At 37.9% G+C, this 72089-nt stretch overlaps 3 protein-coding genes and 2 long non-coding RNA genes across 7 annotated transcripts; 2 read left to right on the top strand and 3 right to left on the bottom strand.

Moving 5' to 3' along the window:
* Positions 1-666: 666 nt before the first annotated feature.
* LOC5568516 (cullin-2) lies at positions 667-12340 on the bottom strand. Its single transcript, XM_001652290.2, has 12 exons — positions 12037-12340; positions 11833-11980; positions 4335-4565; positions 3873-4245; positions 2851-2936; positions 2355-2586; positions 1965-2284; positions 1722-1900; positions 1272-1648; positions 1118-1219; positions 938-1051; positions 667-869 (listed from the first exon to the last, which is right to left on the bottom strand). Exons 1-12 carry the CDS (start codon positions 12236-12238, stop codon positions 738-740), a joined length of 2496 nt encoding a protein of 831 aa, XP_001652340.2. The 5' UTR covers positions 12239-12340; the 3' UTR covers positions 667-737.
* Positions 12341-14876: 2536 nt separating this feature from the next.
* Positions 14877-16070, bottom strand: LOC110678324. Its single transcript, XR_002501501.1, has 3 exons — positions 15874-16070; positions 15320-15815; positions 14877-15259 (listed from the first exon to the last, which is right to left on the bottom strand). It is a non-coding gene; the product is annotated as an uncharacterized LOC110678324 (long non-coding RNA).
* A 7812-nt stretch (positions 16071-23882) lies between these two features.
* Positions 23883-35542, top strand: LOC5569016 (mesencephalic astrocyte-derived neurotrophic factor homolog). Its single transcript, XM_001652624.2, has 5 exons — positions 23883-24152; positions 24217-24341; positions 34867-35008; positions 35066-35265; positions 35334-35542. Exons 1-4 carry the CDS (start codon positions 24065-24067, stop codon positions 35230-35232), a joined length of 522 nt encoding a protein of 173 aa, XP_001652674.1. The 5' UTR covers positions 23883-24064; the 3' UTR covers positions 35233-35265; positions 35334-35542.
* Positions 35543-37492: 1950 nt separating this feature from the next.
* On the top strand, positions 37493-38797 carry LOC110678323. The gene is made up of 3 exons (XR_002501500.1): positions 37493-37668; positions 38514-38581; positions 38639-38797. It is a non-coding gene; the product is annotated as an uncharacterized LOC110678323 (long non-coding RNA).
* An 11262-nt stretch (positions 38798-50059) lies between these two features.
* Positions 50060-66338, bottom strand: LOC5569015 (cAMP-dependent protein kinase catalytic subunit). 3 transcript variants are annotated; one of them, XM_001652623.2, is made up of 3 exons: positions 64625-66338; positions 53976-54010; positions 50060-50501 (listed from the first exon to the last, which is right to left on the bottom strand). In XM_001652623.2, the coding sequence occupies exon 1, from the start codon at positions 65912-65914 to the stop codon at positions 64853-64855; it is 1062 nt and encodes a 353-aa protein (XP_001652673.1). In that variant the 5' UTR covers positions 65915-66338; the 3' UTR covers positions 50060-50501; positions 53976-54010; positions 64625-64852. The 3 variants fall into 3 exon arrangements, with proteins under 3 accessions (XP_001652673.1, XP_001652672.1, XP_001652671.1); XM_001652622.2 differs by having other exon boundaries at positions 53916-54010; XM_001652621.2 differs by lacking the exon at positions 53976-54010.
* Between the last annotated feature and the right edge of the window lie 5751 nt (positions 66339-72089).

Raw genomic sequence — 72089 nt, forward strand, 5'->3', positions numbered from 1 at the left:
ATTATAGAACCACATTTAGCTGTGAGCTTGACTTACGGTATCTTCTTTGCACAAAACAATTTTTTCTAAAAAATATACAAACAAACAACAAATTTAATTGTTTTTTAAGTAAAATCTTAGCAATTTATGAAAAATTATTTATTTTCTGATAAAAGTTTTGAAAACTAAGCTAGTTGAAGATAAATATTATCAGATATTAAAGATAATATCTTGGGATATTGCAAGCATTGAAAAATAATAGTTTTCTTTAGTAAATTGCATCTTTTTATGGGGGTGCCCATCTTGCCCCGCAGTTTTTTTGACCGATGATAAAAAAGCTATTTTTTAATGTGTTATTTGGAAAACTATTTATCACTTTTTAAAACTTTTAATGGTTGGAGGTCAAAGTAATAATGTAAAAGATAAGGATGGTAACCAATTTTACCAAAATAATAACGTTTAAGTAGGCTTAAATCGCGCTTATCCTTAGGGTGCTCATCTTGCCCCGCCTGACCCTATTGGTCCTGGTAGAGGGGAAACTTGGCAAAAGCCAGACCGAAGGTTCAGCCTTGACATTTTAAGCTGTCAGGCAGCTCCAACTGAATACCATACAAAAAAAAAAAAATAGTTCCCTATTAAACAAATAACGCCAAAATATATGTGAAGCAAACAGTACAAAAACTAAACTTGAACTAAATTCATTTGAAACGGTTTATTCGTAAATTTCATAAATTATGTTTAATACAGAAGACATATTATTATGCTACGTAGCTATATTCATCTCCCGAGTTGGGTGTCCGTTCGATATACTGTTTATCAATCAACGATTCAATACATTTCTTGATCATCCCGATGCTAGGTGCGAAAGACACTTTTGATTGAGCCAATATCTGTAGGGAAAATAAATGAATGAATCAATGGGTTCTTTCGGCTAAAAAATCGTGTTTCGTGCTCTAACCTCCTGTATAAGGGCATTGTGTCTCAGAACTTTTCTCGATTTCATTATGCGAACAATGGTTGCCTGCAGGTACATCTTCCTATCTTCATCGACCGAGTTGATAGTATTTTCAATCTGAAATTGGTGTATAAAATGTGTTTAAATTGCATGGATAGATAGGAACAAATTAAAAGTTTTTACTTCCTGAGGTGTTTCCTTCTGCAAAGCAGCGGTTATTTTGAACTTAGTTCGTTTGTTGATATAATTCTTGTTCAATGACAACTTCGAATTCTCGTCGACGCCCTGGAAATATTAAGTCTATAAAAAAGTCTTGAGAATAATTTATTAGGAATACCTCAGTATCAGATAGCAGAAGTTTTGACTCCACAAGACTCAGAATATGTTTCTGGAGCATATCCTTGTTCAGTTGCAACGAATCCTGTATTTCCTTGTAGTGCAAACTGTCAGTAGACTCAAACAGCAACAGAATGGCCATTTGATAAGTCTGCATAGTGACCATGTAGTTGCGGTCGGCAAAGGAGATTTTCAATTCCCCATGGCATAGATGATTCAACCAGGTTAGCTTTCGCCCACTGAAGTTCACATGGTAAAAACTTTCAAACAATCTAATGGGCTTCTCAAACTCCTGGGGTACCGCAAAGCCACTTGTAATCTGCGTGGGACCTAATGGCCAAGCACCGGCTTGTAAAATTTTAATGGACAGATTGATTCCTGAGATAAGTGACAATTGATCAATTAGAATAAAAACAATTAGGGAATAGACATCCATGAAACGGTAAGCTACCTAATTCCTTGTTTTGCTGCTTTAAGTAATGGGCGAATTTTGTGTTCAGGTCTGCTGACACTGATATATCGGTGAACATGCGGTGCAGTTTGTTGGTAAATTCATATCCACAAGCTTGCTTCAATTTATTGATCATCATTTCTTCTGCATCCATGCTTTGCGATTGATCGTGGATGAGTCTGAAACATACAAAACAAAAATGTTTATTAAATCAACTTTATAAGGAAACCATCAAAATCTTACCGTTTTGCCAGCATTCTGCTGTAAAACTTTTGATAGAAATCTTTATCCTCGATATACTTGAAGATAGTGATGCTTTTGGTTAATTTCGATTCGATTTCAATTTCCGTAGTCTTCGACTTCTTTAATAAGCTATCACAGTACTTTGCAACCAGTTCTGCACTCTTGCTAGGCTGTTTTTCGCAGAGCTTCGAATTGATGACGTTAGAGCACGCTTTATCTAGAGCACTCAGGAACACTGGATCGGAATTAAAAGTATCAGCGATGAGTGCTTCATACTTTTCGTGAACCTGTAGCATTCCTTCTACGAACTGCACGTGAATCTATAGAAATATGGAAATGTGTTAGGTTGTTATAATCCAGCGGCTGACAATAAGTAGTGCGCAGAATTACCGTTTCTCCCTTTAAAGTAGATATCATTTGAATCCCTTCGTTCCTTATGTGCTCCATAAAAGTTTGCACCAACGCCTTCAGCGCATCCGGAATCGGTTTGAGTATCGTGTAGAGATTCTTAAGATCCTTCCTTTTTTCGGTCGATACCATTTCACTGCATTCCGAGTACAGGAAGTCCAAATGATCAGTTATCATCCGTTGTTCACATTCCTTCCGTAGTTTTGGGATCGAGCTAAAATTTTTAAAATAAAGGAATTTAAAATCGCATGATTTTTTTTTATTAAGGTGAAGATGAATCGAAGCCAGACCTCAAATTTTCAAGAGCACAAATCTGGAGAACCAAATATCCGTTTGAACTGAAAACTTAATTGATTGGTCACTAGCTGGTGGTGACCAATCGATTAAGTTTTAAGCTCAAACGGGTATTCGGTTCTCCAGATTTGTGCTCTTGAAAATTTGAGATCTGGCTTCGATTCACATTCACCTTAAGGCTCACCTGTTATGGAGATACTTCAAAGCTCGTCTGTTTTCTTCGTCGAGCTTTTTTATTACTTCTTCCATGTAGCTGCTGACAGTGCAAACCTTGGAAAGTGCAAAACACAACAAATTATAATTATATTCTATTTCTATAATCTGGACTGGACTACCAGTACCGTAAAGTGCCATTTCACGTTTCAAATTTTGTTTCTTTTTGCAAACGTAAAAACAAGCCCTTCATAATAGGATGTGATGCGAATGCTCATCACACAGTTTGGAGTAGCACCGATATAAATGATAGGGGAGAAAACCTCCTAGAATACATAATCAACAATAACATTGACATTAAAGTATCTTGATCAAGGGTTTCTACAGCCCTCTGATATATGGTCCTTAGCTCCATTCAAAGTAGTTCGGTTTATACAAAATATTATTCCCCATTTTGAAAATACCGAAATCATGAGTTGAGGATAACTAATCATAGTAATCTATCACCTTGAATACGGTTATACATTAAAATGGGTGGTGTATCACAATAGATCAAACAAATGGTCGCAGTGATTATACACCCAACACAGGAAAAAAAAAAGTGCCATTTTTCAACGCACGTAATAATTATCATTTTCCATTTTTTGGATTTTTTTTTAAATGCGCTAAATAACGACACTTTAAAAAACCAATGGGATCATCTTTCGTAAAGGTTTTTTTTTTATATCGAACATGGATTTGTATAAAATTTTGATTATAGAAAACGGGACCCAATCAAAAACCGAGATGTAGAAAAGTTAAAATAACACCTAAATGCACAATTACGTTTGCCATTCTTTGTTCTATTTTTATGGACAGGCTAAATAAAATTAAAATCAATGAAGATTCTATCCAGTGAGAAATTAGTCAATACATGCGAAAATTATGATAATATCAAAAATAGGCCAGCTACCATAATTCTTAACATGAGCCCTCTATATGTGATCAAAATTTCATACAAATTGAAAAACTTTAGATGTTAACACATATCACCTTGGAATTATCAACACGTACCTGTAACAATCTATTTGCTTCCAATTTGTAGAACTCTCCGCTATCCTGGAGTAATGGAGCTTCGAAGGTCTGCTGATATAATATCAGGGATCCTTTCTTCTTGTACTCCTGAACACAAACGAAACTTTGAATGGTTCCCTTTATGATGTGCTCCATGTCGGACCGTTGAGTGGTGTTGAGACGGTCGTTCCTAATACCTTCCAACAGCTGGGCCACCAATGCGTCACCAACGTTTACTATCATCTGTTGTCGCCAGATGTCCAAACCCAGTTCACCGATTTCCAGCTGCTCTTGGGAATCATGATTGATGCAACCGTAAACCACTTCCACTTCGGATAACTTTTGTTTCTTTATGTGCTGTTGATTTAAATAACTAGAGAAACGGAGAACATAAATTGAGTATTGTTCACAAACGCTACACCAATGATCATAACAGCTAGGTGCAGACGCACTTAAACTTACAGATATAGATGGTTCAAAAATTCCACACCTTTACTGTACTGTGCCCAGGCATCGTGATATCGTTGGAGTAAGGCATACGCCGATTGTTCGGAATTTTGCGGACTCATCGTGGGCTGGGACACTTTCTCCTTCAACAGACATCGAACGTGCTCTTCCAGAAATGCTTTTGTCTCGGAATAAAGCTTGTCCGCCAGTGGTTCGGGGTGAGCAACGCATATTGAGTAAATATCTCTGCAATAAAATGTTTCGTATAAGTCGGGAAGGAAAAGCAGCATTCACAATTGAGTGGTATACGGAAAACTGTCTCCTCACAAAATGAACAACGTTTTGCCTCTCTAGAAAAGAAGTCTCGAGTCTTCACTTTTGAGCATTTTGGAAGGAAATCGACCAAACCCCCAAACCACTATTATTGAAAAGGTTTTCTGTACAAAAAAAAATGATACGCTTCGAATTAATATTTGATATTATAAAAAAAACATTCCCTGGGCTTGGGATTATATTTTCCAGGGAGCGATGAATTTTGATAATTGATCGCTGTTGTTAGTAGTTTTGATTAGATGTTGGGTGAATTTCAAAGCAATGGCAACCTTTTTATTACAAAATTTAGATTTTATCTTCTGACCTAAAATTCTGGTTAAACTACTGTACTATGCAGTTGGGCTGCACTAGGCTATCACTCATCAAAATTACTTTCACTTCGGGAAAATATAATTTCAAACTGGCGAGAAGATTACGAACTGAGGGTGGGTTAGGAGCACAATTAGACCCTTGAATGTGCAATGTGGGGTAGTAATTGGGAATGCCATTGACGGTTTGTAATCTTCTACGAGGTTTTCGAAAACCAACAGGGCGCGTGCACCGGGTTGCGGATAGGAGCAAAGGGAGATCAATAGCATCTACCTAAAATAATAGAACAAAAAGCCGTTCGATGATTAGGTAATGTTTAGCGATCTTCTATGGTGTTCTAGTACTATAAAATTCTTCACTCACTGGGAATTTTGGCCTTGATAATAACAATAGTGATAAAAACATAAAATAATACCTAATACTTGATAAGTACAATGTAGCTTCAATATAGTAATAAATGAAATAAAATCAATTTTCTATACTTGACAAGGTTTTGAAGACAATCAATGAGTGAAAGAACTACCTATTAGAAAAGCCACATCAGCTAAGGCTATACATATACAAATGTTGGTCATAGGGTCATGGCGAGCATTCGGTATGTACGTCTATGATTGATTCTTATCTAATAGGGGCACTAGAAGACCACGCGGACAATTTCGAAACAAATTATTTTTATACATCGGTCTTACGATCCGAAAGGCTCAGCTATGCTGCAAAGTCATTTTAAAAGCTATTCATTACTACTGTTTAATTGTTTATAATTCTAACAAAACTACATAATTAACTCATTACTAATCACTGTTTCTATATTCTCTTTTTCTCTCCTTCTTATCTGTTGCATGATTATGAGCATCACTAATATAACGCATGAGCATGCACAATAAGAATAATTTCAGGATTGAAAGCAGTACATGGATACCTGGATAGAATAGCTTCGAAAAGGGCGCTCAAAATATAATATTTCTGATCAGGGAAGTATTATTATTAAGGGTATGTATGTTTTTCCATTATTAACACTTAGATCACACAAACAAATGAACTAATAATATCAAATATTTTTAAAATATTTTTATTTGAATCAGTATCGTCAATCAGTGCAAAAACAGATAAAGTTTGTAAAGTTATCACCATCGATTGAATTGCGCTCTGTATAGTAATGTTCAATCAGTATCAAAATCTCCTAAAGCGTCGCATTGTGCCATCAGCAGCCCTCATATTGTTATTATTTTGTTGTTTATAAAATTTCTGGAAAGCGATCAGCATATTCTTTCTTACTTGTACAATGGCCGATCTATTTGGAATTTTAATAAGTCAAATCTAACTTCAAAACTCAAATTTAATTGCTCTCAGCACATTTACATTTTGCAGCATTAATCGCATTACTGTGTCAAGTCTTCTCCATTCCCTATACCCTACCCCAACCCTTCTTATCCTTTCCGATGGTGTTCAAGTGGTCCGCATAGACTATTACGGCCATTACCTATCCCTTCCCCCGGCTTTGGACTGACTTGCGCTCTCATTGCCCCACCAAACGCTGCAAAATGAAAATGAAAAATGAAAATGATATTATAAAAAAAACATTGAAGGTAGAGTTTTCAAATTTCCCGGGATTTGATTTCCCGGGAAACGGGAAATAAATATGCCATTTCCCGGGAAATCCCGGGATCCCGGGAAATTTTCAAAAACCTGAAAACAAAGCAAAGTTGATGATTTTTTTTTGATTATTCGTATTTTTGTTATATTTTTTATACCAGTTAACTTGTATGGTACGTACATTTTCTTTTTTGTAAGTAATTTATTTATGTTTCTCAAAAAAATCTATTGATTTCGTTGTATACGCTAGGCTTCAGAACAACACAAATTATGATATTGAGTCCATGTGGAGATTATTCTTGACAAATCGTATGAACTTCAAGTAATATGTACAGGACGAACTCCATTATCCGGGATTCGATTATCCGGACTTTTAGACTCGATTATCCGGAATTTGTTCTTTGATATTCTTTTTTTTTTGAGATTTTATGCATAAATTTGAGATAATTTGGTATTGCCATATACAATATATAAACCATTCTGCAGCTTTGGATGTAGGTAAAAAAGGGGGTTTGGAAAAGAGGTTTTTTGTATGCCGGTCAAAATAATTTCTTCCCAAGACCCCTAATGTTCCTAGAAATAACTTCTGGCTACGCCACTGCATTATATAAATAAAACAACAAAAAAAAAAGATAATATTTAAGATCTTTTAATGCAGATTTTAATTTTTCTTTTAGTGATTCGATTATTATTAGGAAGATCCGGAGGGAAAAAAAATCGATACAACAGATAATCGAGTCCGACCTGTACCAACATTAAATAAAACCTTTCAAGCACTAGAATAAAATCCAGCTAGAGTCTAACGATGGAAAATGTAACGGTTAAATCCATGAAAACTTTATGAGCGTACTCAATTCATGGATGATCCCTCGAACAATCCTGTATTTTGTATAGTATATAATCTATTTTGGAAAAAAAAACATCGTCAAAGAGCTATCCATTTTATCAACAACTATTTGATTGCAAAAAAACAACAAATCAATATCTAAGTATAACTAGTGATGTAGTAAGGTCATTGGTTAGAATGATATGAAAAGTAAATTATACGATAGTTTTGGTTTGTAAATGGATGGTCAATCCTTTTTTAATAGAATTACCCGGGAAATACAGAAATCCCGGGAAACACGGGAATCCCGGGAAACAGGAAATCATTTCCCGGGAAACGGGAAACCCGGGAAATCTCATTTCCCGGGAAATGTTCCCGGGATTGTCTTTGGAGAAACTGTTTCTAACTTTTAACCGCGCCGATAATAACGATTTTAGATGTGCACAGTTACATGAAATCTTATTTAAGGGAAGGCGGGGCAATATGGGTCCCCTCTGATTTAAGCTTGAAAAACATAGTTTGATCCCGATTACCTTAGGACCTTATAAAGGATGCTTCAACAAGCCACCGCCGTAAAAACTGAGCGAAAATTTTAATTATTTTGTTTAGGAAAATTTGTTGCCACTGCGAAAATTTTGGATGAAAATATAAGCTTTGCATAAAGTGTTGTTTGAATTGTTTTGCCCTGCAGATCGGTATTCTGCTATATATCAAGGGTGGAGGGCGGCTGTCAAATGGGAGTAAAATTGAAAAGCCGCCAACCTAAGTCCAGAACCAGTTTTAAGGCTTAACGCGGAAAAGTAAAAAATATTATTCGCAAAATTTGAGGGGGGTCTGTAGCCTTGAGGTAACGCTTTCGCTTCATAAGCGGAAGGTCATGGGATCGATTCCCAGCCCCTCCACAAAAAACCCGTCCAGCCACCAGAAGACGCCTCACGGAGGACCGTGCTTTGGGGAGCACATCCATCCTCCGTCAGTATCAGATGGTGACTGAGACAAACTGACCCTCTTCGCAGGCAGCTAGCCTCACTAATAGCAGAGCTCTCTCCTACCTGCTCGGTGTGAGAGTAAAAGAGTAGGAGAGAGTGAAACTAGATGTAAATATAGATAAGTTAAAAATAGATCTGTATCGATAAAGAAGCTACAGATCAACTGAGTCCGGCACAGTAGTGGCCACGAGCACGGAGTGCCTATAAAAAGAAAAAAAAATAAAAAAAAAAAAATAAATAAAGATCTATTCGCAAAATTCCAGGTAATCAATGCGCTTAAAAGATATTATTTGCAAGCAGTTATTTGCTACGTGCTACCAGGCCGGATTTGGGGGGGTGCCAAGGGGACAAATGCCCCGGGCCCCCCGATGAAGGGGGCCCCCCGAGAATTGAAAAGTGAAACACAATTCAATGAATTATTTTTTACGCTAACGATTTTAAATTGAATTGATATTATGACATGAGATAATTTAATTTTAAACTTAATAACAAATTCAGTACATATATTATCTGAATTTTCAAGTATCGATGAAAATCCTTCTGTTCGTATCAAGGTTATATAATAAACTACAAAACTCTTCTCGGGTTGATAACAGCAAACTATTACAAATGTACATTGACAGATACTGTCAAAATTACAGTGCTATATGTCCTGGAATGATCTTGGAAAGACGTAGATACTCAGTAATTCATAGATTTTCTTGATTTTACTTTCAGAGTACTGAAACAATTGATCTATCAAACATATCTGAGATTCTACCGGAATTTCGAAATTTCCAAATTCTACACTACTCTTTTCGATTTGTGAACAGATTTTAATAATTTTGAATGAATATTTTCATGGTTTTGTTAAAATATTGCAATTTTTACTAAAGACTTAGAATTCATTAAAAATTTTGACACAAATTTACAGAATTCATTAAAATATTGCAAAACACCGAGAGCTTAAAATTTATCATATTTTTTTACGCAAATCTACAGAATTTAAATTCAATTATATTTTCCCCGATCTCTAAATTACTAGCTTAAGTGGATATATTATCAAGGTAATTTTATTATGGTCTTTGTAAGATTTCCGCTCGAGGGCTACTTACAGAGACTATAGTATTATCTGCAAGTTGTCTAAGCGTGAAAAGTTTTTCCATACTGTTGTCTATTTTTGGAACATTGAAATAATAAAGCAAGGAACTAAGACTTCAGTCTTGGAGAAGGCTCATATAGCTAATTCTGGAAGTTGCTAATTGACCGATATTAAAGCTCATGTGCATTTCTGAAAGCTATTGCTTCTCTTCCACAAAGACTAGTTGATTATCTGATCAAAGAAACGCTAGACAATCGTTTGTTTCTTTACCGTGACGAAAACCAAATTGATGGGATCATTTTGTACTACAATATAGGTAAGAAATCAGAAAATTTCTACACAATGAAATAAAAAAGGTAATCGATTTGCATATTGCTTCAATAAAGACTTTGAAAAACAGTCGTTCATGAAATGGAAAAATCTGCAGCAAAATGGAAAAAAGTTAATTTAATCTTTGCTTTAGTTATCTAAGACTCGATGAATCATATAGTGTTGATTTCAACTGAAACAATTTCAATTTTGGACTTAATTGAGAACGATTCGGTCATGATTCAATCTCATCATCTCTTATGTACGACTTTCCAAGTATTCTATACAGATGATTTACTTTCAAAGAAAACGATGTTGGTATAGTCAAAATCGATAAACTACTATTACAATCACATTTTTTTGGAGTTTTCTGAGTATCTTATTTCCATAATACTTAGCTTTCCTATGCATTCCCGCTCATTTTGTATCAAGGGCCCACGTGAAGAGATCTGACCCGGGCCCCCCGAAGCCCAATCCGGCACTGCGTGCTACTACAGTGCGCTGTTGGTAATTTAATCAGCAAATTTGGCTTAATTCCCAAAATGGATGTTTTCTAGAAAATTGATTACGCTTTCACCAGTATTTGGTCGGAATTATGTATGGTTGTTTACTTTTTAGAACCAGCGACACGTTGGGGTAGCAATAAAGAGCCGCCAGTTCCACCCTTGCTATATATGGCATTATGAAATTGTATAGATTGTAGAATAAATTTTCACTAAAAACATAACTCTTATATAGAACATGTAGAAACGGAGCAATATGGTCATGGCAAATCAAAGGCACCTCATCACAAAAATATACAATCAATACATTCATGTTTTGCAGTTTCATTGCAATATTTTTGCCGCGTATGATTCTGATTAATACCAGAATTTGGTAACTATTCAAAGTTTTTTGAATGTCAATGTTCGAAAAGTGAAGCTATCAGAACCATGATTTATTGAGCTGTCAACAAAGCACACAATTTCATGATTCAATATTTAGTCTTTAACCTAGTTTTTGTACACAACTCTTACATGTATAGGTATTGCCTTCTTCTAAATTTTGTCTTGTAGGCGCTTTTTCTTATCAAAATCATCAGATTAAATATGGTGGCTCATATTGCCCCGCATAGTGTAATGTTTTTCAAAAATGTAGAAAATTCTAAATAACCTTTTTTTACGAAATACAACCGTGGCACGAAAGGAGACACTTCAAACTGCTAATAGACCTAATATGACAATTAATTCGTAATATGTTTCAAAGTTTTAATGACCTTTTCTTCCGGTAATCCCTACTGTTCCTATCGACCCTTAATCATATTTGAAAGATTAATATAATAGTCAGACACTTTACCTGATAAATGATTCGTTAAGGTTATCATCAATTCGAATAATGGCTATACAACATTTAGGTAAACTCTTGTAAACAATTTTGAGGAAATGAAGGACAAAGTTGCTGCTCGGAATTCACTTGATTCCGTTCAAATACATCACTTAATAGTTGTTTCCTCTATAGGTGATCTCTTTACCCCGACATAAATGAAAGGACGTATTACAAAATTACAATCTCTATACCTTCAACTCACTCTTTAGATTCAGTTCACAAAAACGCATTTTCCCAGCAAATATAGTGCTGGTGGTTTCGTCAACCATGCAAATAAGGGCAGTTCATCCTTAGTGTTGTGTAATATAAACATTTTTTTCACCGATTCGCAAGAAAAATGTTGATCCAGAAGGGTGGCAAGTTAAGCAACAACACTCATGTATAACAACTTTCAATTTCTTATCATAGAGTTGCTAACATGTAGACAATCTTAAGGTGTCCACTTTAATCCCACCACCCCTAACTAAAAATGAGAATGTAATGAAATAGTAAACAACATCTCTATTACTCAAATCGTATTATTGAACTGATGTTACGATAAGAGGCTTGCAAGTTCAAACGATTTCATCTAAAATAGTTGATATATGTGAGCAGAATGATAACACGACAAACAATGTTGATGAAAATTATTTCATTTACAAATTTGCGATGTACGTATTTTGATTGAGGTTAAACATGAATGAGAATGGAAAAATAATAAAGACTTACACAAATCGGCTGTTCCATTCTTCGCGTTTTACCCTACCGAGGGTCACAACCTCTTTGATGGTTCCTTTCAGCTCATTCCAGGTCTTCTCGAAGTCGATACGTTTTGGCTTCAAGGACATGTTGTTCCGTGAGCTGAGCGATACGAATCCTACAACATTACAAAGCGTATTAGCCATGGAACTCATATATTACCTAATTACCAACCAATAAGGAATTGATGCAGCACAGTTTTGTGTTCATCAGCCGAATTGCCTTTGCCAAAAATTTCTTCTGCGATGCACTGCAGTTTTGATCTGTGTGATGAGCCTTCACTTTTTGCGTAAGTGTCATGCAAGCGCAGCATCACCCCTCGACGTTTTACACGGTTATTTTTCATTAGGCGGAATCGGGTGTTTACACGAAGCATACACTCAGGAATAAAAATAGACACAGAATTACTAAAGTTTCTGCATTACGGGAGCGACTCAAATTTGGGCGAGTAAAATGGTCGTCCACGAAGCTGTTACATACTCAATCACGATTTGCTTGTTCGGTAATTTTTTATACTGGGTACGAATTGTAAATCATAAAAAATACCGAACCTTCAGCTTTTTGACTGAAAACTTCTGAGGTTCAGTAATAATTTTTACTTTTTACTGAACTACGGTAACATTACCGAACAGGCTGAAAAGTCAGTAAAAACAATTACCGACTGTTCAGTAGTTGATGTTTTTTTACTGACTTGTCGTCAAAATCAAATCAAAACAAACTGATGCGCATGCGGGAAAGTGTCAAATGAGAATCTCCTGCTGTAGAATCGACCGGCGCTGGAAGACACGGCTATTGCAACCAAACTTTTCCTGCACCTATTTTGCGCTTTCTCGTGGTAAGTAGTCGAAATTTAGTGAGAAAATCAACCATTTTAAGCAGCCAAAAGGCTTAGCACGATTTTAACTGCTTAAGCTAAGGGTCTGTCTCAATTGGGCTATTAAAAATAATTCACACTTAAATTTGACAGTTCAAAAATAATTTCCCCTACAAACGATTAATGAACTGTCAAATATTAATTTTTGCTGGTCCAATTCGCGAAAGTTGCCGAACCAACGTTATCATAATTTAAGATGATTCGTGAAAAGAAAATACTTCAATCTATTTTGTTTGTCTGTTGAAAATTGCTTCGAATCATTGGAAGTGTATTTGTTTTAGCCAAGTCAAGTAAATAGTTTTTTTTTTATTTATCAAACATATGAGATATGTTGTAATAATGTTCAACATTTCTGATCTCTAGGGAACAAGACTCTGCAAATATGCCGTCAATGTATCGTCAGCCTTGGTGAGGAAAATTGTATTACTATTATCGGCGCTTGCGGTTAAAGTTAGAAACGGTTTCGCACCGTTGTTGGATTTTTTTAAAATCTATGCGAGGTTGGAAGTGGTGCATTCGATTCGCATCCGAATGCGGCTCTAATACGCCCTACTTCCAAAGAATGGTATCTTGCATGGATTCTGAGAAAACTCCATTTTCGGCAAACTGCATTTTCGAACGATTGATCGAACTTACAATTATTCATCTCATCAGCTTTAGGAAAAATCTGGACAAATTCTCACCGTACACGCAAACAAATTTTGTTGTATAATCTACCAAATCCATGGTAGAATTAAGAACTGTACCAACGATTTTCAACCGACTACAAACATCTGTTAAGTTTACTATAATCTGGTGAAAATCACTGAGCAGTGCAGTAAATTTGACTATGTCCATAGTAGCATCCACTACAAAGCATTGTATTTCAATCCGTGACACCCACCGTACAACACAGTGTGGTCAAAAGTATGATGCTAAACTTCTCAAATCAAGAATGTTTCTAGTCAAAAATACTACAACTCTGGTTGAATCAACAGAAGAAATTTTCTTGTATAGTGATGTTGACTACACGGGAAAAAATTCTGTGGTAATAATTACTATTGTAGCTGACTACGCCCATTCTAGAAACTACCATGGAATTTTAGACCAATTTACTATGTTTACGGTACATCCCACCATATAACTGGTACATTCGACAGAAATAATTTACAACAATCTGATTTCGACTACAAACATGGTAAAATCAAGCGCGTTTCTGGTCTGCTGAAAATTGCCGGTGCGAGCGCTTAAGTTAACCCCCTAAAATAGTAGTTCTTACCGCACAATTTTTTTGCGTGTATGTTTTGGTAGAGTTAACAGATTAATGTAGTCGGTTGAAAATCGTTGGTGCAGTTCTTAATTTTACCATGGATTCAGTAGATTCTACAATAAAATTCATTTCAGTGTACGGACCAAGGTACGAACAATAGTTTGAAACCGAAACAGTGTTCTTAAGTATATTGTTAAATTTAGGTTTCAGAATGTCCGCAAAAATAAAATCTCTCTCAACCAATAACTTTATTTTCGATAGTTGTTTGCATCAGTTATCGTGAAGCTAAGCTGGCTTATATATTCCAGGGGTAACGTATCAAGCGTTTTCTCGTATTTAGACGAATACCGAGTTATGTATGATATAGGGTGATCAAAGTATTTTGGACAGACCGTTACGCGTATATAATTTGGCCATTTTCGGCAAAATCTAATGGAGGTGGCCAAATTATACACACGTAACGCTCTGTCCAAAATACATAAAACACCCTAAGCGTCTTTTAGATGTGCGAAAACGTCCACTGCTGTAAAGTGAAGCCATACTGAAGGAGTCTGGGTTCGATTTCTGGAGAATCCACTGTTATTCTTAATGGAAATTTCTTTGACCTTGTTTAAGGGGGCACAATCCATCATCAATTTGAGAATTTTCAAAAGCAGTTTTTTGAGAATGTGTTCACTGTATTCCATTCTTCAACCAAAACACAGTGATAACACTTTCGTCGTATAAATTTTAGTTTTGATCAGAAAAACTGGTGTTGAAGTTCCAATTATGACGATGACGGATCGTTGAACGTTGGTCCTAATAGAAATTGAGACATTTTTAAGCCTCCAAAATGCAGTTTTTAAACAAATTGAGAAAAATAAAAACACAGTTTGGACACTGGATCCTTAATATAATGCACAATTCTTTTTATTATGAGCTAAATGTTTATCTACATAGGTGTTTTATGCAAGGCCTTTGACGAGCTTCATCAGATCTATAGTCAAAGTCGTCGTAGTACTTTGATGCTGCATTATATTCTCAACGTTCGACAATTCCAGTAAGAATGCATGGTGATCTGTCATTAATGCGATACATCGAACTGAATGATCATAATTTGTCGTAAATGGGGCGTGACAATGAGTAGTTGGTTATTAGAACAACTCCGTCCACAATTCCGACCATAAATCCCCTGCCTTCATCTTCAAAGCTAAATAGCTTAGATAGAAACGTAGATGCCGAAGAAATTCGTCATTGATGGAAAACACTTTGAAAATAGTCGCCTTGCTTTCCTGCTGGTAATTGAACGACAATCGTTATCATATTGTTGAAACAAACGTAAGGAATTAATGTACCTATTCTTACGGTTCCTTATTCCAATTCTGTGGGGGTGGCGTCTCGTCAGCGAAATCCGAAACATTCAAGTTCGCATGATAATCAACGAGTAGTTCAACCAGACTCCAGTTCCGCCGTTCCACGGCTACATGTAGAGAACTGATGAACTTGTTTTGGGCACATAGACGGGGTTTGGGATTTTTCACCAATAGCAACTCAGCTTTTTCAATCATAATCTTCGGCGGCGTTTGTTCCAACATGCACTTTATTGACTTCTATTTTGGACACTAGAAGCTCGACATAGTCCAAATTTCCGCAGGTCCTTGCATTGTGCACCTTGATGAGACTATTTTGGTTGATTCCAGCTTGAGATATACTGGAAATCATCAGGTCTCCTGTGGTCGCTGCTTTCCAGATGTTTTGTACGTCGAAATGCTTTGCGAGTACCTTGCCAGCTGTTCAGGAAAGAATCCTGGTTGTGAGGATTTCATCCCACCCTTGCAACCTGTTCCGTCACTGAGAAAAAGTGATCGTAAATAAAGCTATTCTGGCCAGAATATTTCGTTAAACTTACTTTTACTGGTCTTGAATCTTGCGAAGGCAGCAGGAATATCCGACCGCAGATGAATTACCGGATAGGGGAAACAACATTATGTTGAAAGTAAACATCTAACACCGATCGCCCGAGCGAGCGAAAAAGAAAATAACTATCGATCTGTCAAATTTAAGTCTGCTCTGCAGCAGACTTATTTTTGACAGATCGAAATCAGGGGTGGAATAATTATCGAACTGTCAAGTTTAAGTACGAATTATTTTTAATAGCCCAATTGAGACAGACCCTAAGTATGCTGTTTCGCTCAAGATAGAAATCCTTTATAAGAGAGATTCGTGGAAGCTGACATTTCTGTCAAAGTGTGAGCCAATCGAGCAGCGAGAGCTGTCAAAGTGTGAGCCAAACGAACATGCGTTATGTTTGTTTTGAACTTTTCTTGAGGAGTAATGTAATCCGCTTGAAATTATTTCGGTAAAAGTAATTTTGCATGAAGCAAAAATATGAAATGTTTTACTTTTTTGAATTTTTGTCAATGCGATTTTTAGTTTTTAATTTTTTCGGCTGTTTATTAGTTTTGATATGTAGCTCATAACGAAACAAAATACACTTTGTAGCAATGAGGAAGTCATGTCCGTGTTACAATATTATTCTCGACGCCGAGCAAAATCAGCACTGCTGGTCTGTTGCCAAATCATTCCATTTTACTTCCGCTTATCTCTCTATAAAGGATCACTAGCTCAAGAAAAGTAAAATTTTCTGCCCAAGAAATGCTCAAGAAATTTCCTACAGTGGGCTCCATTTGAAATGACATTTCTTTTCAACTGCGTACTGCGATCAAAGAAAAATGCTTTTCTTGACCATTTCTTGCAAGAAATTTCCCACGCATCGAGATAGGCGATTACTTTTCTGTTGAAGTGCATACTTCGCTTTACGTTGGAAAATTCGGTTGGTTTCCATACAGGAAGTAAATTCATCTGCATCACTGAGTTTGCCTCTTGTATGCAAACCAACCAAATAATGATTTTGTCACACATTTTTCGATTACTTCCACTGAGATATAAGCATACCGTAGATGTTTATTCGTACGAAAAATGCATGTCGATGTTCATGATCATGTCGATTGGGTTTTAATTTGTATTGATTTCTGAAAAAAAAGATGAATAGTATTGGAAAGAAAAGTGACCAATTTAAACCACCACTTTTCCCCGTCATAAAACCTGCAATTGTAGTAGTGAGAAGACTTATGTTTGACTCCCTCTCACCACTATATGTAAACACAAAGCACGTGGTATATCTGTCAAAACACTGGATGGCATTTAAACAGGCCCTGTATGCGAATATAGAGCCAATATAGTGCTTATTTAATGCCCGTATGCATCAGGCTTAGAAGCATTAATGATGCTGTAATAGGGTTTCTATGTAGCGGAAGTGCTGTTATAAGGTGTGTAAGCATTTGTGGTGCTATTATAATGCATGTACGCATGTATGATGCTGATTAAGGGCTCATTATTAGTGCTTATGGTTACTTGGGTACTTGGGTTCAAATCACTTTTTTAACAATACTAAATATTTTTATTTTCTAACTATTTTTCACTCAATATTTCTTGCTTTCTGAACTTGTTTTGTTTACTTCTGTCAGTCAAGCTACACAGAAAAATGTAACAGTTGTTTTACATGAAAATAAGAATTTGACTAAAATTGCAAGGTATTTATTAAACCATTAAAAATCAATACAGTGTTCTGTTACAATTCAAAAAACTGTTATTGAATAGGGTAACGACTGTTTATTTCGTTCTTAAACGCTAAGAGTTGGTGCCAGTGGCAAAAAGTAGTATTCCAATAACGATCGCGCTACGCTGGATTCTCAAAATTCAAACACAAGTACATGGAAGAATGGTAGTCGTGAACTGTCAAAACATATGAAAAAAAAAATGAAAAAACGTAAATTAGGAAACTGGATCAAAAAAGTAGTGATTAGAAATCAAGCGTAATGTGAATGCTTAACTTTTTGTGTTTAGTTCAACTCTCGTGGTGCTTTATTTGCTTCAGGATTTCGTTTTTACTACCCCTAAAAAAGAGCCATCCAATGCCTTTTCAGTTTTGAATATCGTCCTATTGTATATTCAATCAAGAATAATGTTGCGTCAACATTCAATGTATTGTATCCAATACGTTATATTGTACATGATTGGTTTATGCCATTTACTAAATGGTACGTTATTATTCGGGATGCCATACGTTTAGCCCCAAGCACAATGTGAGCGGCAGCGCGGTACAGCGGCAAAACGGCAAGCCCATCTTGAGCTACACTCTACTTGTTAAGTTAATGTTGAAAAGGATTTAGTCAACACTGGATTGATAAATAAAGTGTAGATCAGAATGGGCATGCCGTTTTGCCGATGTACCGCGTTGCCGTTCACATTGTGCTTGGGGCCTTTCCCCTACATTTCCCCCACAGATGGATCGTAATAATCATTAGTTTATGAATGCCACTTGCCACCCTTAGAGCATCTTTAACGGGAGCGACTATTTGGGTGATTAAAATGATCACCCCCAGAGTTGTCATTTTAGTTTAGTCACTCATTCTCACACCGGTGGCTACCATATTTAATAACTCGTTTCCGTACCGGCTTTTTGGGATAACATATGAGTTGTGAAAATAATGGTGATCAATAGGGTCCTAAAACCCTGTCTCAATTTTATTACCAAACGCTTAAGTTTAGGGCAGAAACACATGTTTACTCAATTTTTAAATGATTTTCATTGGTTTAAGTACAAAAAACATTTTATTATGATTTTTGAGATTTTGTCACACCCCTTGGTTTAAACTCGAATTTTGGGTATATTTTGTTTTCCGTGTCCCTTCCGAAATGTCAGATGGGAATAACCCCAGTGTTAAAACTATATGCCCTGTGGCATTTTTGTCGAAAAAGTGAATGTCAAACAAGATCACAAGTGTCAAGGTTGATATTTGGAACCATTTTTAAAATTGAAGTTAAAAAATGATATAGCCGTTATTTGAGCGGGAAAACTTGCTAAAGTAGTTGCAAGAACATGCTCTTTCGTATTATTGAATAAAAAGGAGAATTCATTAAACATTTTAGGACCCAATTCAGGTTGGGAATTTTTGTAACTCTGCTGGAATATCTATTATATTCTGGTGCGGAATTTTTAGAATGCCATCGGAATCCTTGGGATTCCGACTAGAATGCTTGGGATTCCGACTGGAATCCTTGGGATTCCGACTGGAATCCTTGGGATTCCGACTGGAATCCTTGGGATTCCGACTGGAATCCTTGGGATTCCGCCTGGAATCCTTGGGATTCCGCCTGGAATCCTTGGGATACCAGCTGGAATTCCAGTCAGAATCCCGAGGACTCTAGTCTGAATCCCGAGGATTCCAGCCGGAATCCCGAGGATTCCAGTCAGAATCCCGAGGACTCTAGTCTGAATCCCGAGGATTCCAGCCGGAATCCCGAGGACTCTAGTCGGAATCCCAAGGATTCCAGTCGGAATCCCAAGGATTCCAGTCGGAATCCCAAAATCCCATAATTCTCCGAAATCGAGGATTTTCGAGTATTTCATAAACTTCTATCGGATTTCCAATAATTGCATCAGATTCCTAGTATTCTTATCAAAATCTTGAAAAAAAATTCGGGTAAACCTAATTCTCAAAATTATGAAATTTCTACTTCATGCGCATCAGATTACTAAAACTCCAACCAGAATTTCATATCCCACACCGTACACTGTAAACTCGGCATTACCCTTTAATGTGGAAAAAATACCCATTATTTGCTGATATATGGAAACGTCAAAATGATGGGTACTTTATTTTTTCAGATACAGAGTATTTTATACCCTTTTATATATTCCACGGACTTACTCTTTAATGGGTGAAAAAAATCTTGCAATTCATAATAGTTCTTTATGGAGCAGAGACATACTTGCAGTAACACGATGGAATAACTGTTTTCTAAATTTGGATAGATCAATGGTATGTATAATTTCTTTCCCTCTAGTGTTCTGATAAATATGAAACAATCATTTGATTACAGGATACTTTTGCTTCCATATACATCCCGTATGCATGTCAAAATCGCCAATAGTAGATGTCAGTTTGCTAGGCTAGTAACATCAACGTGAACCAATTCATTATGCTCCCGCACCTGAACAATAATTAATTGCAAATAGTTTATTCAATAAAAATTATGTATATGATCAAGTGTTTTAGTAGATATTTTTATAAACGAGAAAAAATATTAAAATCAAACAGAATTTTCATATCTTGAAAAAGAGTAAATTTTACTCTGTTTCTCAGAACAAATGTTTTGGATAATGGGTAAAATTCACTCGTTGATCTGACGTACAAGCCCTTTACTCTTTAAAGAGTAAAGGCCCTTTACTCTTTTTATGAGTTAAACTAGTTTCTCTCAAAAAGGGTACTTTTTTACCCTTTAAAGGGTACTTTGGTCTTACAGTGTATATGCTTGAATTCAAATCGAATAGCAGCGCAACTATCGCGCTGCTAAATTTGCTCACCCGATGCTTTCCGAAAGCAGCGCTGTCATTTTGCTACCCCGGTTAGCAGCGCCCGGTACGGATCAGCGTAATGATACTGCGCTATGTAATTTAGTTTAGTCGCGCACCGTTACGACTGCTCTTAGGTATGTGATAAAGTGTGGCCTAGTTGTCCTTCGGCTTGCTATTCCTCTAAACTGTTCAATTCCCAATAAACCATTTCCGTCAGACCTAACCCCCAATTTTTATATTTTTCTTCGAAAGGCGATTATTTTTTATGATTATTGACGCTTTCAGATATTTTTTTATATGCACTCCTGATTTTCTTACAATTTTTTGAAAATTTGGGAATTTGAGGTGAATTTTGTCGTGCGGCACAGTTGTTTCAACCCTGTGGGTATAGAAAGTGGAGATTTGGCCAAAACTTACAACATCCCTGCATTGAATGTTTGTAGACACAACAAAATGTCAAATCCAGCAACAACAAAATTGACTCGCTCGTTGGTTTGTTGCTTATCAACCTCACGCTAAACTTGTTCCGCTCAAAAATGAGTACCGGGTGCACAAAAACGCTCAATATGCGGAATTTGCTTCCATTTTTCTCTTGATTATAAAAGCAAGTTTTTCAGATTTTTGTCTATTTAAATAGTTAAGGCTCAAGAATCCATCATTCAATCATCAGCAATCATCAAAACTGAAAAACCAGTTTTTTCGTTCATATTCAACGAAATCCTCATGAAAATCTATCATTGCATTACAGATAGCAAGTGTAGTGCGATGATAGATTATCTTGAGCATTGCTTAAATTTTGAGCAAAAAAACTGGTTTTGAAAATTTGTAAAACGATGATGGTTATTTTCCTCTTAAAGCGGAAGCAAATGGGAAAACAAATTTCACATTTACGACCATTTTTCAGCTTTTCGATGGAAAAAATCCCCGAATACTCCCCATCTTGCCAACGGTTAACTGTTTGCTGCCACGTTGAAGATGACTGACAGTTCCATCACAAATAATCCATTTTCAGCGATCTGCATGTAGCCAATAGCCAACATACGTATAGGCTGAGTGCGAAGGAGTGCGAAATGCACAGATTTTTCACTTCCTCAGATATTTTTGCATTCGTTGCCTTATTTTCTGTAGATCACAAAAACACATGCGATGCGTGAATCTGGTTAAGCGTGCTGTTTCTATGCGCTCAGCCACCGAAATCACAAGTACTCCACGAAAAATGGCCATCGTTGCAGCTGGACAAATTTGATTTTCATCTTTGAAATTCCATTCCAACTAACCCATTCACCTCATTGCGTGAATCTGCCGTGGTGCGCCGGATGATCCGCGATAGGTTCCTGCTCTCTTGTGGTTTTGTGGCCGGAAGCAAACTGGCACGAAGATTTCACTGCGCGGGAGCATATCATTTTTATTCCTGGATGTCCATGGAAGCCGGGGTGGAATCTAAATCAAATCGAACAGCTCTTGCAACCTCGAAAGCGGAAATGTTCCGGATTTTAAATTGGGGTCAAATAGCTTAAAAGACGATATGCTGCCACACAGTGAAATTTATCGTCGCCAATTTTCCAATGACCGCATACCCAGGATAGAGTAGGGACCTTATCAGGTTGAGCACCACGGCAACTTCCTACGAAGATAAGAAGGGGATCTTTAATCTGTTCGTGAAGAATTCCGTCACGATGGCTGCCTTCGCTCTCTTCCTGATGGTTCCAGTTTCCACTTGTTTGGGGTCTTGAAAATAAAACGGGGAAATATGTTTGCGCACGCAATTAACTTTAAGGTTCCGATGATGGAACCTGTTAAGATAGATAGGTCGTTTCCGGGACGGATATGGGGTATGCAGTCATCACCATTACCAAAAAAAGGAACAAGTAGTGCATCCAAACCCAAAGATCAACAAAGATGAGACCAATGTTCTAAATTCACTTAGGTGGTGCAAATCACTGAAGCATGTCACTATTTCTTTCTTTTATTTGCCGGCTGACGTCACTATTTGCTCTGCATAAGAATAACGAAAGAGTGAAAAAGAGAACTAATGTCACGCATCAATGATCTGTGCCACCTGAGTAAATTTCAATCATGGGAGTAAATCCAGAAGCTTGAGTGGAGACCACGAAGGAACAGCTGATCAAAATTCACCACAACGTGGAGATAAAATCATAGGGGGAAAAGGGGCCTGATAAATATCGGAGAGAAATAAAATGTAAAGGACCGTGGGGCGAACTGTCGTGCCGCCAGTTTTTCATTGTTTTTCAATAGTTAGGGGCTACAAAACATATGGGTTCCTTTGGGAAGTTTGTCCAGTAAATTGAAAGAAAGCTCATGAGCAAATACAATTTTTTGACGGAAATGGTCTATAAAAAGAGACTTACAAAAAAAAAACATAAACAAATTGGCAAGTTGGTTCGATTTGCATGGAATACCACATTTTTTTATCATGATTAATTTTTGCAGGTCGATAAAGCAGAAGAAGCCCGCTATTTTGGTATCGACATTTTGATAACATTTTACGAATATACTTTACGCACAATCGATGACGATTACTATCGATTTGTTGTATGAGCGTCTTTGAAGCTCGATATAAAGAAATGTGTAGAAATTTAAAGATATGGTTGACCGGGATCTGTGACTATCCGTATTTCTGAGTGAATATTCAAAAACACGAAGTCACAGATTATTATTACTCTAGCTGATAAATGATACCCCGTTTTACGGTACTCAAAAAGAATTCTCGCGAAACATTACTAAAGGACCTATCTAACATTGAGAGGCTCTCTTTGTTTACTTTCTCTTTCATGAATAACTGAGTCACATTAACCTCTTCTGTTGCGTTTTTTGTATGAAACGCTAGTCAAGGGAATTGACTTTCGATCTATAGTGAAAAACTTCCCAAAATCATTAGTATTCTACTGTTATAATCGAAAGAGAACGAGAGAGGAGAGAATCTCTCATTTGTACATAGGTCCTTTAGTATTGCGAATATTTTGTAAAATTTTATTTTCGTCGAGTTAGTTATGCGCCGGCCAGTTACGCGCCAGTGTTACGCGCAGCCCAGATCCATTGTGTGTGGCCAACGAAAACGAGGACAAATGTCAAAACTGGTCTACCAGCTGACCGTTGTGAATTGTTTATGCATGCTGCAAGGTACGGGTATAAATTTTGGTCCGTTTAATTATCAATTGACTGTGATACAAAAGTTGCGAAAAGTTTTCTTAATTTTTCTGTGGTATTATTAATTGTGCGCCAGGTAGTTGCGCGCAGTGTTGTGTGGATTGAATGCTACCGTTAAGGGCAGATTTGCTCTTAACAGGGAAAATAAGCGCACTGTCCATGATAAGAAATTCACCCTGGTGCATAACTGTTTGACAGTCACAAAAAAAGAGAAAAACTAAAATATATCTCAAGAAGCGCAATAATGTTCCGCGAGAATTGCACTGTGTCGTTTTGTGTAATGTTTAGTGTCATTTTCGGCTTTTTATAACACCGTGTAGTAAACGTCATGTTTACACGTCACTCACCAATCGAGGTCACCACACCACTTTTCGCTTGGCACTCTCATCTAGCGGCTTTTCAACACGTCATGCAAAAGTGAAGTAAAGGCAGATCGTCTCCGTTTTTATTCGCTGGATCGAAATCTACGAGCCTCGTTTTTGAATTGAACTGAAAGAATATCCAACTGAAAATGCTTCGTATCGAGGTGGTGCTTTTGGTAATATCCGTTCTCAACTTCCTGCCGATTTCACATGGCCTGAAGGAGGGCGACTGCGAAGGTAAGTTTTACCGTTTGAAAATTCCGGAATTGGAACTATCTTCAGGGTCTTGTTCTTTTCACAGTTTGCGTAAAGACTGTGGAGAAATTTGCCGCTAGTCTGGATGATTCGGTGAAGAAGGATACCAAAAAAATCGAGGACGAATTCCGGTTATTCTGCAAAACTGCCAAAAACAAGGAACAGCGATTTGTAAGTACGAAATCAAAGATGCGCGATGGAATGCGTAGCGTAACATTCGGAAAGATACCATTTCATTTTGAGGGTCCATTGAATTCTCTAGAATTATCTGATTATAAAATCCCAGAGTTGTGTGTCTCCCAAGTCCCAGTAACGCACTAAAATATTTTATTAATAGAAACACTACAATAGCTATATTTCTGAAAACACTACAGCAGTAGCTTGGAAGCACTCTTTTCGAGGATTGTACAGCCCTTATAAAAGAGTGTGTAATCTAAGAGGGCTCGCTTCCCAATTTATTCAAAACGTTGGGATAGGTAGCTGATAACGCAATGATAGCTTAGCTTTCTGGTAATGTTTACGGTCATTACGCCATACTGAAAGATTACGCCCTGAGAAGATAACTCAGGGAGTGTGGGAATGTCGCACCACCCATTAGAACCAGCCCATGCTCAGACATTACCGTTAGCCTCGGACCATTTGTTTCCACGGCACCATCTTACGGTATTGCTTCGGGGAGGGGTCAGTGCATATAGCACTTAACACATGTAGCAGAAGTAGCCGAGGCAAACTGCTTCTCCTAGCCGACTCAAACAACGGGACGAAGCTCGACAGAGCTTATCCTCTGCAGACGCTGCAATTCAAGCATAATGTAGGGTGATCAAAGTATTTTGGACAGACCGTTACACGTATATAATTTGGCCATTTACGGCAAAACCAAACGGAAGTGGCCAAATTATATACGCGTAACGCACTGTCCAAAATACATAAAACACCCTAAATGACAGCTTTAGTTACTGCGTTCCAGCACTCGGCATCCGCACAAATTGGCGAGCATGTGACCTCTCACAGCAATGAATCGCGGGCAATCGAACACGACATGCTACGCTGTTTTCTCCACATCAGCACAATTTGGGCACGTAGATTCTGAGCGCCCGAACCTATGCGAGTACTGCCTATAGCAACCATGCCCTGACAGAAACTGCGTCAGGCGGAAGTTCACTTCCCCAGGTTTTTTTTACCAGTCTGACACATTTGGTATTAGCCGATGGGTCCATCTACCTCTAGTGGAGTTATCATATTCCTGCTGGCAACCTCTGAGCATTGCCTCTTTACACGCGTTGCGGACTTCTCTGGTACCTCTTTGGTTGAAGCATTGAACATCTTGCTTGATGATGCGCCCGATGGGCGTCATTCCGGCTATGACGCACACCGCCTCTTTAGAAACCGTTCGGTATGCCCCTGCTACTCTCAATCAAGCACATGGTCCTGTTCGTGCTTTCCAACCGCTTTAGGTTTCTGCTCGTTCTAAGCGCTTTTGACCAGATCGGTCAGAGATTTCAACAATAGTAGGCCTCTTTGGTTGATGCAGCGTCTACTCCACTCCACTGCCCATGCATTAAAGTCATCAGCTGTCACTACTGGCTGCCGATTAACTAGTTCGGATATGTGGTAAAAATCTTCAATAGAACACCTTGGGGGCGCGTAACTGCCGCAATTTTTTACTATCGCAAAAGATTGCGGCTGTTGAGATGGAGACTACTTTTTGGATTTTGTATCGTCCTGTAATCACTATAGTGGTTTTCACGCCCAATGGTATGGGTGCCCTAGAGTAGATGTAGTTGTGAACCTTAGAGGAAAACAATTTGCACTCAGTCTCGAAAAACACGCAGAAACCGGGTTTAAATTTTTCAAATTGGGTAATATTTCCATATGCATTTTGGTGAGTCTGGAAAGCGTGTGCAAGTTTCTTTGAGGAAAACAAAAACAAACTGTGTGTGACGAGCGTATGCTACACTCAAAAAAATCCAAACGTCATTGCTACGTAAAAAATCACGTAGATCATTCCAAATTCATTTTACCTCCACTTCACCTGACTAATGTCGTTTTCGATTATTCCCGACGGTGCACCGTGCGAGTGTTACAATTGACACCGGAAAATAGAACGGTTTCGGTGCAATATTTTGACAGCGTATGATAGTATTAGTGAAGGCGCCAATCAAAACAAAATGTCATTCTGCAAACAGATAGAACAGCTGTTTCTGTTATTCATGATTTGCTGTAAGGGATTCGGAAACATTAGATTCGTTCGGGTTTTGGATAGTTTGTTAATGGTGTTTACAACACTGGCTGAATGTAAAATGTTTAAATAAATGTTTGGCATATGAACATTAATTTATTTTTCCTGAGAATTGATACCATGAATATATGCTAAAAAATTCAGAATTTTCATATTTCAATACTGTAAGGACTTATTTAATTTCATCGATCCTCTCTCTGGCTAATAACTTCGCCAAAACTCATACTTCCGCAATGTTTCTAGCTCACGATGCAAAAGCTGATTTTTTTGTAATAAGGCGAAGCGAGCAACGGAAATCAATCATCATTAGAATTTAATACTATTGGAATATCAATGTCGATTACTCGTCAATATTTTTGAAAAACACAGAACCAGAGATTTTGAATTCCGTGCTTAAGATACGGGAACATACAGCTCCAGCCGCTGCTTATTCTATTTTGTTGGCATCCATGAGCAAATTTCGGAAAATTTGACCGAACTAAAGTGTTTTTAATGTATTACTGTAGTACTGGTATACAGGCAATCCAAACATCTGAGAGAAGCCTTCCTTTTTTTAATATAAACCGTAAAAGCTTCTACTGATGAAACATACTCAGTATATCTTATTATTCTTATAAAACCTGTATTTATTGTAGCATTAATAAATACTAAGAATATTCAATTCCGAAATAAATCCATTTTATCTGCGTAGTCGAAAATGAGCGCAAATGAAGATCTTGCTTGTTCGTTACCGAAAACAACAAAATCTACCAAAACGACCAAAACAAGAACACCACTGACAGTTAAGAACCATACATGTATTGGTAAAAAGAGTGCATTACCTGCTACACCCAGCTCGATCAGGGTGTAGGATTTTCTGCACCGGTGGCAATCGAGTGTAAAAACGGTGTGCTACCTGCGGAATAAAAGAACGGTTTGGGTGCAACTTTTGCTACACCGGTGGGAAAACGGTGCAGGCGGTGCAAATAAAGAAAAACGACATAAGATAAAGATCACTAAACCATTCATAACCACCAAATAGTGACTCGATAATGTTTACTGAGGTTACCATCTCACTTACGTGGAATTCTCGTAGGTGCCTAAGTTCATTTTGACATCTGCATATTGTACGTACATTCGGTGTTGAGCTCAAATCCTAAGATGGCGCCCGCTTGATACGTGAAGAACTTCAGAAGCTGCTGCTGCTTTAAACACTGTGTAATATTGATTTCAAGGTAAATATGCTGTGAATACCGAAAAATCCCTGCATTACTTCATATTTTACACGTCATTTATAACCTCTATCAATTATAGCACGCGAAGGCTACAACAAGACAGATCAAACTCACAAAATTGAAGAAAAAGGATTCAAAATGCTCAGATTGACAATAAAAATATCACAATCTTTTAAGTTTGTTTACATTTTCCAATTGGGAATTAGTTTTCTTCCAAAGCCTATTAGAAATAAGATTGGTCTTTATTACAGTTAAATTTAATGCAAAACCATCTAGGTCCTATTGAAACGCTTCGTAAAGGCTACCGGAAAATCCACGTAGCTCTTACGTTTAGCGACGGTGGAATGGACGAACTTCCAAAGTTCATGCGTTCATTCTGGGCTACCTATGGTTTGCGTAGGAGCTACGTGAAAAGTGCGATGGAAAAAAATCACGTATGTTTTCACGTAACAATGACGTTTGGATTATTTTGAGTGTAGTCTACGTGTGTTCAAATGTCACTAAGCTCTATAGAGCGCTGCATATGACGAACCTAACCTCACTTATTTAACAGCTGCTGGTCCTATTGTTTACGATTCGGACTTAGTCGTTTTTTCAATCATTTTTTCATCTTCGCATTTCTATCACCAGCATGCTGATGGTGTCGATTTTCCACGGTAGGAAGATAGAACAATACGATCCGTGGGTATCTGCAGTGGATTTGACCTCTCCTCGCAGCAAACTTTCACGAAATTAAGAATGATTCGGAAAAAGTACTAAGTCCAAACTGTAAACAACAGGACCAGTACCTGTCAAAATTGATGCGTGACGTCACAGTGCAGTGGAGTATAGATGATAGGCCTATTCACATGACGTCTCAAATCAGCTGATCGGGAAGCACTTTGACAGTTCTTCTATGAAAATGACAGGCTCGTGTTAGCACCGGTCCTCCACCGATGTAAACAAATGCATAGACGGATCTGTCACATGAAAAGGCCTATAGCTTTTGAGACCTATCCACCACCGTTGTTGGCTGGTATGCAGTATGGGTCCGAAAGTATCACCTCGTCAGTCTTCGTTTCCGAGTCTGGTTGCCAAAGCTGCTGCTGGGCTGCATCACAGGGATTTAAATTTAATTGTGTTACTTCTTTTTTGGCTGCTTTGATACTCCGCTTGTACCCGGACATTAGGGCCTAGCCATCCGTGAGGTGTCCGTTTTTTGCTCTGTCGACACTTGGAGATTGGCTTACAAACGCTTGGCCTTCCATGCCGCATTTTCCTCGCAGCTTACTTCTTTCGGGACCATACCATTCCACGACTTATGGTTCTTCCCTAAGCACTTGAGGCAAATTTCAGGAGGCTGTTGTATGCTCAGCCAGCAATCCGACCAGCCTACCTTGAGTAGGTATGCCCACGTTCGTCGCTTTTTTAGCCTCTGCAACCAGCAGCCTAATCACGGCCACCTGGGTGCCCTGCGGCACCTAAGGTGGGTGGCCTTACTGGCTACGTCGATGCCACACTGCTCTTTGAGGGCAGCAGAGACCATCAGTGATTTCATACAGATTTTTACACTGAGGAGTCACTTCAGCAGTCATGGATCTCACATCAACCTCATCGCCAAGCACTTCTTGAGCTAGTTGCTTATAGGCTGCACCTTTTTGTTTAGCATCTTTTTTTAAAACTAGGATTATTTCACCAATCCTAGTCCGCCTTATGCTCCGCACATTTGCGCCCAATGGCGATAACTTCTCCGTGTTTCGCATCACCTTCATATGCTCGGCGTATTTCGGCTCCTCCGTTTCGATAACGAGGGCCTCGCCTAAGTTCCTACGTTTCACTGCCTTTGATTTAGGATTCTCCTTGGTCGTTGTTTCCGGTTTTCTCCTTACTTACGTCTTTCTAACTCGTATCCACGGGTTGTTATTGCTTTGCGCCCGTGGTTCGAGTGGAAGTACTGCCTGGTTCGGGCTATCCCGTGGCTCTTTTTCATGACTTGCTTAGCCTTAAACGTGATTTTGGCCTCTCTACTGTTGCCATGTCCTCTTGATCGCGGGGCACGAGCCCAACTCAGCGTGTTTCGCTCTGGAGGCCGACCGCGTAGCTCACTTTTCTTTCGAGACCATGCGTCATTTTGCCACGTATTCATCCACGGAAGGTCGCCTCTTTCGCATCGCGTATCGAATCATCTGATATATTCGCGTTACCTGTAAAGCATAGTTTCCCAAACTGTGGGTCGCGACCCCCAGGGGGGTCGTGAGCTAGTGTTTGGTGGGTCGCGAAAAAAAATCTTTCTTTATCTATTTTCTAAGTTTTGAATGTTTCCTCGATCTTTAGCCACTTCATAACAGACATTATCTTCATTAATTAAAAAAATAAATCTTGTGGTGATGAACTATGCAGGTCAGAGAATACTAAATAATGATCACAATTTGATTTGAACATTTATCTTAATCTTAACTGTCAAAGTCGTTAGGTAGTAACAAATTCCTGATGAACAATGTTGCTGTAGTTTGAGTTTCCGTAAGAGAAGAATGAAAACTAATGACTTTCAAATATTTAATTTTCCTCAAACACTGAAAGTTTCAATTGATTTTGAGTATGATTTTCACGCCTTGTCATTGATCATAGACAAAGTATCGAAATACCATGCAAGTTACAATAAAGAATTCATTTTTTCAATAATTTATACCTGGTGGGTCGCGAAAAAGACGCCTGATGGCTAGGTGGGTCGCGCACCTAAAAAGTTTGGGAACCTATGCTGTAAAGGTAAACATTGTACCATCAGTATCCGCTCATGCCCCTATTTCCCGCTCATTAGTGTAAACATTGATTTTTCGCACAGATATATTCTAGCAATACCTATTAACAACTTTCAAATGAAGTCGTCTGACATTATTTTCATTTGATAACATAATTATTTATATTGAAAACACAAGACCTCGTGAGCGGTTTTCAGATCACTAGGTATTTTTGTGTGTTCCAATAACACTGCGGAACACGTTTTTGTCTCAAGTACCAAAATACCGCTATACACTCAATTAAGGGTTGCTGAATTCATTGCCGTTTTCAAAAATATCATAGCACGTCTAGTTTTTTGAGATATTGGCTGTTGAAAATGCCAAAATTGACTATTTTAGCCAATTTGCATGCAAGTTGCCCAGCTTGTAAGGCAATTTATTTGCTTAATTTGTTACAGAATTCAAACTTTATGTTTATAACAATACTTATCAACAAAGTTAACAATACTTTCGATGCGGAAAAGTTAGTTTTTGGTGATTTAAAAAAGTATTGTATATTCCCATATAAGCGAAACGAAGAGTTTTATATGGAGACAGTTACCATGTTAAAAGAATCGGTTTAATCGAAATTTAATCGGGCAATTTCAACCAAATTACATTTAAAATGAAAGTTTGAGTCTTATTATGCATGCTTGGTGGATTTAATCACAAAAAAGTTTCATAAATTATACCTTAAATTTTATGTAAACATCAATAAAACCATTGTTTTATGCAACTTTGGCGACCTGTAGCTAAAAATTGTGACGTGCTGGAACGTTTCTGAGAATGGCATCAGATTCAACAACCCCAAATCTACTAGAGACACATAATTTGATTCTTGAGACACGCAAACATGTCTTTTTTGTTACGCTGTGTAACCGATCATGCAAAAAATTAAACAAAATTTTAAAGAAATGTCGATTTTACTATACAGCCTTCTTTATTGCAGTAGTAGCTATGGTTTGACCAGGTCCGTCCCACTCGGGCTCAGATTGGGTACCACTTCTAGTACTGCATTTGGTCCCTCGGTAGTGCAAAAGGTACCCAAGTTTGACAGATCGCAGTACACTTTTCACGGCATTCTAGATTACCTTATGAGCCATAAAATTTTGGCCAACTGCAAGGGACATCGAGGTCTTTAATTTGTCTTTGGTTTGACTACAAAAATATCAAGATAAATAACAAAATTTGAAATAATGAATTTTTTAGTAAGTTTCTCACGAAATCTGTTTACGATGAGCGATTGCAGTTCTTTATAAAATAAGGTGCATTTCATTGACAGTAAGTGCGGTAATTTTATCTCATAAACCGCTGGAACAAATTTGGTTTCAATTTGTTCATTAAGGTTATCATATTTATCGAAAAGTTGGGATCCACAGTCGTGAATTCTGCTGAATGAGTCCATGGATCCTCAAAGCCGTTGGAATAAGACATACGCAATCTAACCCATAGCTGTTCTAAGAACCTTAAAGCGTCCAGAGGATAAATTCTAACGAGGATTGGACTGCCCATAACTGCAAAACAGTCACATTCGATATTTTTGACAAATTGGAGTTAATACCATGGAGAGTCATCAAATGATAAACACTTTCGATCAACTTACTGAAATGTGTCAGATTGTTCTAGAAAATTCGAGATCATAAAGTAGCCTCGTAATGTGATAGCAATGAAATTTCTATCAGAATTATTTTCTAGGTGAATAGTATGCGATATGAGTTGTACAAAATATCAGCCTCAAATAACCACTTTTGAGTTCCTGGTATTTTTTTGAAATTTTAGTTTCCTCTCATATTCCTGCCATAAAATTCACACTTGGTATTACATTTACTCAATGCCTACTTTTGTCGAATGTTACAAACATGCAGTTATGGGCAGTGGACATCCGTAGGATTTGGAGAAGACAAAATTACTTTTTTATTCTAACCCTCTATTGTTTATAAATGAGTTGTGTTTGATCCTTCGACCTTGATGCTTGCTCCTGCGGGGGCCGGCGATGAGGGCAGGATCAAACATGTCGCGCGTCGGTCGAGTGAAAGTGAAAAAGTGGCGTGATCGCTTAGTTGTGTTTGATCCTTCGACCTTGACGTTTGCTCCTGCGGGGGCCGGCGATGAGGGCAGGATCAAACATGTCGCGCGACGGTCGAGTGAAAGTGAAAAAGTGGCGTGATCGCTTAGTTGTGTTTGATCCTTCGACCTTGACGCTTGCTCCTGCGGGGGCCGGCGATGAGGGCAGGATCAAACATGTCGCGCGTCGGTCGAGTGAAAGTGAAAAAGTGGCGTGATCGCTTAGTTGTGTTTGATCCTTCGACCTTAACGCTTGCTCCTGCGGGGGCCGGCGATGAGGACAGGATCAAACATGTCGCGCGTCGGTCGAGTGAAAGTGAAAAAGTGGCGTGATCGCTTAGTTGTGTTTGATCCTTCGACCTTGATGCTTGCTCCTGCGGGGGCCGGCGATGAGGACAGGATCAAACATGTCGCGCGTCGGTCGAGTGAAAGTGAAAAAGTGGCGTGATCGCTTAGTTGTGTTTGATCCTTCGACCTTGATGCTTGCTCCTGCGGGGGCCGGCGATGAGGGCAGGATCAAACATGTCGCGCGTCGGTCGAGTGAAAGTGAAAAAGTGGCGTGATCGCTTAGTTGTGTTTGATCCTTCGACCTTGATGCTTGCTCCTGCGGGGGCCGGCGATGGGGACAGGATCAAACATGTCGCGCGTCGGTCGAGTGAAAGTGAAAAAGTGTCGTGATCGCTTAGTTGTGTTTGATCCTTCGACCTTGATGCTTGCTCCTGCGGGGGCCGGCGATGAGGGCAGGATCAAACATGTCGCGCATCGGTCGAGTAAAGTGAAAAAGTGCCGCGTTCGATAAGTTCTTTTTGATCTTTCGACGTTGACGCTTGCTCCTTGGCAGTGCGTCAAGAAAGCCCGAGCAGTCGTCAGTTGTTTTCCCTCTCGGGACGCGCGCCTATTTTCTCTGTGTGTTTTCATATAGCCGAGCAAACGAGTGAAGCTGAAAGTGGATTGTTGCTGCTCAAGGATGACGGATCAATTGGTGAGCTCGTTTCATGCTACTATATCTAATCTATAAAATATGTATGATTGCACCTTTAATAATTTTTAAACAAACTATGAAATGTTCGTCACTGTGAGTGTCGACATAAACTCTGATTCATAAATTATTTACGTCAAATTTTTTTTACTCAAAACACCTTTTTCCTTTTACTTTTATTTTTGTAATTAAAAAAAAACTTTGAATGGTTCGACACTACGAGTGTAGACTTGCGAAAGGTTCACTTTATTCAACAAACTTTGATAAGTTCGTCACCTCAAGTGTCGGCATAATTTTTCTCTACATAGATATTGTTCACACCAAATAGAAAATTTTATATTTACATATAAGCATATTTATAGCTCACAAATAATTATTTATCATGGTCTAATCACTTATCAAAGTGAATCCTGTGACCCAACGATCCTCCCCATTAACAAACATCCCTCCCAGTAACCTTTGTGGAGATGCAGAGGCAAACACGGTCTCCAAATAGCAAAGGTTACACACTAACATTCCTTCCCCCAATCCCACCTGACTGCAAGGACGTGGCCGGCGCCGTTATTGACCATGTATAAATAGAGGCACTGAATTATGCACACTGAAGAAGATTTTGGCCAATCCCAGCCGATCTTCTAGTTGATTCTTTGTGCATTTTCACTGACCTCGGTCAATCACGGAATAGCAACCATTGATATGTGTAGTCAGTCTAAGCTAAGCTAAGCTAAGCTAACCCTCTATTGTTTATAAATGGGGCCTTTTGAAACCTTCCAAACTTCTCAGAAGACGTAAATTTTCGAGAATACCTAACAATCCCTACCAGTTAGCAATATTCATGTCTTGTTCGTTTAGTTTTATTCGTTTATGTCCCAGGTACATTACTCAACCAAATTATGCAGATCACTATAATGATATCTTGAGTCAAAATTATTGAAGTACGATAGAAACTACACATCGATCGAAGACGCATCATGATTTGTGTTTATTAAATATGTGTTCGATGTCAATAAAACTACAATTCTCGATGGCTTCGATTAAATCGCTCGTAAATTTCCCGGTTAGTTGCACTGGATTTTTCAGAAATCAAAATTTTTCTTGCAACGCGTCATATTGAATTATCCCGTCCGGAAAAAAAAAATTGGGTATGGTTTGTGTTAGTAAAATATGAAACCCGACAAATTTTTAGTAGACATCCCTTCGAAAAAGACTCATGGCATCATAGCCATAATGACGCCCATCGGTCTAATACATCAAGAAATATGTCGAATGCTACAACCGAAGAGGTATCAGAGAAGTAACCAACGCGTTTGGAAATGCATGAGATGGGGACATGTTTCCGGACAATGTATTCTACATTATAAATAATATTATATCTTCCAATCATATTTTACTTGTTTAACACTTAATTTGTCAACATTTCATGGTTTTTGTATGCTTATTACAGTGTTACTACTTGGGCGGTGTGGAGGAATCGGCCACTGGAATTTTGAGTGAACTATCGAAGCCACTCAGTTGGTCTATGCCGGCTCTGAAGATTTGCGAGAAGCTGAAGAAAAAGGATGCTCAGGTCTGCGATCTACGATTCGGTAAGTTTATTTTTTATATAATATATACTCTTCCTTTATATTTCTTTTTATCTTCAGACAAACAAATTGATGTTAACTCAGTAGATTTGAAGAAACTGAAAGTGAAGGACTTGAAGAAAATTCTTTCTGACTGGGATGAGAACTGTGATGGATGCTTGGAAAAAACCGATTTCATCAAAAGAATCGATGAGCTGAAGCACAAATACGTGAAAACTGAACTGTAGAGATAAGGATTGAAATGTCTATTTTTTTGTAAGGTATGTCATCATTCGTAATTCTACTCGATATTGAGCACAAACTAATTATTTGAAATTTTAACTACCAGAACCAATTGATTGATTTTGTGCAGCATGCAGCAATGGAATAGATCAAACCCATCTCTTTTACGTAAGTAAGTTATTATATTGCTGTAGTACATCCACAGATACAAAACATGTGAACAATCTGAAAATGTCCACAGTTATCAATGTGCAACATGATGGCTATAAGGGATACCATTGTAGGTGGACATAAATAAAAGGAATGTACGAATAATTGGTGTTATCAATAGTCCGAACAAATTTCTTTTATAATGTTTCAAAGTGTTTAGTTTTGTTGACGAGATACTTCCGGTATAATGTCACGTGGCTAACGACCATTATGCATGTTATGTACTAAAGTGCACAGTGGTCATGAAAGCAGTTTTACGCGGAAAGATGCATTTTGAGCTTTATAATGAAACATTTGACGAAAACGGTATTCTACAAAGTTTTTTGTATTAGTTACGGTCTTCTACAAAGGTTTTTTTTGTATTACTAATTTTCTTATTTGTAGAAATTACAGTATTGTGGTGGCAACACTACCACCGTTGATGTTATGAAGTCAGTTAGAGTGACACAATAAACGTGTCGTGTTGTTATTCTGTAATCGTCGCAGTCTTTATTATTCTTTACCGTTCAAAGTATTCCGGAACCACCAAAATCCCTGTTCAGGATTTTGGAGAACGTGACTTGCCCCCACTATAAATCACCCACCTATGCTTTTGTGAATTTATCACCATTTTGTTTTCTTTGCATCAGATCATAATAAAAAAGCACCAACGAAAGAAGTGGACGTGTTTTAGTTTTTCGCATTGAAACCGACTCCATTGATCTTCTCGTTTACGGACATTTTGGTCCTTACCTGAACCGGATTGTTACGGAAAATCGTCGGAAAAGTTCCGCGAACAATTTTTCAAAGTTATCGTCGAAAACAAACGGTTCCGCGAGTGAATTGGATTCCTACTGCGTATCCATAAGCTTCGGAAAATAAGTGACATAACCCCGTTTTGCTGATTCCATGAGGGAATCACATTCGCGTCGACTTTCGAGAAAGTTCGACCTTGTTGCGGAGTTAGAAGAAAGCGTCGCTTCCTTGAAGGCCGACCGAAGAAACCCAGCGTTCAGGAGCTGGTAGAAAGAGACGGGTGAACTATGTGAAAATCCAGTTGAAGCTGGTAGTGCAAGTGTGGAATTGGTTACCACAAACCATTATCGACTGAGCCGAAGATAGTGGGACAATAGTGCAGTGATATAGCCCAAAAAAGAATGTCAGATAACGAAGATACGGATTTGGAGAATACGGGTGTTAGTGGCACTACACGAAAAGTCGTGCATTCTCCAATAGCAGCACAAAAAGAAAAGTGGCTACAAAAACAGCAGTCACAGCTTTCTTATAAGAACATGGAAGGATTCATGGCTAGACGACAAGCAGTAGCGGGGAAGCTGGAACGTATATCAGGCTTGCTGCAACAAGAACAGCATTCTACAGTGCATCACCTAGATACGTTTCTCAAGCGAGTGGATTCGTGCTACGACGAGTTCAATTTGATCCAAAACGATGTTTACACTCAGTTCCCTGACAAACGTGAAGAGCAAGAAGAATTTTTCATCGAGTTTGAATCCATCTACGAAAATATTCGTGTGCAAATCTGCAGTAAGATGGAAAACTTACGTTTAGGGCGAGATGTAACATAAATATCAAGTCATCCTCCAGTCGTTGAGCAACAGCCAGGACTACTTCACGTGCCGCTCCCCACGTTTGATGGCACATACGAGCGATGGTTCCGGTTTAAGCAATTGTTTCTGGACCTTATGGGAAAATATCCGTCATTATCGAGTGCGACGAAGTTGCATTATCTGACCCAATCGTTGAAAGGAAAGGCGGAAAATATGTTCAGTGACCAAGTACTCAACGAAAATAATTTTAATGCAGCGTGGAACCAACTGGTGCAACGATTTGAGAACAAGCGCACGATTGTCGACATCCACGTCAACGGACTCCTGAATCTCAAGAAAGTTACTAAAGAGAGTTCAGTCGAACTTCGTCAGCTGGTGGAGGAATGTAGCCGTCATGTAGAAGCACTCGAGTTCCAGGATCAAAAAATGCTGGGTATGTCGGAACAACTAATCGTGTCGCTAGTCACATCGAAGCTGGATAAGTCTACACACAGTATGTGGGAAAACAGTCTACCACCGAAGAGCCTATCATCTTACAACGCAACAATAGACTTTTTACGTAATCGTTGTTTCGTCTTGGAGAGATGCGAGGCCAACAGTTCGACCAAACCGAGTGAAACGAAGTTCAAGGCATTACCTCCGACCCCCAAATCGCCATATCCGAGCTCCAAGCCACCGCTCAAGGTATATACAGCTCAACATGTATCAGAAGAAGTCTGCGTTGTTTGCAGTGAACAGCACAACGTTACCAAATGTAACGTGATGAAACGTGATGAAAAAGTCATTACCTGAACGATTGACGACGGTAAAGGAGAAGCAACTGTGTTTTAACTGTCTAAAGCTAGGACACAGGGTCGCACAATGTAAATCACGGATGTGTACGATAAGCGGCTGCGGGAAGAAGCATCACACGTTGCTTCATGCGGAGGTGCACGGAGAAAAATCAAGCTAGTTTGAAATAACCAAAATTTTTGTTGTTTTTCAAACTAGAAATTTGGTTGATTTTAATCATGAATTTGTTGCTACAGAGTCAATGTTTTGTTTGAAACAACCTAAAAAGTTGTGCTGTTTTAAACTGAAATTTTCATATTGATTCGACGTTGGTCAAGTTTGTATCAAATTAAAATATAAGTTTGTTTTTAACCAAGGCATAGTTTATTTTTGCCATAAACTGGGTTGTTGACAATTATCAAGATTTTAAAAATTCAAACAGGAATAGAAGGTTGAATCAAACTATTTTTTTGTTTGAAGAAGTAAACAAATATATTTAATATTTGAAACAAACCAAATATTTAGTTTGATTTGTTGACGGTTTTTGTGGTTATCCACATAATGAAATACATATGCAAAGTTAGTCGTTATAGCCATTAAAGCTAATTTATACATTGTTATTGATGTCTACTAGTTCGTGTATGCTGTTATATTTTGACATGTGCATATTATTGGGTAATCATAGTTTATTTATCAACTTTTAATTTTACAACCGGTTCCGGAAATACTGACCTTCACGCTACTCCATTATATTTCAGATTCCCTTCGTTTAAGTTTCCCAGGAAGAAGCTTCGTTCATCTGTGTTTCCTGAAGGAGAACCCTGAGGTAAAATTTAAAATTTACATATTTTCATACAATAGCAGTGGTTTATTTATTTTGCAGATAATGTTTTCCGGAGAATTGAACACCCCCCCCCCCCCTCCCCCTCGGGATCACGCGTATGGGCAAGCGGAAAACATTAAAAGCAGCTTATAAAAATATTGATTGGATAATTATTGCATCTGTATGTAGTAGTATAAATAAATAAATTTAAGCCTTCAATTAATTTTTTTTAATTAAAATATTTAGAAAGAAAACAAAGCAGAATTTCCTACAAAGATTTTGTTAAAAACAAACAATAAATTTGTTTGTTTTAACATATAGTTTTGTTCTTTCAAACCGCTTTTCTAAGTTTAAAACAACCTAAAATATTAGTTGTTTTTACTGCTGTCAAATTGAACAACGAATTTCTAGTCTGTTTCAAACAAAAGTTGTTAAAATCAAATGTCATTTCCAAGGCAAAAATCACCTAGAATTTTAGTTTGTTTCAACCAACGCAAAAAGTAGAATCAAACTAAGAACATGTTTGTGCAAATTTCAACCTAAGATTTTGTTTGAAATGAAGTGAAAAATAGTTGTTTCTACCAAATATTTTTCTCCGTGATGCCAATCATTGAGAAGCCTATTGTCGTTGATTCTACTAGTGGAAAAGAGCAAAGGAAAGAAGAAGCCTCAACCCCCTCAGGTCCGTCTATCGTATGCAGCAACATCTCGTCACAGCAGATCATTTTGTCAACGGCACTAGTCAGTGTGAAGGATTTTCGGGGAGAGTACCACCCATGTAGGGTGCTTCTCGACTCAGGCTCGCAGTCGAATTTCCTTTCAGAGCAGTTCGCAAAGCAGTTGCAGCTCAAATGTGATTTCGTAGCGGTCCCTATTGTCGGCATTTCAGGAGATAAGCAAACCGTTACCCGCCGCACGTCTGCTAGCATCAAGTCACTGCAGCGTGACGGGCCTTGGATCTTGGATTTCCTAGTAGTGCCCCATGTTACAGGAATCCTTCCGGCAAGCAAAATCGACGTTCGTGACTGGAACATACCGGAACATCTTCCCCTAGCGGACCCTACGTTCAATCTGCCAGCAAGGGTAGACATGCTTCTAGGAGCGGAGCTTTTCTTCGAATTACTTTGCACTGACCGTTTCAAGCTGGCCGAAAATCTACCAATTCTTTGGGAAACTAAGCTCGGATGGATAGTATGTGGATCACACGATGCTGTTCGACGACCGACATTAGTAGCGGCTACTTGTCAGGAAGCAGAAGGAAAACTCGACGCGCTGGTTAAACGATTTTGGGAACAAGAAGAGTTATTGGAGGCGACTACTCTAACCACAGAAAGCCAAAAGTGTATCGAGCATTTCACAGCGACACATCGTCGCGAGAATGGTCGTTTTGTTGTACGCTTGCCTTTCCGTAGCACCGTTAGTGAACTAGGTAATTCGCAAGCCCTTGCCGAGAGACGCTTTCTTCATACTGAAAGGAAACTGGTGCAAAATCCTGAATTGAGAGCACAGTACATTGCTTTTATCAATGAATACCGCAGCCTAGGACACTGTGTAATCGTTAATCCTAACGATAAAAGTGGATTCTATCTTCCCCATCATGCCATCGTCAAGCCTTCCAGTTCGACCACAAAATTACGCGTTGTTTTCGATGCATCGGCGCGATCGGAATCTGGATATTCATTGAACGATGTATTAGTTACTGGCCCCGTCGTTCAGGACACCCTAATGGCGATCGTACTACGTTTCCGGAGACATAAGTATGTGTTTACTTCGGATATCAAAAAAATGTATCGCCAAGTGCGCGTCGATGACCGGGATACGGTGTACCAAAGAATCATATGGCGTGAAGATCCTCGAGATGACCTGCGAACTTTGGAATTAAAAACTGTGACGTATGGGATGTCATGCGCTCCCTTTTGCGCCACAGCATGTCTCCAGCAATTGGCTCAAGACGAAGAAGAAGAATTTCCTCTAGCTGCGCCGGTAGTGAAGAAAGCTACCTATATAGATGACGTCCTTGCTGGTTCCGATGATATTCGCGAAGCTTTGGAGTGTCAAGCACAACTAATAGCTCTTCTACAGCGCGGTGGTTTTGAACTACACAAGTGGTGTGTCAATGATTTACGTCTCCTTGAGCACATCCCTGAAGAAGACAGAGAGTTACAAGCGCGGATCGATGACCACAGCTTCAATGGCGTCGTCAAAACCCTCGGTCTGTTTTGGGATCCATCGAAAGATGTTTTCCTGTTCCACGTGCAACCGGACGAAGATAATCTACAATACCATACAAAACGAACTGTATTGTCAGCTACTGCAAGAATCTTCGATCCGCTCGGCTTGCTAAGCCCGGTTATAGTAGTGCTGAAGATATTTTGTCAAGAGCTATGGGCACAAGGTTTGGGATGGGATGAGCCTCTTCCCACTCCTATGGAGAAACAATGGAAACAATTGAAAATTGATCTTCGTCACATCAATGATCTTGAAATCCCTCGCCGAGTTGTAACCGACCAAGCGACGTCAACAGAAATTCATGGATTTTCAGATGCTAGCCAAAAAGCTTTTGCTGCTTGCGTCTTCATGCGGAGTTTAAACAAGGATGGCACTGCAGAAATGAAACTACTGGGCAGCAAAACACGGGTTGCACCGTTGCCTAAGAAACCTGGAAACAAAAAGTCTGGCAAACCGTTTACCATTCCTCGAGCAGAACTGTGTGGGGCGTTGCTATTAGCCAGATTAGTGACAACTGTGCTTGACAATATGAACGTTGAAGTCGAATCTGTTGTTCTCTGGTGTGATTCGCAAATTGTACTTTGCTGGCTTAACAAGTCTCCAAGCAGTTTGGAAATATTTGTCGGTACCAGAGTGCATGAAATTCAACAATTGACGAAGCAATTTCAGTGGAGATACATCAACAACGTTTGGGATTCATCTTTAAAATAGCGAAAGATTTCGATGATCCGCATTGCCTTAAGGCATTGTATTGTTCGCTCGTCCGTCCGATTCTTGAAAATGCCTCAGTTGTATGGTGTCCGCATCAGGTATCATGGTGTTTGAGGATTGAACGGGTGCAAAAACGTTTTGTCCGCATGGCGCTACGAAATTTACCATGGCGAGACCCAGTCAATCTACCACCGTACCCGGAGAGGTGTCAATTACTTGGAATAGATACTTTGCAACGTCGACGGAAAATCCAGCAAGCCTTGTTAATTGCAAAGTTAATCAATGGTGAAATAGATTCCCCCGAACTGCGCTCAATGGTGAATTTTCGGATTCCGAGTAGGATGCTGCGGAATACAACTCTGCTTGAAAACAGATACCACAGGACCCTGTTTGGGTACAACGAACCGATTGCAGCTTGTGTTAGAACGTTCAGCACAGTGGAAGATCTATTCGAGTTTGACGAACCGTCCAGCCATTTCGCTAATAGAATCAACCGTTCGAGATTAATTTGACGTTTATAGTTGTTTTTTTTTTTGTTTTTACATGTGATGTAATGTGGTGTGTAATAGATTTCGTCCTTTTATTAGTATGTTAGTCGTAATAAGTTTATGTAGACCATGAAGTCCGATAAACATGAAGAATAAATAAAAATAAAATAAAATAAACACTAAATTCAATCCTGCCGATCAAGCTTCTCGTGGGATCACAACTGCAGAATTAGCGAAATCTGGACTCTGGTGGTCTGGCCCATCTATGTTGCACGAAGTAAGTTACACGTACGAGGAAAACGAGGACCATGAATTTACGAGTGCAGAGTTGGAACTACGGCCAGCGCATTCTAACGTTGCAATGAAGATGGTTCAGTGGGGTATGCTCTCAAAGTTCAGCGACTTCAAGAAGCTTCAGCGAGTGTTTGCTTGGGCGGTTAGATTTGCAAAGAACTGTCGCATCCGGGATAAGGACAAACGCATTATCGGACCACTGAAAATTTCGGAGCTACGAGCTGCAACTAAATGGATCATTTCTGAAGTACAAGGTGAAGGTTTTAAGGACGAGATTCAAATGTTGAAGAACAATGATGCTCGAAAAAGCAAATTACTACGATTGGCGCCATTTTTGGACGATGAGGGATTATTGCGAGTCGGTGGGCGTCTCAAGAATGCAAGTATTTCGTACGGTCACAGGCATCAACTTCTCTTGCCGCAGCGACATCACGTCACTAAGATTATTATAGAATCCTTGCACAAGAACCATCTCCACATCGGACAACAAGCGTTATTGGCCATTGTTCGTCAGCGATACTGGCCAGTTCGTGCAAGAGACACCATTCGACAGATAGTACACAATTGTATCCGCTGCTTCAGGGCGAATCCACCCATCATCGAACAATATATGGGTGATTTACCCTATGCCGGTCCGTTCTCCATTCGACAGGGCGTACGTGACGCAACTAAGATTAAAGCATATGTAGCACTCTTCATTTGTTTGAGCACAAAAGCTATTCATTTGGAGCTAGTATCCAATCTCTCTATAGAAGCTTTTCTGGCGGCCTTGCAACGCTTCGTTGGCCGACGTGGAGTACCTGAATTATTGATGTCGGACAATGCTACAAATTTCAGGGGAGCTAGTAATGAACTACATCAGCTGTACGAGTTATTCCACTCCAACGAAGCCACAAACGCCATCGAACAATATTGTGCATCCAAGGAAATTCAATGGTCATTTATTCCACCACGAACTCCTAACTTCGGAGGGATTTGGGAAGCGGGAGTAAAGGCTGCCAAGAATCGCTTGAAGATGGTCCTGCCCATGCTTCTGTAAATTTTGAGGAAATGACAACTGTGTTAGTACAAGTGGAGGCCATACTCAACTCAAGACCATTAACACAAATTTCTAATGATCCAAATGACTATACGGCATTAACACCCGCGCATTTTTTGGTGGGAAGGGAATTGACGGCAGTCCCAGAGCCCGGATATGAATCTTTCAGAGTTTCATCCCTCACACGCTGGCAGCATCTCCAAAAACTAAAGCAGGATTTCTGGGCAAGGTGGTCTGCAGAATACCTTTGCGAACTGCAACTTCGAGGAAAGTGGTTCAAGGGAAAGCTGATGTTGAAGCCCGGTATGCTGGTGGTCATGCGTGAGGATAACATGCCTCCACAACAGTGGAAGCTCGGACGTATTTCTAAGCTTCATCCAGGATCAGATCACATAACCCGGGTGGTGACGATCAAGACATCCAACGGAGAGTTCACTCGTGGCATCAGCAAAATTGCAATTCTTCCTATGGAGTGTGAGGATATTCCCAACACCCAATATTGACAGGGATGGTCAACGCGGGGAGAATGTTCAGGATTTTGAAGAACGTGACTTGCCCCCACTATAAATCACTCACCTATGCTTTTGTGAATTTACCACCATTTTGTTTTCTTTGCATCAGATCATAATAAAAAAGCACCAACGAGAGAAGTGGACGTGTTTTAGTTTTTCGCATTGAAACCGACTCCATTGATCTTCTCGTTTACGGACAATCCCGATATTGGTGATCGCCGACGGTGAAAGTATCGAATTTACGTTAAATACGAAGCGAAAACAAGTGCTAAACATGACCGAAAATCAGCAGCCATAAATCGTTAATAATCAGCCACAGCCACCAGCAGCCGCTGTAGTCGTTGTCAAATTGCCGGAATTTCGGAAGTCGGACTCGGCAATGTGGTTCACATAGGAGGAGACAACAATTTGCCTTGACCGGAATTACACAGGACGTCACGATGTTTCATCACATCGTGGCAAAAATTGATCAGTCCGTGATATTCCACGTCATAGATCTGGTGAAAAATCCTCCGGCTGCTGACAAGTATGCCGCCATTAAACTTCGACTAATTTCCCGCTTAGAATTGACGCCACAGTCACTCCTCGATCGTCTACTGAACACGATCTTGGCGATTTAAGACCAACTCATTTGTTGACGAAGATGCAGGAGCTATCAGCAGGCTTTAACGTAGCTTAATCTCTGCTAAAGATGCTTTTTCTACAACGCCTTCCAGCCAACATCCGCGCCGTCCTAAGCATCCACGATGGAACGCTGGCAAAAATGGGTGACAAAATGATCGACTTGTCCCCACCAGCAGCAGCTGCCATCAATGTTCGACCATCAACAGCACCAGCGTCCAACCAAGATCCGTATTCACAGGAGAGTCTGGCAAACCAAATCGCAGCATTGACCGTTGAAGTCCGCCAGATGAAGGCTAAACCACAACGTCGCTTCCGGTCAACCTCTTGGAGTCGTCAAGAATCTGGTGCAAATAACGTATGCTGGTACCATCGTAAGTTTGGGCGATAATGCAGAGCAATGCCGCAGTCCATGCAATTATCAAACGACAAAAAAAAACTAGGCAACCGCCCACCTACAGTGAATAAACTGAGCGGAAACCAGTTGAGCCGCCGTCTTCGCATTTTTGATCGCATTTCCTGTATCCGATTCCTCATACACACAGGATAGGATGTTTCGATTATTCCAGCAAGTACCAGAGAAAAGCTCCACGGTCTTTCCTTCCAGCTACACGCTGCAAATGGATCCACGATCAGAACTTACGGAAATCGTTTTGTTACCGCGGATCTAGGGTTGCGTCGCCGATTCGCATGGAACTTCCTAATCGCAGATGTGACCACTGCTATGGCGCTATGTCGGAGATCGGAATATGCCGTTCATCGAGAAGCTTTTGGGCGAGTCCCTTGCACTGCATCCGTTAAAATAATGGAGATTGGCGTTTTGTGGAAGACTACCGAAGCTTGAATCGTGTCACTATTTCCGATCGGTATCCGGTTCCCCACATACATGACCTTTCAAACAATTTTTTTGGGTAAAACGTACTTCACAACCCTAGACTTGGTAAGAGCTTATTACAATGTTCCAGTTGAAGAATGTGATATATCAAAAACAGCCGTGATTACCCCATTTGGACTATTCGAATTTAATTTAATTCAGGCTATGCAACGCCAGCCAGTCCTTCCAACAGTTCATGCACAGCATCTTCAGAGATTTTAACTTTGTGATTGTTTTTGTCGACGATATTTACGTTGTTTCCGCTTCCGAAAAGGAGCATCAACTGCACGTTCGGGTAGTTTTTGATCGATTACGGAAAAATGAACTCGTGTTGAATCTCACCAAATGCAAATTTGCACAAACGGAAGTAGATTTCTTGGGATATCGTGTGAAAGCAGATGGTGTGAAACCAGAACCAGAAAGGGTGTCTGCAGTTATTGAAAACATTCAACCCAACACAGTTAAGGAATTAAGGCATTTCCTAGCTTTGGTAAACGGCTACAAGCGTTTCTTCCTAGTGCCGCCGAAAAGTTCTGTTCAACGGGAATCTCAAAAATGATACACGACAGTTGAAATGAGACTATTATTGCATTATCTGGATAATTCAAAACTATTGGCATCAATGGTCGACGCTTCGGATATAGTTGCGGGCGGTAATCGCAAAACATTTCCACTTCTCAAAAGAAATATTCAGTTTTTGGTCGAGAGCTGACGGCGATGAAACTCGCTGCGAAAGATTTCCGCCATCTGACTGACGGCTCTTGACTCAAACTTTACACACTTGTCCCATGGAAAACGTTACTTGCAGTATATCTCAAGCTTTACAAGATCTATTAAACACATAAACTTAATAGCTCTACCCTCCGTATTGAACTTCGAAGATGTCGCTGTAGACCAAACGACAGACTCGGATTTGCTAAAACTACTAACGAACAAAACATTCTCACTTATTGGAAGCCAAGACAATCGGCCAGTCATTTAAGCAAATATATAACGATATTTGAGGACCCGGACAACTACAACAATTTATTACGAAACTTCATCGTGGAATCCGTACAACTCGAAAGCTCGTATCCTCCAAGTTCGTGTGGCCATCGATGAACAAGGATGTTTCCCAATTCGTTAGATCGTGCGACCGATGCCAGAGCTCCAAAATCAACCGTCACGGCCTACAGGAATTTCGATGTTCCTCGTGGAAGGTTTAGTTATGTTCATATCGACCTGGTTGGACCTCTTCCACTCTCTAATGGACATCTATATCTACGATCCACCAAATCAACTAGTTTCGCTACCTCGTTTGGCGTTCCGCAAGGTAGCCACCTCGGTCCTTTGATTTTTATTTTGTTCATCAACGACTTGAGCCATCGACTGAATTCGAAGCACCTTATGTACGCAGACGACCGTATCATCAGTTCCATGGTTGACTGTGCTGCTCTTCAGCAAGACATCGACGTTGTAACACGCTGGTGCGTAATGAACGGAATGGAAATGAATGCGTTGAAGTGCAAAGTGATAAGCTTCACTAAATCACGGTCCCAGTTGAGCTTCAACTACACTGCAAATGGTGTCAGCTTTGAACGTGTAATGTCGTTAAAAGACCTGGGAGTGAAAATGGACCGTAAGCAGAATTTCGCTGAACACATCTCAAAGACAACAACGAAAGCTTTCGCTGTGTTGGGCTTCATTCGTCGTCATGCATCCGAGATTCGAGATGTTTACGCCCTGAAGACCGTTTACTGCGCAATCGTTCATAGCCTTCTCGAATATGCTGTTCAAATCTGGGCACCATATCAAGAAACGCATATTACTCGCATAGAAAGGGCGCAACGTTATTTCATGCGGTTTGCGTTACGGAGACTACCATGGAACGATCCGCTCAGACTACCTCCTTACGAGAACCGCTGTGAACTAATCAAGCTTGAGCCCTTGCGAACACGTCGTGTGTTTCTCCAAAGAATGTTTGCTTTCGATATCTTGACGAATCGGATTGATTGCCCTGATCTTCTGCGACAAGCGAACTTTTTCGTTCCGGCTCGGAGATCCCGCCCACGTTCGTTGTTCTGGACCGCAAGACATCGTACGGTATTTGGACAAAATCACCCGATGGAAAGATGCTTCAATTTGTTAAATGTTGATGTTTTTGACTTTGATGTGAGTAGAAATAAGTTTAAAGCTAGAATAAGATTATTACATTAGGTTAAGACCAATACAGTCTGTACAGCAATGCTGAAGACGAAGTGAAATAAATAAAATAATAGGGGTATTCACTAAACAGCGTAAATCATCGCGTATATCGTGATAAACTGACTATTTTAAATGTTTCATGAAATTGCCTAAATTGCGAAGGAAACATTTCAAATTGTTGAAATTCGACACTTTATCAATCTAGGAAGGCGATGATTATTGTAATAACTGTCGTCATAAGATCAACAAACGAAGATTTTTCCAATTTGAGAAAATAATTTGATGAAAAAATGGGCAAATATTCACGAGTAAGATACTGATTTAGTGGTTTGACAAGATCTGAAATTACCGGTAAACGATCATGGAATAAATTTAGCCTTAAATTTGCAGGACTTTCGTAGGATGGGGCCCGAGATGAGCAGATAGTGATGCACTGACCGCAATAATTGATCTTCAAGAATAGTGCGAGTAGTGTGAAAAATCGGTAGGGCTTTCCGTAATATTTGTCCGTTTCTGCAAGTGCCATCAAGTGCCTCATTATTCAACTAAAGATAGAAATTGAATATTCAATAATATGTTGTGTGTGTTTATGTTATTCTGTATACAAGGAATTAAATACCTCATTTAGCTTAATAAATGCCTGACACAAATTTATACATACATCATCACTCGATTATCATTTATTATAGAATTTGATCCCAAGATCCCAAAAAACTTTACATAGGAGGGGCATTTGTCTCTGTAGCTTCCAATTAATATTTTCATTTAGTTACTTGAGTGTTGTGCATCCTACCTACAGCACTGAAATTGATATTATAACCTTAAAAAATCTCTTTCAACTCAGTTGCACTTTATCATATTATTGCTTGCCGTTATTTATTGAGAAAGCGGTCAAACCTGCAACAGATACAATTAACCTTGCTTCAATCCGTATAAAGACAACCTGATGAATAATAGAAGAAATCGTTTGAATTTTTAAATGCGAAAAAAAAGTTTGAGAGTTCCAACAACAACAACCCTTGAAATGCCATGCGTTTATGGCGGGTAACTAGATTATTGAGCTCCCTTTTGACATCTGATTGAGTAATATTTCATTTGAAATATTTCTTTGCAACAATTACGCAGAATCTAACTTTACGCAGCTTTAAGTGAATACCCCTAATATATATCTCCTCACTATGGTAGACAGGTTTATTAGTCGTTGGCCTGAAGCAGTACCGCTGCCGGACGTGTTAGCCGGAACCGTAGCTAAAGCCTTTTGCAATACACGTTTCAGATTTGACCTTCATTACTCAAACAATTAAGTCACTCGAAGGCATAAACTCTTTCTTCAGTTGCCAGTAATTTTAATGAGATTATCACGTAGCTAGCTCTTGGAATTTTCTATTCGCCATACTGTGAATAGAGTGATTGTACATTTGCCCCGTGGTACCTTACGGGAAGGGTAGCGCTAGTAAAAAATGGAAGACGCTAGTCGGTTTAGTGTCAGAACGATTATAAATAATAATAATACCTAAAACCAACCTTTTTATGATATTGAAAAGTATTGCATTTAGTCATATAAAAGTATTGTAGGGGGGCTGGGGGCAAAAAGGACACCTTAAGATATATAGGACCAAATCATGGTTGATTAGCACAATTTTTGAAGATTATTCCAGTGTAGGGGCAAGCTCACCTCTTGTTCTAAATGATGTTATCGATACATTTCAAAAATATAAGAAACACATGATGATTTGAGATTTTTGAAAATGTCCCTTCTTATGAGGTTTTTAAGAGAGGCACGGGGCAAGAGTGCCACTCGTATGGGGCAAGAAGGCCACCAGAGCAAAATGCCACAAATTTTGTATATTATTATTTCCCCGCCTAAACGATAAATTCTAGAGTAAGTAAAGATAAAAACTGAGGGATAAAAGTTGACTTATAGTTAAAAAGTAATTTTACGAAATTAATTTAGTTTCCATCATATTTGACTGTAACAATAATAGTAAAAAAAATCAGAAACCATTTTGAATATCCAAGATGGTTTATTTTGATTTTATTCAGTAGGAAACATTGATTTAATGCAATATTAAACAAGAAAAATAAAAGTTCATTTGATTTTATATGAGAAAGTTGCGGTGTCCCTCTTGCCCCATAAGACATACTGTTATTATATATGTAAAATTTAATGTCAAAAGGACTTTTTCGAAAAAAATTTCCTCACAGCTATATTAAACAATTGAAAATCATCAATACTATCGGAAAAATCAATATGTTTTGTATTTATTGGGAGTCAAACCTTGTTTTCCATTCTTACATTCTTATAATATTTCGCATATTTTGCGTTGGTGAGTTAAAGACATTTTTCTATTTTTTTGTGCTAAACATTTTTAACTGTAATATTTACACAAAAAAATTGCTTTGAACTACGTGAAATTAGTGGTGGCACTTTTGCCCCTGGTGTCCTTCTTGCCCCATGTCCCCCTATTTGGCTGAAACCTAAACTATTAAAAAGAAAAAGGTGTTTCTTTCAACAGAAAACATGATGTGTTTTTGTTATCAGCAGAGATTTATTGTAAGGAAAGTATATACAACTAACAATAATTATTAACAGAACAGCACATAGTACTATTCGAATCAAACTCTTCACTGACCCGACAACGCTCTCAATATTTTTATACAATAAATAAAATAAGGAAGCCTACATTGCTATTTATAGTAATGTATATAAAATCCATTAATTTAAACGTTTTTTGTCTATAGAACTATTGTTTGCTTCATATTTATTTATTATACTGCTGTTGAAGAATCATGCAACGTTACTTAGTATAATTGTGTAATGTTATAACATGTTTTCAGTTGTATTTTGCGTTATGTAATCCGACATGATAATCGAGTTAGTTTATGTTGTAGATACCTAAACTCTCCATTATAAAAAAAGCTTGAGAAGCCACTGTTATCAGCAGTCGTGCCGAGTTGACATCAGATATTTCTGTGGATGAAAGAAGAATGCAAATAAATTAATAAAGTGAAAAATGTTTCCGATCCGTGATTACTTTCAATACAATTATGTGTCCTAACTTCAAACACCCGTTTTGCAGCGGCTTCATTCTACACGAACGGAGGGAACGGAAACGGACGCAGGTGTTTGGAATGAGTATAGGGTAACGACCGTATTTTGGACCCCCAAAGAAAGTGATTTTAGTTTTTCGTTCCAATTAATTACTTGCACAGCGTAACCAAGTCAAATAACATGCCAAAATGTAGATAAAAACATCCTCTACGAGATAAAAATGCCCATACGGTGATGTAGGATCCAAAAAACGTCGAAAAAGATTGAATTGTGAAGCACTGTTTTTCATTATTTTGGACACACCAATACATTTTGGACCTTCAAAGTATACCCAAGTAACCGTGAAGCCTTATATGAGTACATTATTTCTGCTTTACATTGAGTTAGGGTAACATTATCCTATAGAGCTTATTAAAGTACAAATAAAGTTGAAAAAAGGCCCCACAATAGTTGTTTTAGTGCAATACATGCAGGCATGATTGTTGTCATTGCTAATGCAATATAAAAGCACAAGCTTTAATAAAACTTTTGAGTATGCATACTTAGTGCATGTCGTATATGTGCTTTAGAAAGTGCTCACTTAAAGTTACCCAAAACAAAATAAACAAAAAATGCTCTCACTGCAGTTATTCGATCTACAAGTATTCATTTCTTCAAGTAAGGTTTGGAACGGGATTCGAACTCAGGTTGCTGCTGTGATGCTGATCGATGTTGTGTATTCCTGGTGCGCTATTCCTTGATGCCATAAGAGCTGCTTGAATCTGATGTTCTAAACGCACTATTTAAGTTACATTCTTCCAACAAGGATAGTGAGAATTATTATCGAAACATTCTGAGAAAAAATAGAGAAAGAATAAAGTTCAAGCAGATTTTGATGTCGGCCCCATTGATTTTCATAAGTTTCTCTAGGATTAGGCCTCCTTCTAAGCCTGTGATGATCTGCTATGTTTCGGAAAAATCACGATACCAAATCGCCAAACCATTTTGCATTCCCGTTTACGCCAGCAAAATCAAATGAACCATGGGTTCGAACGAATAGGGAATAGGATCCGATCGAAAATTGGATCCGCCATTAACATGAATGAGGGTGCACATCAATCACCCTACAAATCTTTTCTGCAAGCAGGGGTCAATTAATTTCCAGATTAGTACGGCTTCGTCTTCAAGTTTGTTTTTAAGAAGTGGTGTAGAAATATAATAAAATTTCCTGTTAGTATGAGAAACAGTTCTTCAGCGTTATATTTTGAACACGATCATATTTTTTAATTTTTTCCCTCTTTTTTTATTTTGCTAAATATAAACATTGAAAGCATTAGCTATGGGTTTTATAATGCCATGAATGCATGCACATTTTAGGGCGATGTAGCATTAATTAAGACAATACCATCATGCAATGTTAATGCAACTGAAAAACATGCAACGATTTGAAACTTTCGTAATGTAGATTTAATGTATCATTGCTAAAAATATGCTTATAAAAAGCCACTTTGTAGTACAAATGCTAATTTCCAATCAAATTAGGGCAATGATATAATGCACGTGGTTACTTGGGTATATTTTGGACCTCCGGCATTTTTTATCGTTATGTCCACGACACTGGTTGTATTATATTGACTTCGCAGCACCAATCTGGAGTTCGCCGGTTGGACTTCCGAAGCGAAGTTTTGAACGAACTAACTGTCATTGCTCTGCCGGCTCGGCTTTTATCTCGACTGTTTTAGAAAACTGTCCAACATCACGTCGACGGAAGAAGTTTCACCACAACGGAGGATTTGTCAGTTCGAGCGCGCCAAAATCCTTCCGATTGAAAATGTGTTGGCGGTGCTTAAGGTGCAACTGTTTGCTATCCATAAATGATGATCGATTTTGTAGTTTTGGGGATGTGATATCGGTTCTACCGGACATAGATGAACTGAAAGTGTATCAACATGCCTGTTGTTAGCAAGCATATGATTCAGATAGATCACCGAATGATCGATATGATATACACCAGAAATATTTTCTTTTCAACGATAGTTTGAACATAGATTGTTCATGGATGCCACGATGAGTCTATCGTGTGTTACCTTAAGTTCGTTGATAAAGAAGAGGAAAATGAGCGAAGTTCTTTTTCTGAATTTTATCGGGATGCACAATATGTTTGCCCATAGTCTAATCAATCGATTACCAATGGAAAACCAAAGAAATTCTACGCTTTTAGTTCAGAAATGTGAAAAAAGTTTTTGTTTACATTTGAAAAATTTCTGACGGCTTCAATTTCTGTGTGTAACGTGTTGAAACGGTTGCATAGATGAGCCGGTTAAATTAAATTAATTTCAGATAAAAACACATTTCTATGTACAAACGGTTTATGTAAGTGCGGAATAGTCCTATATTTCCAAATGGCATGTGAATTGATTTGGTCTTTCGATTTAAACTGGGAAATTTGCGGGAAAATGGCCCAGGGGGTCCAAAATATATAGGGGTCCAAAATATATTGGTTACCCTACTTCACGGTAATTTAGTAATAATGATATGATGATGGATAGAACATAACTATAAATGAACAGTAATTGCTAAATAAATCAGTTTCTGATTAACAAATATAGATAATAACAATCAGCTCCTCTCAACTCTGCTAAAAATCTTTGAGTGCAACTCTCGAAGTATTGATTTGTATTGATTTTTAAAATTAATCATCTGGTTTTGGAGATATTCCGACCTTCTTAGGAGGACTAACGTAAATAGCTTAGGCTATAGATTTTTTCTTATGTTCGATTGTTTGCTTAACAAAACAATACTTTGATGAGAGTCTGTTGTGAAAAAAAGCAAATTGATGCAATTGGTTTTCAGGGTATCATTGATGTCATCATTTAACATTTAACATATTCTACTAATGTAGAATGATGTAGATGTAAATGTAGATTATTAAGTTGAGAAGAGTTAATATTTTGAATATGGTTGTATAGCTATCATTAGCAAGAATTAAAACACTATCTACCCGTAATGTGATTTAACAACGAAAGAATACCAAATATGTCGGCAAGATATGATTCCATTCCATTGGAATAAATAATTCTCGTGTTTAGTATCGTAATGGCATTAATGTTGTAGTGTATACTATACTAAATATGTTTGAAAATATTTTTCAAGGTCGAAAATAATATCTTAATGATTCTGAAAGACATTAACCGTTCGTTAAATCTTGTAAAAATTCAAAAGAATATAGATAAACTTAAACTGATTAATGCTTTTTCGCCTTCATTTTACTAATCGCGACATTTTTTTCTATGAAATGGTAAACCAACAATATGTAACGGTTTGACAGTATCATAGTAATGATGCTATAGATACCTTAAAATCGTATATTGATGTTTTGCTTATGTTGGTGATTGATGATAAATTCAGCTTTACCTGTTTCAGCAAGTATCCAGTACGTTTGGGATGATCTGCGAACAAGAAAAAAATGTGTTAAGGAATTTGTCTATTTATTGTCATGTTTTTCCATTTTCAGCTTCTTTCGGCTGGATATTTTTGTAAGCCGAAAACACTTAACAAATGTATTATATCTTTGTAATTATTGCACCATTGTCTCAAAATACATTCATTTTTCATGGATTCCGTCGATCAGGGTATCAAACATGCAATAAAATTAAGAAGAATGAACATTTAGAACAACATCGTAAAATGTCCTATTTTTCATCATATATGAAAGAGGTATTCTATGGACATCTTGCAAACTAAGAAAAACTCAAATTGTTCTTGTAAATGTTGCAAATGCATTGAATTGGCAATTATATACTATTCCTGTATTAAACACATTCAAAGATGTTCAAATTCACATAATTCGAGGCATTTCCAGATCGTGTCCGGTATTGGGTGCCACCTTTCTGTTATACTAGTTAATGCATGCGCACACCCCTGCGCTCAGAATTTAGTCATACTGCAAGTTGATACGTCAACGATCGGGTTTTGATCGGCCCTCGATCTGCGATCGAGTGGTCGACGTAAAACAGAACATGAAATATAAATTCAGTTGATTTCTAGACACCTAACTAACAGCAAGTGATTATTTAGTGCCTTCATATCACCTGGTGTGCGCACCTTCATTCACCTCGGAACTCAAGTCCTACTTTTCTCCAAACTACATTTTTCGGGCTTCATCTGTTCGACGGGTTTGACTTTTAAAAGAACCGATCCAATAATTCAAAAGTGGCGACGAGAAAAGAAGAATTAGTGCGTGAGTAGGTTACCTCGAGCGTCGATTCTTTGGATTTGGGCAGCACACCGCCATCGCAGAAACAACATTTGGCAGCCAACCCAACATCAGCTCTCACGGGTGCGAGGAAGTACTAAATAGTGATCCTATCACTCCCAGGTCTGCAAGCTGCATAGGACTTACATCGCAAGCATAGCTCGTTTTTTTTTCCATCCGAATTCCTCGATTGCGGAGAAAACGAACGAACGAAAACGGGCTAAATTGGCGTTATACCTAAGGGACCGGTGGAGGTCTAAACTATCAGCTCAAGGTCGACTAAGGTCGTTGCATAGAAAAGGATTTATTCCGGTACTTGTTGGAAACGTGGCCGTAATGGCTCACCGCAGTCAGCTTAAGCGATGCAAAGCGGATCTCGAGTGGTCCTTGCCAAACGTAGTGTTGAGGAAGCTGCGAGATGACGAGTTAACCGACCAGGAACTAGAGGGAACAACGAGAGTTGACGAGAAGCGAATAGATGACGATCCCGGACTATTGGAGACGACTCCAAAGGGAGGTGTCCGCAGCAAGAAGAGAAAGTTACCAACTCAAGAGACTGGATTTGAGGGTGTCCGGCGGTCTAAGCGTACCAAGAATGAAAAACGAGATGTTGAATACTGTTACGGATTCTGATCCTGGTTCCGAAAATTTGTTCATCATAGAACTTTCGAATCGTTTATTTAAAATATTAATTAAGTTATGTTGAATTTGATCCAAAAATTAGTTTTAATCCAAATTGGCTAAGGCCAACATTCCAACTAAAAGGGGGAAGAATTGTTATACTAGTTAATGCATGCGCACACCCCTGCGCTCGGAATTTAGTTATACTGCAAGTTGATACGTCAACGATCGGGTTTTGATCGGCCCTCGATCTGCGATCGAGTGGTCGACGTAAAACAGAACATGAAATATAAATTCAGTTGATTTCTAGACACCTAACTAACAGCAAGTGATTATTTAGTGCCTTCATATCACCGTGCTTCACCTCGGAACTCAAGTCCTACTTTTCTCCAAACTACATCTTTCGGGCTTCATCTGTTCGACGGGTTTGACTATTAAAAGAACCGATCCAATAATTCAAAACTTTCAAAATCGATCAATTTGGTACTAAAATACATCATCAAAATGCAATGTCAAAATACATATTTCTATTTTCAAATTTATTTTTGTACACCATAAAAATGATAATATTTATCATAAATGGGTAACACGAGCACATGAAACTAATATTTTTCGAATTATGAATTTAGTGGCTTAAGTGTCTGGTACTGGGGGATCTCCCCCTATCTTCCTAAGTAAATTTGTTGTAAATCCTAAAATAGTCGTGAAGAACAGCATATAATAAATTGAAATCAAAAAATGTGTTTCCTATTTTTAAGGCGAAGTAGGCCGTCATTGAAATTTGTACGCGTCGTTGGTGATTGTTGCTAATTCATCTCACGATTTTGAATCAAAGAAAATCAGTTGGTTTTGCACTGACACAGCTGAAAAAGTATCAGCATACTTTATGCACGTTGGCGCGTACAGTGATACTTTTTCAAGTCAATATAAGCTATCTAAAATGAGAGTTATCACTTTGAAATTGCACGCTTCAAAGTGATCATTGCTGCTAAAACGAATGACGGGCTACTTCGCCTTAAACCTATATAGCTTTCTTAGATGCTTGCACAAAGTTCTGTAATGATTATTCCCGCCCAGCATACTTCAGTACAGGAAAGTAGGCCGTTTCATGACGGATTGACGTTATGCAAAACAGCCTATTACGATGAGAAATTGCAAAAATGGCTTTTAAAGAATAAAGTACCATTAGAGCACCAGATTCCGCTCACTTAAGACAATTTACGAGCTCAAACATTCATTAGAAAATAATTGTTTAGTCGATCCATATGTTTGTACGTCACAATGTAGCTCAAAGTACATGCAATCAGCGAAAAAGTAAACTAACTTGGAAAAACATCCAGGAATAAAAATTATTGCATTTGTAACTGCGTCTAAGTTCTCTTGTTTCCACTAACAATAATTGCTATGGAGTTTATGAAGAACAAACAAAAATGTGCATTATTATTTTGAATTTCGTTACCTATTGTGATGTTTTGGTCAATTCATAGCTACAATAATAACAATGGAGGCTGTATATTGAAATTGAAAAGTTTTTTTTTAATTTTGTTAGATATCGTGGGGCACGTGGGTGAATGGGGTATGTAAAAATGACTTGTATATTTAACTGAATATGTGAGTTTACGTTTAAAATTCTTGCGTAAATCTTCGAGAACATTCAGAACATTACGATAGGTAAGAGATTCTTGAAATTTTTAAATTGTTAGCCAGTCAGATGACCAGTCCGTAACAAATTGATGATGTGCAATTCAATTTTGATTTTGGTACAAATAATTCCAAGATTTTCAGCAGATACCCAGTAGTAATTTCCACATAAATGTCTTTATAATTTTCTCAGGAATTTTGTTCATAACAAAGCCTAAAATATTCTGGATTGTGCATTCTATCAGAAATTCGTGCGTTTAATGTTAGCAAGCATTTGGCCGCATCGATCAATGGAGTGTGGGTTCGATTCCCTCATCAGTCCGGAAAATTTTTTCGTAGGAAACGTTTTCCGACTATGCCACTGGGCGTTGCATTCTAGTCCATTCTAGTGTGGTGCTTCCTTCAAAGGACCTAACAGTGCATCCACAGGAAGCACGTTAATTGTGTCTTTAAAAATATTCTGTGACAAATTTTCGTCAAAAAATCTTTTGTGACGATTTTTTGTTAAAAAAATCATTAATCGGTCGACACTTTTAAAAAATCTCTGTAAATCTTGAATTTGATTTCAAAGTAAATTTCAGAACACATTCCACTTAAAAAATACTGTCTGAAAATGTGTAGCAACTGTGGATACTATAAGAAACCGATGGATATCCCAAGAAAGCAACGATAGTCTCCTGATCCGCATTATTTACACAACACATTATCAATGGAGTATAGTGAATTCTTTGACAACAAAAATACAGTCAAAGCGATTGTTTTTCATATCTAAATATTAGATACAAACCAATGGGACTTTGTTATCCAGACGATAACAAAAAATCAATAACTAATAACTGAGACGTCCGATTTGAAAACGGTCTTTGGCAAAGTTGTAGCTGATGCATGTATCTCATAGTATCGACGTAGCTCTAATCCCCAAGAGCATTGAACAAATTGATAGCTTTTCCCATAGTAATTCCCATATGGGGTCATGCACAAATTACGTCACGCTCCAAGGGGAGGGGGGAGGGGGTCAAGCCAAGCGTGACAAGCCATGCAAAATTTTGGAAGGACTCATACAAAAAAACGTGACAAAGGGGGGGGGGGTCGAAATTTAGCGTGACATAATTTGTGTACCATCCCTATAAACTTTGAAGGGCTTGTGCAGTCTTAGTTTTCACCCGAATGAGCTCAAATTTTGGGAGGACACTCAGAATTTTATCTAAAATCGAAAGAGCGATGTGGAGCAAAATCGATCTTTTGAACCACTCTAAATGTTTATAGAATCGTTGTGTTCGGCCGATGGACCTACAGATGGCGATAGTGTGTGAACATCAAACGCGAACAAAAACTATGCGAGCGCTGCGGGTGTTGGATTGATCAACTACAATATATATATATATGAATCGATCGTTAAAAAGGTGGTCGATAGACAATGATCAGAGTGTGACGTCTGTTTGTCTGTGTATATAGCTTTCTGGGGAATGGTACATTCCGGGATATGAAATTGTGGGGAATGTTACATTCTGGGGAATGCGATTCTGGTGAATGATTCATTCTGGGGAATGGTTTTCGGGGGAATGTTATAAAATCAACATGACTTGAAACACTGTAATTTCTACACTTGTGTGAGACGAATAACGTTAATCAAATGGGAGCGAGTCGACAATTGTCACCTCATTCGACTCGTGTCATCTCACACGCCGCGCAGAATCGGCACGACTGTCACTGCATAAGGGCCTAATTGACATAAGCGATTTCTCTTCATCGATCCTCTCTTTCGCTAATAACTTCGCAAAGTTAGCTAAATCTGTAATAATTCTTGTTAATGAATATTCTTCATCGTACAGCACGAAAATATGTTACGAACAGACAATCAGTTTTCTACAATAACGCGAAGAGAACAACGATGAATACAGATAAGCCCTTTTTTAAAGAACACTGACACGTTTATTACCGACAGCCATTATAGATAAACAATGCTGATTTGTATTATTTCTTTTTCAATTAAATGAAACCCATAATGCAAGATTACAAAATTTATAATAGGTTTGCTTCAATTTCGTTGCAATCAACTAATGGGACTGTTTGCGGGTACTTTTGCATTATGTCCATACAAAAACACAAATTTAAGCATGATACTAAAAAGTACACTAAAAATAGTTTGAATCACGCAAGCATGATCGAATACAATCATAATTTGAAAGTAAGGATATATGTTGTACCATATTTAAACTACAGTCGCCTTTCTACATCTCGATATCGAAGGGACCATCGAGATAGAGAGAGATTGAGACAAAGAACATTAATTTTATAAACACTAGTTTGAAAATTACTCTGTTTCTAGGAAAATAATAAACAAACAAACTTCATTTCGAGTTTCCAAATTGTTCTGAATTGCTTAAATCTGGTCTAGTAACCTTATATAATGTTCATATCGACATATGGAGAGCAGGCTTTGGAAAATTTAACGATCATAATTTCACGAACCATAATTTCATCCCATTTATCCGCCTGCATTCATACAACACGCATGGCATTTATCGTTCGTGAAAGATAACGAGCCATGAACGAAAACAAGAAAGAAACACACCACCCACTGTTTGGTGCCGATTACTGTGTATCACCACTTACAAAAATATGTACAAAAATCAAACAAGGTGTTAAATGATTGCGCCTTGGTGGAGCAGTTTTAAAACTGACAAAGCAGCCTTATAATATGAAAATATCAACAGTTTTATGTTTAGAAATGTTAGTTTTATACGAACATAAATTATATACGTTACCTCAAAAAACAACTTGTTTGTGCTATCGCCCTTTTATTATGTATCCGGTAGAAATCAAGACCAACATTTATTTATAATTATTGTTTTCTCGGGCCCCGTGCGTCGCAGCTAATATGTGAATAGTGCGCTGTGTTCATAAAAATCGTAAGAATGCAGCGCCACACTGAAAAACTGATTTCAAAATCGCGCGAGTTGAGGCGCGTCGCGAGTCTCACTGGCGCGATCCGTTTTGGTGGCGGTGCGACAATATCATGAAGAGTGCAGGAGCATAGTGCACATTTGTTTACTCTTCACGCAAAAAAATTGTGCGGTAAAAACTACCATTTTAGAGTGTTAACTTAAGCGCTCGCACCGGCAATTTTCAGCAGACCAGAAATGCGCTTGATTTTACCATGTCTGTAGTTGGAATCAGATTGTTGTAAATTATTTCTGTCAAATGTACCACTAATGCTATGGGGTGCACCGTAAACATAGTAAATTGGTCTGAATTTCCATGGTAGTTTTAAGAATGGGCGTAGTCAGCTAAAATAGTTATTTCTACCACAGAATTTTTTCCCGTGTTGTTTTGCTCTGAGGTGCGTGCCTCCAGTAACTTGTATGCAAGTCATCTCTTATGCAAGCATTATAGATTAGGGATAGAAGGATATAGGGACAGACGAATAGATAGAAAAAAAAATACCAAGTTGTCACATTGAGAATATACATAAGCCTCCTAAAGTAGTAGCAATGAAATTTCAATTAGAATTATTTTCTAACTATTTAACCAATTTGCAATTCTAACTATTTACCCAATTTAGCTGTACAAAATTTCAGCCTTAAATAAGCACTTTTAATGTGAAGATGAATCGAAACCAAACCTTAAATTTTGAAGAGCACAAATCTGGAGAACCAAACATCCGTTTAAGCTGAAAACTTAATCGATTGGTCACTAGCTGGTGGTGACCTATCGATTAAGTTTTTAGCTCATACGGGTGTTCGGTTCTCCAGATTCGTGCTTTTGAAAATTTAATGTTTGGCTCTTCATCTTCACCTTAAGTTCTTGGTAATTTTTAGAAATTTGAGTTTCTTTCCATTCTTCCATAAAATGCACACTTGGTATTCCATTTACTCAATGCCTACTCTGTCCATACTCGCAATACAGTCCCAGGAAAATCATGATGTCGAGAAAAACGCTTCTAAACATAAAACCAACATTTTCGTTTTGCCGCTGCTGGCAGTAGTAAATGCTGGTGGCATTGCTCAATATACTATCATTGCAATGTGCCAAAACCGTAAACAATTAAAATTTAGTAAAAATGATTGTTTTTTTCCCTATCCAAATTAGTGTAATTGCAGATGGGACTCGTTATCCGAGTATTTTTCTCCCTAAACGCTTGAATACCCGCATACTACAGTCGCCTCTCCACATCTCGATATCGAAGGGACCATCGAGATAGGGAGAGATCGAGACAAAGAACAAATTTTTGATGAATACTAGATTGAAAACACTCCGTTGCCAAGAAAGTAGTACACAAACAAACGTCATTTTGCGCTCCTAATTTGTTTTGAATCCCAAAACTTTGGTCTAGTAACCTTCGATATTGGTCATATCGACATACGGAGAGAAAATTGAGAACGAAAAATCAACAGAAACACATCGAGATATGGAGATATCGAGATAAGGAGGATATCGAGATATGGAGAGTGAAAATGTATGCAGACTGAAGGGACTTATGAAACCATCGACATAGGGAGAGATATCGAGATGTAGAACATCGAGAGGTGGAGAGTCGACTGTAGTCCCATTACTTGGGATTCGCTTACTTTGTTATCGTGCAACTTGACACATTGTTGTTCAAGTTTACATACGATTACAATGTACTTTTTGTTTTGCAGCTTTCAGTTATCAACAATTTTTAATAGTAACAATGTTGAAGTTCTTAAGTTGAACAGTGGTGATAATGGTGAAGATTTTTCTTGAGTTCAAATTAACTGTTGCGATCGACCCTATGGAAGGCTTGCTGAAATCGCAGCACATGACGGATGGAGGATTTGAAAAATATCAAAGAAACATGAGTCGAACTTGCTTTGGGCAACTTGATGAAGGTAAATGGCGGTTCTCAAGCTATAGATAATCCTGATGCGTGCATTTGGTGTTGCAGACACTTAGCTTGACCATGTGAACACTGTCGATGTTGCTAGCGACGATGTGCGTAATCTTGCGGCGGTCAAACAAGCTTCTCACTCCTCGCTGTTGGACATCAGCCTACCGGAGATTCTGATTATGATTGGCCGCAGGACGATTGTGAATGGAGCAGTAAAAAAGTCTCAGGAAAACTATTTTGCTTTACTTTAGTTTACAGGCAGCTAGCCTGATGTGGTGTTACTATTGATCGAAAAACAGAAAAAGTCGTTGTGGTAAAACCTTTTTTAAACAAAAATAAGAGTTTCACTGGATTATAGATATTTTGTACCTACCTGATTTGTTTAATTGTTTCTATGAGGAAATAAAAATCCCTAAGCAAGTTTTCACAAATAATCATAGGAATAGATTTACTTTAATTTCTTCATAATCATCGAATGGGACGGATATGCGGGTACTTTTAATATGGGACGCACATGGTTTGGTATTTTTTCGTATTTCGTCCATACAAAGTTACAATTTGGAGCATAATTTTAGAAAATACACTAAAAATGAATACTATTCATGGAGCTAACTCAAAAGTGGCAAAAAATCAAATGGGACTATTATGCGAGTATGGGCAGTACTTTTGCCGAATGTTACAAATATAGGTCAGATTACCAAGTATACATTTTTTGTTACTTATGGAAGAAACTAACATGTCAAAAATTTTTCGAAAACTCAACAATACGTATTTGAAGCTGAAATTTTGCACAACTTATATCGCATATTGGGTTAATAGATAAAAAATAACTCGGATTGAAATTTAATTACTCTGAGACCCATGTTCAATCTCAATGTTACTGTTATGCGGTTATACATATTTAGCAATGTGAATTTTTCACAACTTATATCGCATATTGGGTTAAAAGACAAAAAATAACTCTGATTGAAATTTAATTACTCTGAGACCCATGTTTATTAAACTCAATGTTACTGTTATGCGATTATACATATTTAGCAATGTGACAAATTGGAATTTTTTCGAACATTATAGAAAAATCTCACAGATTTTATTATGTTAGTCGGAAGTATTGATGATACCATTCCACGTTATTAACTCGAGATCGTAAAAATTGTTGAATGTGACAGCAGTTATGGGCAGTATTGATTTACAACCAAAATTGTGTGCATGGTTTCGATAAATTTAAGCAGTTGTCCACATCTTTTGTTGAAGTACTTTTCATTTAAAGCATTTCTTGCCATCCCAAACATTAAAAAAGTCGTGGGCGGGGATGGGTTAACATTATGGCGAATTTGCCTGCATTCCATCGTGTTTGGCAATTAAATAAATGAGAAATCACCAATTTTTATCAACTCAGGAATTAGCCAAAGTATGCCTGCAGCACAAAAATCCCTCAAATATTGGAGTTTTTCAGAACACCAAACGAAACCTTTGTTTAGCCAAAGCATTAATCGCTTATCAGCTGATGATAGAATTCAAGTTGTGTTGGAGATGTCGTAGTTTTTTTTTTTTCAAGTTTTATACTGCCCATACTCGCATAACAGTCCCATGTTTATAGGAAATTCCATAGAACATGGGACTGTTATGCGAATATGGGAAGTATAGGTATCAGAAATGAGAAATATCTCCAACGCGTTCTATTCGTTTTAGTTGATTGTTGATAATATTAAGAGTTTCACCAAGTTCGACGAATCTCTTAGATGTCTGCAAATTCTGTTATTTGACATCAATGTTTGCCGAATTGTTTCGAGCACTATGTTCTCCAGAGAAAAGCAATGAAGGGTAGGTATCTCATCTTTGTAGTCAAAAGAGAGGGGAATTTTTCCAATTATAATATGAGCAGCTGTCAAGAAATATTTGAACATATCTTGCATAGGAATGTGGAAAAGCATTGGGGTGGCTCGCAAAACACGTTAGTCTGATAAAGTGCATTGATTATTAACTGCAAATCCGATAAGTTTCAAAACACATCGCTATCTGTCAAACATTAGAACTCGGTAGTAAAGAAAACCACTCGACACATATAAAGTCGTTCGGTAATCCGATTCGCATGTTTTTTTTAATAATTAATTCATTATGCGTGATAAAGTTGGATAAAGTATGAATTAAATTATGAAAAAAATCCCTGTACTCAGATGGGATTCGAACCCACGACTTTTGTATGCGAGTCGAGTGCTTTACCAACTAAGCTACCGGGCCACTTGATGATCCAATAACTCAGAAGGTTACATGTTTCGAATTGAAACCCGTGAGCTGTTGGGATTCAGCAATCCCAAATTAAGTACATATTTTCAGCATTGTGACACGCAAAAATTTTATTTTTGTTATGCTTTGTGAGTTTTAAATTCATTTTAATGGTACACCCGATTCTGTTTTGGAACGGATTTTTTTTTACACGGCCGTGCAAATATCCATTTCATACATTTTTTTTTCCGCCAAAACCTTATTTTTGCATGAAACGTCGAGAAATGGTGTTACTTTTTTGCACGGGTTTTTTTTTTTTAATTTTGAACTGAAATTTTTTTTTTCCAAGGTATGCATTTCACGTGCAAATACAGAATCTGGTGTAGATTGAAAGATTTAATTTTACTTTGAAAAATGATGCAGGTAAATATTGTTAAGAAACTACCTCTATGTTATGAACATACTTACCATTTGATTGTGGTAACAGCAGCGTATAGACGATTTTAATTTCATTACAATACTAATGACACATCGATTTTGTACTGGATGGGCAATCAGCTTTGCGATGATAGTGGTTTGGTCTGATTGGTCATTACTATTTGCCTTGTTTTGAGAGTTTTGTGACGTACAATTTATTCTATAAAATTCTAGTTTTTTGATGATTGCAGTGTATTAAACTCTTTCTTTTCGCGTTTCTTAGAATTCGGCAAACTCCTTCGCACACTTTTCGGTGCTTGAGATCCTTAATGCTTCCTCTTCGTAATCGTCAAAGTTGCTTGTGTCTCCGGGTCCTTTGCAGCGTGGTATAAACGGAGCTTCAATTTTCTTTTGGAACACAGCGATCCAATCAGTGGAGGCAAACCATCTGTGGCCCTTAATATCGTTAACGCCTGCTTTCAAGTTACCATAACGCTTGGTTAAGTCGACCTGAAGCAAATTTCTTAGAAGATCTTTCAACTCTGAGCCAAAGTGTGACGGGAATCGAACTTTTCCGGACACTATTTTCTCGTAGATCTGTATGGGTTGATCAGCAAAAAATGGGGGATAGCCAGCTGCCATTTCATATACCAAAACTCCTAGTGCCCACCAATCGACGGCCTTGTTGTAACCTTTGCTTAAAATAATTTCCGGAGCCAAATATTCTGGAGTGCCACAAAGGGTCCATGTTCTTCCTTTCACGCGTTTAGCAAAACCAAAGTCCGTAACTTTGAGATAGCCTTGCGAATCGATCAACAGGTTTTCGGGCTTCAAATCACGATATATCAAATCTAGATAATGTAAGTACTCGAAAGCGAGAACTATTTGCGCAGCGTAGAAACGAGAATGCGGTTCCGAAAATCGTCCCACCTTACGTAAGTGGGAGAACATTTCTCCACCAGGAACATATTCCAGAACCATGTATAGATTTGAATTATCCTTGAAATGAAACTTCAAGCTAACCAAAAATGGGAAAGAAATTGCTTGTAGAATCCTCTTTTCGTTGAGAGTATGCTCAACCTGTTTAAGCTTGACTACCTTTTGCTTATCCAGTATTTTCATAGCATAGTAATCTTTGGTTGACTTATGTTGTACTATCATGACCCTTCCGAAAGATCCTGTTCCGAGCGTTTTAATACGCTCGAAATCATCCAGGGCAGCAGTGTTGGTAGGATTCCTTTTCCATTTCTCCTCAAAATCTTCTTTTGCTTGATCTAAAAATTCCTTTACGCTCTCAGCAGCATCAACTTTTTTATTTGTGGATGTAGCGTTGTTCCCCATGTTATTTTTATTCGCACTGTGTTCTGCTGACACCGAACAGATGAGAGTTTCACTGTGCCTTGAAAATTTCAATGCGATTCCTGTATTTGCATCCAGTGTTCACTCTCCGGTGACGTTGAGATGATGGCCCAGAGTTACATAAATTTACTATACTGGAAGCCTCTCAGGTTTGCCAAATGCAGCTAACTACCTCCCTAGAAAGCAAAACAGTGCGATCCTCGATTCAGGTTCCTCCAAGTACCATCATTTTATACAGTTTAGCTTGATGGGTTACAAGCAAATTCACATGTTTTCGATTTGGTTTAGCACAATAACTATCCTTTTTACAGGGTATTTTTTATCGATTTCTAATAATTGGTATCAGACGCAAACACAGTTGTCTACTTGTTCTTCACTGAACAGCAGTGAATACTGTGGTATAAAACCAATTGGAAATGTTCACTTGTTCTATGGTATAACCACCAGCACCATCTGTTGACGAATTTGGGTTTTATATTTTTCGAGTTTCTTCGTGCAAATCCCGCAACTGAAAAAAGAGAGAAAGATGAATGTCAATGAATAAAAATACCTACCGGATTTATTGAAGACAGTTTATTGCATATTTCTGAAAAAATATGTGTATAAATACAATACATATTACAAAACAACAAACTTTGGCTGTTGGGTTGGGGATATTAGTTTTCCGTGAACGAACACCTATTAACAGCAGTCATTGTTGAGCAGCTTCAATGCTGTTGAAACATTTATTATTATTAATTATATTACAATTGAACTTATAACTACTTACATTTTAGTGCACAAATTCACGGATTTTCAAACTATCCAACTTCCAACTGACTTTCTACTTCTCATTCAAAACTCATATATGCGCTCTCATGTGCTCTCAGTTCATTGTTGCCAGTTTCACAATACAAGTAAATCACCACAACATTGGCACAACATCGGGAAAACGCTGTAAACATCAAAAGCGGTAGATCTCCGAGTTGAATAATTTTTTTTTGGCTCTCTGGCAAAATTTCCCAATCATATTAAATTCAAGATTGGCGGTTAAGCATCTTCTGTTGAGTTTCATTTAGGATAAATCGAGATGTACCCACCAACCAGAATGATATTTGTCCAAATGCTATGTTTATTGATGCAATATTCTATAGTAAATAGAATTTGTATGCAATATGGAAACATATGAACTATGCTAGAAAATATGTTTACTCTATTAACGATTTATTTCTTGCCACCGAGAGGCAGTGCTACTGTTTTTGGCGAATAGCGTGTGGACTTTCAGAAAGTTTCAATACACAATAAATAATGCGCTCTCGGCTAGGCATTGCATATATAATAGAAAGCATCGTGTTTGAATGGGCATCTAATTCTTCCGCAAGAGGTGCGCTTTGCGAAAGCGGACCACGTGATTATTAAGCTGAAACCGAATTCAGGTTAATTTCTGCGTCCATGAGTCCTCTCGTAGTGTAGGGGTAACGCGTCCTATATAGTGAACAGGGAGTCGTTAGTTCGATTCTCACCGAGAAGACGTGTAACTTTTTCGCAAACACCACATCAATTTGTCCATTTAATCCAATTGCAAAGTATATGTAATGCTTAGTTTTTCGGTAGTTGTTAAATTTCCGCTCGGCTGGTTAAGCCGTAAATTGTGAATCCTAATTATAAAGTAAGAAACATGTGTTTTTACTAGATATGGAATTGCCGAAACGAAATTAACGAATTTGCTCTAAATAATCCAGAATTTCATTAGGAAGCAGCCTACCTGCTGGAGCATTCTGCGGTTCAGGATGATTTCATTATAAAATCACTCAGAAAAGTGTAGCTTCCAAGAATGTTTTTTATGTGAATTATTTAAAATAATGGCAACATGACGCGACACTTGTTGTTTTTCAAGTTTAAAATCAAGAACATTAATTAGGTTTGATATTCTTTATAGTACTGGGTGCCGACATCGAAGTTTCAAAATTATGTAACTTCGCAATCATTCGATAGATTTTGATGTTTTTTTCAGGAAAAATTACAAATGAATTATATTTTCGATTCGTGGTTGATAACACTGCGGAACACGTTTTTGTCTCCAGCATCAAAATACCGCTTTTCACTTAATTAAGGGATGCTGAGTACATTACCGTTTTAAGAAATATCATAGAACGTCCAGTTTATGAGATATTGGCTGTTGAAAATGCAAAATTTGACTATTTCAGCCAACTTGCATGCAAGTTTGTCAGCTTGTGTGGCAATTTACTTGCTTAATTTGCCACAGAACTCAAACTTTATGTGTATAACAATACTTATCAACAAAGTTCATAATAGTATCGATGCTCAAAAGTTATTTTTCGGTGTTTTAGAAATGTATTGTGTTTTGCCATATAAGAGAAACGAAGAATATTGTATGGAGACTGCATGCATGTTGAAAACATTGACATAATCTAAATTTTATCGTGCAATTTCAACCAAATTATATCTGAAATGAAAGTTAAAGTCATATTTTGCAGGCTTGCTGGATTAGATCACAAAAAAGTTTGATCATACTTTAAATTTCGTGTAAACATCGATTAAACCAGTGTTTTGTACAACTTTGGCGACCTGTAGCTAAAAATTGTGACGTGCAGGGACATTTCTGAAAACGGAATCAGATTCAGTGACCCCAAATCAACTAGAGACACATAATTTAATCCTTGACACACGCAAAAATGTCATTTTTGTTACGCTGTGTAATTTGTAATTCGATGATGGTTTTGGACTTAGGTCCAAATCTGTTGGTGTACCTAGGGTATTTCGAAATGGAAAAGAGGAAATTGAAAAAAGACTCTATTCCGGTTGGGTCGTAAGGCCAAATATAACAGAAAGCATATGAGAAGATATATATTCAATTCTGTGCGAAAAATCATGTTCCCTGGACTTGGATTTATATTTTCCAGGGAGCGATGATTTTCGATAAAGATCGATGTATTTTGTAGTGTTGATTAGAAGTTGCATGTTGAAGTGGGAACAATGGGAAAGCTTTTTGTTGGAGATGGCCCATAGTTGTAAATAGTTTTTATTCAATGAATTCACCATATCCAAAACACTCCAACAATGATCCCCTCTCGCCTTAAGCACAGAGATTGAGAGATCGATCGGGGCGCCAGCCTGTGAGGGGCGCCAAAATGCGTCACGCATATGCTGAATTTTGAAAGAGATTTATTAAATAAGGGCGCCTCTTAAGTCACAATTTCAAAAGAAATTCCTTAACGTAATAACGGAAAAGTTAAACAGTGCTTGAATTGCTTCCAAAGACTATTTTATATTTTGAATGATTTCTATACATTTATTTCAAAATTTAACATTATAATTATTTGCTTAATCTCTAAGTGATCTTGAGAAGAAATAATGAAGTATCCAAATACACTTGATAATGATTCAAATTAAACACAACAAAAAAAAAAAACAAACATTCTATTGTGCGTGATTTTTTCGAAGACAATCTCACTGTATCACAAATTAAATTCTCACAAAAACCCGAAGGAAACTCATAGAATCTTTCACAGAGTTCTCAGAGTACGGTATATAATTGTAACAGAAAATCCTGAACATTTCACATGACGCAAGGTGAGTTTCTGACGAATTTCCTTTGTAAACTTCTTTACAATTGGGCAAAATATAAAAAAAACACATCCTGGAAAACCCATAATCCTGAACAAAATTTTCAGAGAATTTTGTGTCCGCAAAGAACAAACATGACTTGGAAAGAATGAAATTAGTTTTTCCCTAGTATGAACCAAGTATTTATTACTGGAGAAGATTAAGCACTAACCAATTTTAGATCACATTACAATATCATCTCTGAAATGCAAAAAAAAAAATCGTAATGAATTCTACGCTTGTTCGAAAGTGCCTTTTATTAGTGATTAAAATAATTTTCTACTTTCCGTGTTACTATTTGGAAAATAAAATTATAAATTTCACTAAATAAAATTGAAAAAGTTTTTTTTAATTAAACAGTTTCAAAGGATATGAAGAATTTGTTTTTATTTTTCGTAAAAATCTTGACAAAACAATGTTTTCTGGAGGAGTTGTTAGTGAAAATTTTATGAAATATCTAGAAGCCTCTGCATTTTTCTAAGCAAATAAAAATATAGTTAGCGCATTGTATCCAACACTAAAAATTAAACTAAATAGTCCAGCGATTTCAAGAAGAATTTCATTAATGCGAAGCTTAGTTACTTCAAAACATCTTTTAGATAATTTTGAACAGTTCTCGAGAAAATCTTGTATAAGACAGTCTATTGATATTTATCAAATATTTTAATATTCTCTAAATTAGTAAATACTTAAGTCTCAGCATGATATTTTTTTATGGTTTCGATAATACTTTCATACCGTAGTCCTTCTAGTATTTTAAAAATAATGTTTAATGACAATTCACTAGTTTCCCGAGAACCATGCTGCTGAAGCTGTAACTCAGGCATATAAACGGTAAACATAAAACTGGAGTACTTTATTCGTGATCAAACGTCAACATCCCACCGCAAAATCGCTAGTGTTTGGAGGTGATTTTAACCTCCAAATAACGAAATCATCACCTCCAAGTTAGTTCTAATACTCTCCGTTATATGAATTATGGTGGCGCGTCGATCGTCACAAGTTTCTCGTTTACCAGTCAATAGATACAATTAAAGTTGATTTAACCTTCCAGTCGTCGCGTGGTTGACCACCGTCAGAACCACCACGCAGCTGTTGTGGACGAAAAGCGAGGTTTTTTCACCAGTGTTGTGGGAAGGGCCCCTCTAGAGTCATATTGATGTTTTAATTTATAATACTAACTCAAATATCTTTGCCATATGAGCCTTTAGTTTTGCGTTTTCTTTTGTTTTGTAACGTTATATAAAAAGATGAAAGGGTTTTGTGTCTCCTTGAGAAAAATTTCGAATGAAATTCAAAGGGGGTTCCCCTCTTTCAAAGTTTCGTCTGAACTCTAAATTCCTTATAACTGTAGTTATATAGTATGTACTACGTTTGTATGCATAAATTACAGCTTGAGTAGCATGATTACTTGGAATGTTTTACGTAAACGGTAATCACATACAAACTCGCATCATGAAAACAAAATTGGCTTGGGGGCGCCCAGAGGGAGGTTTGCCAAGGGCGCCGTGAGGCCACGCTACGGCACTGCCTATTCAAACTACTGCATAATACGGTTCCCAAGCAACCAAAAGTACGGATAAAAGGGTATGTTTAGGCTTAATCAGCTCACTTTTTAAGTACAGGTCGGACTCGATTATCCGGAGACTCGAATATCCGGGGACTCGATTATCCGGGATTCGATTATACGGAATTTTAGACTCGATTATCCGGAATTTGTTTTTTGATGTTCTTATTTTTCAATTTTAATGCATATAGGGAAAGTGTACCAGTTATGGCCATAGTGGTTCCCTATTTGGCCATAGGTGAAATTTTGATAACTTTCACATTTTAAATCTTTTTGAATGTTTTAACATCAAGATATATCTTTAATCTAACTACTATGACGCACAAAAATTTTCAAAATTTGATGACATTAAAGTAATCACGTATGGCGAAATAGGGAACCACTATGTCCATAACTGGTACACCTACCCTATCTGAGATAATTTGGTATTGCAATATACAATAAGAATGGTTTTGCAGTTTAGAACGTATTCAATAAAAGGGGGGTTGAAAAAAGTGTTTTTTGGTGTATGCTGGTCAATTTTTTTTTCTTGTAAAGACCCCTACTGTCCCTAGAAAAAAAAAAATTTTTTTGGCTACGCCACCGCATCATATAAAAAAAATTACGAAAAAAAGATAATTTTTTAGTACTTTTATCAAAGATAACAATTTTTTTCTTAGTGATTCGATTATCCGGAGGATTCGATTATCCGGAATGAAAAAAAAATCGCTACTCCGGATAATCGAGTCCAACCTGTAGTTAATCGAACTTTACAGTTTACATAGAGTTCTTTTAAGTTGCTTATTTACCTTCAAGTAGGAAAGAAGTTCAAATAAAACTACTAGTTCACGATGGGTTCATTAGTTACTCTTCTGAGAATGAAGTTCTGTTAATATCCGTAGTATACTCTTAATCAGCGAAAAAGTTTCACTGAAACCAGATTTATACCAAAAGTGAACTGTGGAGTTCACTGCTTAAGTACAATCCGAACTATTGGTTGCTTGG

This window comes from Aedes aegypti, chromosome 3, assembly GCF_002204515.2.
Source record: "Aedes aegypti strain LVP_AGWG chromosome 3, AaegL5.0 Primary Assembly, whole genome shotgun sequence".
Classification (NCBI taxonomy): domain Eukaryota; kingdom Metazoa; phylum Arthropoda; class Insecta; order Diptera; family Culicidae; genus Aedes; species Aedes aegypti.

Excerpts from the sequence above, each read along its gene's own strand:
- LOC5568516 (XM_001652290.2), bottom strand. The coding sequence starts at position 12,238 with ATGCTTCGTGTAAACACCCGATTCCGCCTAATGAAAAATAACCGTGTA. Across the intron at positions 4,246-4,334 it reads TTTTTGAACCATCTATATCT|TTATTTAAATCAACAGCACA; the intron begins GTAAGTTTAAGT and ends CCGTTTCTCTAG. Across the intron at positions 1,220-1,271 it reads TTCTGCTATCTGATACTGAG|GGCGTCGACGAGAATTCGAA; the intron begins GTATTCCTAATA and ends TAATATTTCCAG.
- LOC5569016 (XM_001652624.2), top strand. The coding sequence starts at position 24,065 with ATGCTTCGTATCGAGGTGGTGCTTTTGGTAATATCCGTTCTCAACTTC. Across the intron at positions 24,342-34,866 it reads AAAACAAGGAACAGCGATTT|TGTTACTACTTGGGCGGTGT; the intron begins GTAAGTACGAAA and ends TGCTTATTACAG. Across the intron at positions 35,009-35,065 it reads GGTCTGCGATCTACGATTCG|ACAAACAAATTGATGTTAAC; the intron begins GTAAGTTTATTT and ends TTTTATCTTCAG.
- LOC5569015 (XM_001652621.2), bottom strand. The coding sequence starts at position 65,914 with ATGGGGAACAACGCTACATCCACAAATAAAAAAGTTGATGCTGCTGAG.